This window comes from Cheilinus undulatus, linkage group 11 (genome assembly GCF_018320785.1).
Source record: "Cheilinus undulatus linkage group 11, ASM1832078v1, whole genome shotgun sequence".
Lineage (NCBI taxonomy): Eukaryota > Metazoa > Chordata > Actinopteri > Labriformes > Labridae > Cheilinus > Cheilinus undulatus.
In genome coordinates, this window is record NC_054875.1 from 49,279,134 (window position 1) to 49,335,453 (window position 56,320).

The 56,320-nt window shown below is 39.5% G+C and overlaps 1 protein-coding gene across 1 annotated transcript; it reads right to left on the reverse strand.

Moving 5' to 3' along the window:
* Nucleotides 1-10,143: 10,143 nt before the first annotated feature.
* On the reverse strand, nt 10,144-47,551 carry elk1 (ETS transcription factor ELK1). Its single transcript, XM_041799903.1, has 11 exons — nt 46,612-47,551; nt 27,915-28,123; nt 27,606-27,791; nt 27,336-27,509; nt 27,097-27,243; nt 24,599-25,024; nt 24,373-24,520; nt 23,559-23,734; nt 22,133-22,216; nt 21,937-22,038; nt 10,144-13,544 (listed from the first exon to the last, which is right to left on the reverse strand). The coding sequence occupies exons 1-11, from the start codon at nt 46,634-46,636 to the stop codon at nt 13,446-13,448; spliced, it is 1,776 nt and encodes a 591-aa protein (XP_041655837.1). The 5' UTR covers nt 46,637-47,551; the 3' UTR covers nt 10,144-13,445.
* Nucleotides 47,552-56,320: the final 8,769 nt, after the last annotated feature.

Below are 56,320 nucleotides of genomic sequence, written 5' to 3' on the forward strand. Positions count from 1 at the left end.
TTTTGCAACTTCTTTTATCCCAGTTTTGCCCCTTTTCACCATTTTTTTGCCCATTTAAGATGTATTTGCCATTAAATACCACTTGTTTTCTCTTTTTTGACCATTTTTGCAACTTCTGTTATCCACTTGTATCCCATTTTAGCCCCTTTTCATCATTTTTTCCCCATTTAAGATATGTTTGCCATTAAACACCAGTTGTTTTCTCTTTTTTGACCATTTCTGCAACTTCTTTTATCCTATTTTTTCCCATTTAAGATACGTTTGACATTAAATACCACTTGTTACCCTTTTTTTGCCCCATTTTGCCACTCTTGACTGCTTTTTGCCCATTTAGGTCACTTCTCTCTCTTTTTTTTGCCACTTTTGCCCCCTTTAACTTATATTTATTGCTATTTAAACCATTTTTGCCACTTTTCACCACTTAGATTGAGGCTCTTGCAAAGGTATTTTTCAACAGTTTGACTTTTATATTTGTTCACCAGATGGCGCTGTTTTCCCATTCAAAGGATGCTGCAAAATTTCACACTTTTAAACCGTTTTCTGCAAAGATGCCTGCTACTCACATAAGTGTGTGTTGCAATTGATGTTAAATAATGGTGTATGTGTATAAAAAGTGTGTGTGTCTTTTATTTGAGGGTTTTTTTGTTTTTGGTTTTGCTTTATTAAAAAGAGGGGAGTTGTGTAAACATACTGGCCTTTAAAGGGTTAAAACCTCCAAAATACAATTAAAGGGGACATATTTTACCCTTTAAGACAAGTTTATAACCGTCTCAGAGGTCCCCAAAACATGCCTGTGAAGTTTGTTGCTGAAAAAACACTCTAGTATTGGATTTCTGGATGTCTAAAAACCCCTCTGTTTCTGTGTCTGTGCCTTTTAATGTTAATGAGCTGTCTGACTCCGCCCCTCTCAGGAAATGGATGTGGTTCTAACTCCCCACGACATCATGAGGGGAAAATCTGAGAACGGCTTGTTTCAGCCCACATCTTCTGAAAGGTGGAGAAAGAGAGGGTTGGGGGGATTTTTCGGGTACTTGACAGGCCAGAGGCACATATTTATGAAAAGCTTGAAAGGTGATTTTTGCACAATATGTCTCCTTTAATATTTGACATGTAAATTTCAGGCTGAAGTAGTTTTAAAACACTAACTTGTTTATAGTGAAAAAATATTAATATACGATATTTTTAGAGCAGTTTTTTGAAGGGGACATTTTTGTCCTTAAGGACAAATGGGTTAGGATATTAAAGGACCTCTAAAGGGTTAAGCATCTTATTGCCTTTGCTCTAATTATGCTGTTATCTCCTGTCTGAAGTATTTCAGGCTCCTTGTTCTTCTGTGTGAAATCTGAAGGAAATCTGAAGCAGTACAATAATCAATCTGACACCACATGCTTGAGGATTTTTTGGATGAATAATGAATTGTGACAAACCTCCATTTGGGCAGTAAATATGTCTAGAACCAGCCCTGTAATCATGTAGTTTTCCCCTATTTTCTCCTCATGTTGGAGACGTTTCCATCTCTTACAGACCCATTCTCTGTCTGTTTGATGCAGAGCGTTCTTCTGTTGGTTTTTAGTAACGGTTAAATGTGATCATCTAATATACCGCCACGCTGCGTCTGAACACGCTTCCACACTGGGCGGAAACGCTAAAATCTTTGAGTCGGCTCGTTTCAGCTTCACAGTCTCTCCCTCCTCTCCTCCTCCATCCTTTCATCTTCATCCTTTCATCATCTTCCTCGTGATATGTGGGGCTGGACGTCCTGCTGAGTCTGCTGCTCTGTTCTCCATTAATGAGCGGCACGCAGAAACGCACAGGCACACAGCATCCCCATCATTAGAGGCAGAGCAGACCCTCAGGCTGATTTTAACCCCTGAACTCCTCTGAGAGGAAACTCGCAGCTTTAAACCCACCAATGGCAGGGCAGGATTCCAGGTTAACCCGTGACATCATCACCCTGGATGACTGTTTATCATGAAAGATGAGTGTCAGCGAAAACCTCAGGCCAAGTCCACATGTGGACAGGTACCCTACCACTGAAAACAGAGGTTTTCTCCTCCGATAAAAACAATCCAGCCCACTAAAGTGTTAGCCCCATTCCTGATTTTTTTTGCATATTTATCACACTTAAATGTTTCAGATCATCAAACTAATTTAAATATTAAACAAATATAACCTGAGTCAATGCAAAAGTCTGTTTTTAAATGATGATTTCATTTATTAAGGGAAAAAGCCATCCAAACCTCCCTGGAACCTGCCTGACAGTGAAGTAGGCTCAAAGATCTCCAAAACATCATGGAACCATCTAAAGAAGAACAGATGAGAAACAAAGTCACTGACATCTGTCAGTCTGAAAGGGTTTCAAAGACATTTCAAAGGCTTTGGGACTCCAGCCAACCACTCTGAGAGCCATTATCACAAATGGAGAGAACTGTGAACAGTAGTGAACCTTCCCAGGAGAGGCCAGCTTACCAACATGACTCCACAAGAGCACAGATGACTCATCCAGGAGGTCCCAGAAGAACCCAGAACAACATCCAAAGACCTGCAGGCCTCACTGACTCAGTTGAGGTCAGAGGTCATGATTCAACAATCAGAAAGAGACTGGGCAACAATGACATCATGGGAGAGTTCCAAGGCCAAAACCACTGCTGAGCAAAAAGAACTCCAAAACATCATCTCACATTTGACTAAAAACATCCTGATGACCCCCAAGACTTATGGGAAAATGTTCTGAGGACTGACCAGAAAAAGGTGAACGTTCTGGAACCCTAACCCTGGACAGCTCCACCCACTTTTACAAAAGTTCCAAACTATAGCCAACCGGTTGGCAAAAATGGAGGAAAAGGCCTCAACAGGGAACATTCCATCCTCTGCCGTTGATGATGTCATCATTTGAAGCCTTTATTGTTTTAAAAGGATGACATCTTCTTCAAAGGATGACATCATCTTCATAGGATAACATCATCTTCAAAGGATGACATCATCTTCATAGGATAACATCATCTTCAAAGGATGACATCATCTTCAAAGGATGGTATGATCTTCAAAGGATGACATCATCTTCAATGGACAATATCTTTAAGTGATGACATCTTCAAAGGATGACATCATCTTCAAAGGATGTCATCACCTTCAGAGGATCACATCATCTTCAAAGGATAACATCACCTTCAAAGGATGACATCATCTTGAAAGGATGACATCACCTTCAGAGGATGACATCATCTTCAATGGACAACATCTTTAAGTGTTGACATCTTCAGAGAAAGACATCGTCAAAGGATGATACGATCTTCAAAGGATAACATCATCTTCAAAGGATGATATGATTTTCAAAGGATGACATCATCTTCAAAGAATGATACAATCTTCAAAGGATGACATCATCTTCAAAGGATGACATCGCCTTCAGAGAATGACATCATCTTCAACAGACAACATCTTTAAGTGATGACATCTTCAAAGGATGATATCATCTTAAAGGATGACATCACCTTCAAAGGATAACATCATCTTTAAAGGATAACATCAACATCACCACTAGAACCATGAATTCCGCTATAAAGAAAATCCAGAAAATCCTGAAGGAGAATATCTGGCTATCAGTTCATGACCTCAAGATCAAGCACACTTGGGTTATGGGGCAGGACAATGATCCCAAACACACCAGCAAGTCCACCTCTGAATGGACTAACAACTGAATGAAGGTTCTGGAGTGGTCTAGTCAAAGTCTGGACTTGAATCTGATTGAGACACGGTGGCATGACCTTAAACAGGCTGTTAATGCTGGAAAAACCTCCAATGTGGCTGAATTACAACTATTCTGCAAAGAAGAGTGGGACAACATTCCTCCACAGTGATGTGAAAGACTCACTGACAGTTCTCACAAACACCAAGGATGGAACAACTAGTTCTTAGGTTTAGGGGGCGATGACTGAGTCAGTGAGGCCTGCAGGTCTGTAGATGTTGTTCTGGGTTCTGCTGGGACCTCCTGGTTGAGTTTTCCATGTTCTCTTGGAGTCATGTTGGTCAGCTGGCCACTCCTGGTAAGGTTCACCACTGTTCACAGTTCTCTCCATTTGTGGATAATGGCTCTCAGAGTGGTTGGCTGAGTCCCAAAGCCTTTGAAATGTCTTTGTAACCCTTTCAGACTGACAGATGTCAGTGACTTTGGTTCCATGATGTGTTGGAGATCTTTGAGCCTACTTCACTGTCAGGCAGGTTCTATCTAAGCAAAAATAAAATACTGTGACTGACCTAAATGTTGATCTTCTATCTTTTCCCACAGTTGCTGCCTGGTCACAAAAATACAGAAAATATTTTCATGAGAATGAAAAAAAAAACCCTCATGAGCTGAGTCAGTGATGAGCCAGTGTGTACAGAACAAAATACTTTTATTGTCCTCCTCCATGTTTGTGTCTGCGTGTATAAAAGAAGAGGAATCATCAATGAAACATTTACACAAACAGAACCTAAAGTCATGTCCATAAAAAATAGTTTCTCTTTTTAATATCTGCAGTAAACGACACGAGGAACAAGAAGAGCTCTGTCTCAGAAAAATAAGAGCAGGCCCCGGCCCTTTACATCAATAAACCCTCGGCCAATCAGACCCGAGGAGGGGCGGGGCCACGCTGAATCTGACAGCGACGATAGGCCACAGAAACATGTTTGTCGGCCGTCACACAGGTACAGAATATATCGATCCGACAGTTCAGGTTATATTCAGAGTTTATGTACAGAAAAGATAGAAAAACATGTTAACAGCAACACGAGCTTCCTGTCTGATGTCATCCTGCTCCAAAGCATCATGGGACAAAGAGTCTGGTTAAATAAAAGGAAACTACAGGGCCAAAGGTGTGCACAGAGTAGGTCGTCTTTTCTTTAAAAGTAGAAACAGAAGCAGAGAAATCTTCTCCTGGAGGGAGTTAAATTTAATCTGCACATTTCAGAATATTTGGGACGCCTCATGACTTCCTGACAGGAAAACCTGCATGTTTGATTTTCCTTTCTGGCTTCAAAATTTCCAAATATTGGTGATTATTACAACTCAATAACCCCAAAGAATATCCAAGCTTTGTTCCCTTTATTTCTACCTTTACACTATCAAACATGAATGTATTTTTCCTTTGATATTTGCCTCTCTTGTATCGTTTTTCTCCTCTCAGTGGCCCTTACACTGCCACAGCATACAGGCAGGGTCCATTATGTGAAAGTAATCAGCTCCTAAATGAATATTTAACAAGTAAACATGTAGTCCACAGACTTCTGGCCGTGTAGTTTAACTCTCTAAGAAGAGCAGAGATGATGAACTCTAGGAAAAAGTCCAGGTAATGTCAGTAAAAATGTCCCAGAGTGCATTGTTGTAAGAAGCTGCAGTCTTCTTTACATTCTGAACGTGTAATCAGTTCATGTTTAGACTTTGTTTGCATGCAGCAGGCGTGTTTCTCTCTGATTGTGGCGTCGCAGCGATGATCAGACAGAAAGCTCCAGATTAACACAGATGATCTCAGAGATCCACTTTTATAAACATCGAGATCAAAACTGGTGAGAACAATCAGTAGGTAGAACACGTTAGCGCGTTAGCTCGATCGGAGGCAGCTGCCTGGTGCAGAGTGTGAGCTTTTGATTGAAATGATGAGATTGTTTCATGGATTAAAAATAACTCCAGACGTGCGATCGGAGCACCGAGGCTCTGCGGGATTCGCGATGCTGCCGGTGTCTGATCAGCACGTCGGTGGCGCTTGCACGTCGTGAACGCACGTGTGAAAAATGTGCCGTTTTTTTAAAGTGATAATTAAAAATGTCTTCACAGCAGAGTGTCTCAGCTCCTGGTGAAAGACATGTTTCACTTCCTGCAGAGAAAAGCTGAAGAAACAAAAGACGCATTTAACTTATTAAATCTAAGTGCCTATAAATGGAATTAATCCTTTTTTTGCTTTACTGATGGAGAATAAAGCAGAAATGTTTAAACTCAAAGACTTTCAGGCTAGTTATTAATCAAACTGTGCTCTGATTGGTGGAAAAACTGCACTTTTATCTAATATTTTACACAATTTGGACTGAGTAAGACCTACACACTGCTTCTACATTCACCTTAGAAAATAAAATCTGCTGTTCTCTGAAATTAATGAGATGTCAGCCAGTGACACGGTTTCACTGATGTCGAATTAAAAGGGATTACCAGTGTTCCCAAACGTGTGTCAGCTGAAAACAAGCTGAAACATGCTTTCCTCTTCTTATGAATCATCATTTCATATTATCATATATACTATTCACACTGAAGCTAGCTTGTTTACTGCTAGCTACATGCACATGCCTGGTGTTCCAGTTTAACTGGGGTTGGATTAACTGGAGACAGTCCAGGCAGATGTTTCAGAGGTGTGACTTTTCAGGACTCCTTTACCTTCCAAATTAACATGCAATATAAATATTATACATATTAGCATAAATGCTCATATTGCAGATATAATAATTCATGTTTTCATGCCTTTATTTGGAGAGGAGGATTGTGGGTAGGGTCCTCACAGGGATGAGAGAGTGGGGGTGAGACATGCAGGAAAGGAGCCCAGGTCGCACGCATACATGGGCCGGCTTAACTGCTAGCCATCGGCGCCTCATAGTACAAATGTTTAAGCTCATATATGCAGATACTAATATCATGCCAATATGCCTGCACATCTGGAAAAAAAGACATTTTTATTTAATGCCAATCAAACCGTAACACCGGCCAGCATCTGTGTTAATTCAGAATAACAGAGCAGGTTTATATCCTCTTATGTTTAAGCTGTATGTTACTGTACAGACCAGTGATACTCAACGCATGGCTCTTTGATGCCTTAATTTGAATTATTATTCCCCCAGAAAACCTTAAAAAAGGAAACTTTTACCTCAGAAATGACCCATTAATCATCACATTATTCAATGTGTCTCCCACACTTATACAGTAGGTTGTAATGGTCAGACTTTATTTTTTCATTGTCTATTTCCATTGCCATTATTTGCATTTTATGTCCTTTATACATTTTTTGCCAATTTAAATCAATTTCTGCTGCTTTTAGCCCATTTTTACCACTTCTTATAGCAACTTCTCAACTATTATTGCCACTTTAATCCTCTCTTTGCAATTTTTCATCAGTTTTAGCCACTTTTATCTTGCTTCTTTGCAATTTTTTTGCCCATTTAAGCTGCCATTTGCCATTAAATGCCAATTTTCCCCATTTCTCCCACCTTTTTACAGCTTTATGCCAACTTTAGCCACTTTTCACTGTTTTTTGAAGCTTTTTGACCACGTGTAACTAATTTTTTTGTCTTTGCACCCATTTTTGCTATTTTTACAGTTTTCTCCATTGTATGCCTATTTTGCCACTTTCCCCCTCATTTTTTGCCGCTTTTTGCCCATTTATGCCACATTTCACTTATTTTCATTGCCACCTTTATCCAATTTTTGCCATTTTTCATGGGTTTTAGCCACTTTTATCCTGCTTCTTTGCAATTTTTCGCCCATTTAAGCTACCATTTGCCATTGAATGCCAATTTTCCCCATTTTTCCCCACCTTATTGCAGCTTTTTGCCAAGTGTAGTCACTTTTCACTCATTTCTTGCAACTTTTTGACCACCTGTAACTAATTTTTTTGTGAATTTGCACCCATTTTGCCATATCTCACCCAGTTTTCTCAATTGTATGCCTATTTCCCCCCTTATTTTTTGCCACTTTTTGACCATTTTTGCCACCTTTCATCCATTTTTGCTGCTTTTTGACCATTTACCACCTTTAACTTATTTTTATTGCTACTTCAACCTGTTTTTTTCCTCTTTTCACCACTTAGATTGTGGCTCTTGCAAAGGCATTTTTTCAACAATATGGCTCTTTGGTTGAGCAGGGTTGAGTAACGCTGGTACAGACCATTTACACCTGAAAGGATAAATAAGTCATATCACAGTCCATACTAATTATTCATTATAAATTTACTGCTCTGTATAAAATCAGGATGTTTTAAATCAAACTGCCTGTTTATTTAAATTTCTTATCAGTGGTTTAGAGTGGCACATCACTTTTTACAGCATACATCCAGGAAACGTGACCTCCAATGTCAGCTAATATCAAAATAAAGTGAATCTGGACATTACCCAGAATGCAACACTGTCACTATTGAATATAAAAACATTCGTCATGTTCTGCTGGTGAGAGAAACATTAAAGATGTCAAACTTGATGCTTCTTCTTCTTTTTTTTTAAATAAATGGCTTTTTGTTGATCATCAGACTTTCTTTTTTAAAAACGATGAAATCATCTTCCTCTCTTTAAGGCTTCGTCGCTCTTTAAACTTTGTACATGATAAAAACACGTCGTCTCTGATAGAAAAATAGAGTCATGCTGTCGAGAACAGTCGAACACGATGGCTTGGTGCTGCGTTTACGTCACCGCCGAGGCTGGGAAATCACAACGCTGTCAGGAACTGAGCTCAGGCTGCAGGAGGCTGACTTTGATACGATACAAGAAAATCAAATGATACTGATATTTCTCTGATACCACGGCAATAAAAGCCTAGACGAATAATAATTTTGTTTGTGCCCTAACTCCTGCAAAATGTCTGAAATGAAAGTTTTGGTATCATTTCATGCTTTTATCTGCAGTTCCTCCAGTGTCCACTAGAGGCTGCCTCCTGCTGTGAGTCAACCCCCATAGAGCCCCATGTTAAAATGTCAAACTTTAAAGCAAAAATAAACACGTTTACAGCCCGGTACAGTTTCGACATTGAGCTGGAGTTCGTCCTAAACTTTTCTATATTTTTTTTTTTAAGCTTTGGCTTTTTTTGATACTATAGGTTCTTTGCAGATGACAACATGTAGTTGCAAAAAACTCCAGATGGGGGCAGGAAGTGATTTCTGCATAGAGAAATGCTACCAAAAGGCCAGACTTTGTGCTGTTTATGTCCGTGCCAGGGGTTTAAAGTGCAAAATAAAAACATTTTTAAGCTACTTTGGTGTCCTCAAAGTAGTGACATATTCAGGCAAAAAAAGGTTTTAAAAGTCATGGTGAAACTGCAGCAGGCAGGAATTAAAAGCCTCCGTCTAAAGCCGGGATGAGCAGTGACAACACTCCTGTTTCACCAAAGTGGTCCGGTTTGGTCCAGTTCAGTGCTGTCCTGGTCTAGCTCATTAAACTCTAATCTTAACCCATGCTTCCTCTGCTGATGTCAGTCCAGTCTCTCTCGTTTTGACAGGAAATCAGTCTCTTTTTAGAGATCCAGATCATGTGGCTCAGCTCAGTAGAGCTGGTTGCTTATCTGGTTCCAGTTTTTCTTTTTAAATGTGGATTAAATGTGACCAAAGCTGGTAAAAAGTCCTGCAAGTCGTCCGAGGTCATTTTTGATTTTTTTACACATAATGAAAGCGTAGATTCCAAGCTTTCAAATGGTGTATCACACACCTTAATCTGATCATATTTTACAAAGATATGCTCATATGAATGTTAACTTCTAGTTCCTGTTTGTTCTGAGAAAAACAGGCTCAAAGTTTCAGGACTTCTCCTACCTTCAGGCAGGCCGGGAGATGGGCTTGAACAATAGGGCCACATTTACATAAAGTCCACCCAAACCAAGCTTCTGAATCGGACTGGTGACGCTCATCAAAATATTCCTACAGGAAATCCGCTGTCATCAAACTTGCCCTGTTGAGTGATCTTGAAGTTGTCTGAAGTCTGTTGATAATTCTTGCTGCTTCTTCATCGTCTCTTCTACTTTTCTTCGCTGCAGGGTGCATCTTGAGGCTTGTTGATAAAGGTGATAACTAGAAACAGCTGTAGTTACGTGCCGAGGGGGGTGGCGTTTGAGCCATGCGGTGTTTGTTATTGTCCATCTCAATGGGCGAAACTGGGAGCAATGGCAGACTGAGCGGCCAATTATCACCCCGCAGTTTCGCTTTCCCCTCTCCTCAATATCCTTGCAGCAACTGCGAGAATAGGGCATTTTAAAACACAAAATTAACGCTTTTAATTATCACATTTGTGCTACTTTTTTCATCAATGAGCAGTTTAAATGTCGGACTTGCATAAAATGAGAAAAAACGAAAAATGATCATTTTGAAGAAAACGACTTTGTATCCATTTTTCTCAACCACTGGAATGCCGACTTGCAGGAACTTTATCTGGCTTCGGTCACATATAAGGAGAAAGGATGGAGGAAAGGAAACTTGCACTCAAACAGGAGCTAGCTACAGCGGCTCACATTAAAGAGTCGTTTAGGAGAACCGGCTCGTTCATGAACGCCTCATCATTGCTCGGTCTCTCAGCCCACAAGGTTCATTCTATATTTATGACAAAATGAGGATTGTTTTTACACGTTAAAGGGGCTCAGCTAGCCTCTTAACTCAGTGCAAGACTCGTCAAGATGACGCTAGGAGGTCTGTTGGACTGAGTAATTTGTGCTTTGATCACCTCTACTCCAGGTAAATCGATCAAACTGTGGAAAAAAATCCCTTTCTTGTAAAGTGTAGGGATCATTCTAAATATATGTTGAAATACTCTAATAAATGCAGCATACAGGTCCATTTAGAGCTGTAAAGCTCTAACATTCCTTCGTTCCTATTCAGTCCTAATGGCTGTCCCTTACTTCCTGCCCCTATCAGGCATTTAGGATCACATGACTGCAAAGAACGTACAGATCAGTAAAAAGAGAGCTTAAAAATGTTGTTTTAGGAGTGGAAATAATGTTTGTTTTCTCCAGTGTTGGTCCGATTATTCACCAAGTCATTATCATCCAAGGTAAACTTACCATAAGCTACCTGAGTGTATGAACACGAGTTTGGATGATACCAACTCTGTTTGAAGGGAAAATAACTACATTACCCACAATCCTAGAGCGTCAAAAAGACATGGCTGATTCAGTCAGTTAGAGAGGAGCACTGCCAATACTTGTGTTCTCTCTCCTTTTCTTTTTCAGCAGCTTTATCTTGAGAAAATTCAAACTTGTTATTTTATTACATGTAGTATCAGAGAAATATCAGAAATGCTGACAACCTTAGAGTGAATTAACTGGAACATTTAAACTGTAATTTTATTTTTTTGGTGTTCAGATGTGAGAATTTGTTGCTTTTCTTTCTCTTTAAGGTAGCTGAATATTTTGTTAATGAAAACTTCTGGAAATGAAAGTCCTCCACTAACTTTAATGCCTATAACTGGATGTTTATCACTTTTACAGACGGTTTTCAGCCTCACTCAGTTCCCGCTGTGCGTTTGTGCGTCAGCAGCCTCGCCGTCACACACAGAAGCGTAGAAACATGTTAACAGCGTCTTCAATGGGGAGGTTTCCCTCCGCAGCAACAACAACAAGAACAACAGTCGGGTCAGGTTACTATGGCAACCACGGGATTCAGCTAGCATCGGAAAATTACAACAACAGCGATAACAACAACAACAACAGTCATTTTAGGAGAACCGTAAAGGTTCAGGCTCACTTTGGATTTTTCTTTTGGGGGTAAAAATATATATTTATATTAAATGTGTAGACATTTTGCAGCTTCTTTCATTCAGGGTGATTTTATATTTGAAAGGACTGAAGGCTAACAGGGCCAGAAATAAGAAAATAACAGAAGAGGAGGGAGATTTTTCAACTGTTGTCTATTTCAGGATTAAGGCTTACAGTTTGGAATAGCTAAATATTAAATGTTGATAGTTCTTTAGTAAAATAGGACTCATATTCTCCATCCATCCCTCACTGAGACTGTTACACAGGACGATCACAACTAGGGCTGAATGGGAAAATAATCTAATTGTGATTTTTTTGACCCAATATTGTGTTTATGATTTAATACGCGATTATTCCTTAAGTTCCTTATCTTTATATTTTCCAGCAAAAACTAGCAAAAAATTCATTCTATACTGCTAAGTTGAATAAATGTGTTTGAAAACATCAAAAATCCTCACCTGTGACATTTTAAGGGGAATAAATTCCCCCTCCTCTTATTTAAGATCTTATTTTGGCCCTTTTATGCCTCCATAGAAAAGATGTAAAGATGCTTCAGCTGAAGAACAACACATGAAGGTAGATTTTACTTCAGAGACGTCAGAAAAGTTCAAACAACCAAAGTGCTGCTTCTTAGATCCCTGACGTCTCCATGGCGACGATAATAAGCATTAAAAAAACGCCCGAAAACTTCTAAATCATCACAGCTGCAGATTTCAAACACAGAGTCCGAGGCTGTCAGGAACAAAAAACACGAAACAGAGAAAGAGCAGCAGAAAATCTACCTAATGTCAGGAATGAACGCTGAAATAAACCGATAACCATCTCTATCAACAAAACAAACATCTGAGTTAACCCTTTAAACCCTCCCGGAGGAGCACGGCCTCCATATAAACAGTCGAGTTTCTCTCTTCACTTTTAAATTCAAACATTTTTAGAAAATATACAATCTGACACAAGTAGAGACTTTGTAGAGAAACAACTTGGCTTTTTAAAAACTCCCCTCTGCAGCCGATCGTCATCGTCTTCTTCATCCGTCCTCTCTGATTGGCCGCTTCAAAATGATGCAGAGGAGTTCGGTCCAATAACAGGCCATGCATAACTGGAGGAAGGCGTGGCCTTTAAAAGGGGCCAGAAAAATCTCTTAAAATAGCCTTAAAAGTAGAGACGAATCCAGCCGGTGAGTTTATAAAACGTTTATCTACCTGGGAGTGAATAAATCAAACACACCCAACACAGTCAGGAGCCATGAGGAGGAAAATATGACGAGGAAACCAGAATAAATAACCACTTCTTTAAAAAAAAAAAAAAAAAAAGAAAAAAAAAAAAACAGACGATAAAGAGGAAAAAGATCCCGATGGAAAGATCCAAAATAAATCGGCTTCTCCACCATCCCTTCGGTCAAACTGTGATAATAAATGTTCTTCCTCGTTTTCCTGGGGCTCCGTTGTCCGTGGAAAACCCTCCACTTAAATTCATCTTTAATCCAGTAAAAACTTAAAAATGTTCCTGGTTCCAGTTTGCAGCTTGTCTTTGTTTTCTCTCTCAAAAATAAACTTTTCAAAGGTAAAACAATCTTTACTCCAGAGTTTCAGCCCTCATCGTCGTCCTGACTCCCTTTCTTACATTTCCTAAAGTCCAGAGAAGCGTCCCGTCCCTGTAGAGTTCAAGCACCGCCACAGAAACATCAAAACATCACGTCAGATTTCCGGAGGATGAGGCCCAGACATCCGCCTGCTTCTGCACATTTCAAATATTCTCATTTGTTTCATAAATCTCCAGCCGTGAATATTTCCACCAATGAAACGTCCCCTTACACCATCAAACCTCCCAGTCTTACCCGTCAGACCGCAGGGCCAACAGACCGTGTGGTTCCAGGTCTGTCGGAGCGTTTCTGAATCAGATGCAGTTCTCCTCCGGCCCTCGAGGAGGCAAGGTGAGGTCAGAGCCCGGTAAGGAGCAGCGTGAGGCGAGGAAGAGGCTCTCAGGGTTTCTGGGGTCCAGGAGAGAGAACGACGGGGGTGGAGAGTCCGTCCACGCTCAGAGCCGGGATGTGGATCTGATTACTGCCATTAGTGGGGAACTGCAGAGAAAAGAGAGATTAATTTATTATTTAAATTACTTTAAATGACAGGAGCTGGCTCGTGAATTTTAATGAAAGGAGCTGGCTCTTTAATTTGAATGACAGGAGCTGGCTCTTTAATATGAATGACAGGAGCTGGCTCTTTAATTTAAACGACAGGAACCAACACTTTAATTTGAACAACAGGAGCTGGCTTTTTAATATGAATGACAGGAGCTGGCTCTTGAACTTGAATGACAGGAGCTGGCTCTTTAATTTGAACGACAGGAACCAACTCTTTAATTTGAATGACAGGAGCTGGCTCTTTACCTTAAATGACAGGAGCTGGCTTTTAATTTGAACAACCAGACCTGGATCTTACATTGGAAGGACAGGATCTGGCTCTTGAACTTGAATGACAGGAGCTGGCTCTTTAACTTAAAGAACAGGAGCTGGCTCTGTACTTTGAATGACAGGAGCTGGCTCTTTAACCTGAATGACAGGAGCTGGCTCTTTAACTTGAATGACAGGAGCTGGCTCTTTAATTTTAAGGACAGGAGCTGGCTCTTTAACTTGAATGACAGGAGCTGGCTCTTACATTTGAAGGACAGGAGCTGGCTCCTTAATTTGAACAACCCGACCTGGCTCTTAAATTTGAATGACAGGATCTGGCTCTTCAGCTTGAATAACAGGAGCTGGCTCTTTAATTTAAATGACAGGAGCTGGCTCTTTAATATGAAGGACAGGAGCTGGCTCTTTAACTTGAATGACAGGAGCTGGTTCTTTAATTTGTACGACAGAAGCCCACTCTTTAAATTGAATAACAGGAGCTGGCCCTGAAATTTGAAGAACGGGAGCTGGCTCTAAAACATGAATGAGAGGAGCTGGCTCTGTACTTTGAACAACAGGAGCTGGCTCTTTAACTTGAATGACAGGAGCTGGCTCTTTAACTTGAACAACAGGAGCTGGCTCTTCAATTTGAATGACAGGAGCTGGCTCTTACATTTGAAGGACAAGAGCTGGCTCTTTAATTTGAACAACCAGACCTGGCTCTTACATTTGAAGGACAGGATCTGGCTCTTTAGCTTGAATAACAGGAGCTGCCTCTTTAATTTGAAGAACAGGAGCTGGCTCTTTACTTTAAATGACAGGAGCTGGCTCTTTAATTTGAAGGACAGGAGCTGGCTCTTTAACTTGAATGACAGGAGCTGGTTCTTTAATTTGTACAACAGAAGCCCACTCTTTAAATTGAACAACAGGAGCTGGCCCTGAAATTTGAAAGACAGGAGCTAGCTATTTAACTTGAATGACAGGAGCTGGCTCTTTAACTTGAATGACAGGAGCTGGCTTTTTAACTTGAACAACAGGAGCTGGCTCTTACATTTGAACGACAGGAGCTGGCTCTTACATTTGAAGGACAGGAGCTGGCTCTTTAATTTGAACAACCAGACCTGGCTCTTACATTTGAATGACAGGATCTGGCTCTTTAGCTTGAATAACAGGAGCTGGCTATTTAATTTGAAGAACAGGAGCTGGCTCTTTACTTTAAATGACAGGAGCTGGCTCTTTAATTTGAAGAATAGGAGCTGGCTCTTTTACTTTAAATGACAGGAGCTGCCTCTTTAATTTGAACAACCAGACCTGACTCTTACATTTGAAGGACAGGATCTGGCTCTTTAGCTTGAATAACAGGAGCTGGCTCTTTAATTTGAAGAACAGGAGCTGGCTCTTTACTTTAAATGACAGGAGCTGGCTCTTTAATTTGAAGAACAGGAGCTGGCTCTTTTACTTTAAATGACAGGAGCTGCCTCTTTAATTTGAAGGACAGGAGCTGGCTCTTTAACTTGAATGAAAGGAGCTGGCTCTTTAATTTGAATGACAGGAGCTGGCTCTTTAACTTGAATGACAGGAGCTGGCTCTTCAATTTGAATGACATTAACCAACTCTTTAATTTGAATGACAGGAGCTGGCGTTTTAGCTTGAATGACAGGAGCTGGCTTTTTAACTTGAATGACAGGAGCTGGCTCTAAAACATGAATGAGAGGAACTGGCTCTTTAATATGAATTACAGTAGCTGGCTCTTGAACTTGAACAACAGGAGCTGGGTCTAAAACATGAACGACAGGAGCTGGCTCTTTAATGTGAACAAACAGGAGTTGGCTCTTTAATTTGAAGAACGGGAGCTGGCTCTTAAATTTGGAGGACAGGAGCTGGCTCTTGAACTTGAATGACAGGAGCTGGCTCTTTAACTTGAATGACAGGAGCTGGCTCTTTAATGTGAACAAACAGGAGTTGGCTCTTTAATTTGAAGGACAGGAGCTGGCACTTTAACTTGAATGACAGGAGCTGGCTCTAAAACATGAACAACAGGAGCTGGCTCTTGAACTTGAATGACAGGAGCTGGCTCTTTAATTTGAATGACAGGAGCTGGCTTTTTTACTTGAACAACAGGAGCTGGATCTTAATTTGAAGGACAGGAGCTGACTCTTCAATATGAATGACAGGAGCTGGCTCTTTAATTTGAACAACAGGAGCTGGCTCTTTAATATGAATAACAGGATCTGGCCCTTTAACTTGAATGACAGGAGCTGGCTCCTTAATTTGAATGACAGGAGCTGGCTCTTTAATTTTAAGGACAGGAGCTGGCTCTTTAGCTTGAATGACAGGAGCTGGCTCTTTAATTTGAATGACAGGAGCTGGCTCTTTAATATGAATGAAAGGATCTGCTCATTAATTTGAATGACAGGCGCTGTCTTTTTATTGTGAATGACAGGAGCTGGCTCTTAAACTTGAACAACAGGAGCTGGGTCTAAAACATGAACAACAGGAGCTGGCTCTTGAACTTGAATGACAGGAGCTGGCTCTTTAATTTTAAGGATAGGGGTTGGCTCTTTAATATGAATGACAGGAGCTGGCTCTTTAATTTTAAGGACAGGAGCTGGCTCTTTAATATGAATGACAGGAGCTGGCTCTTTAATATGAATGACAGGAGCTGGCTGTTCAACTTGAACAACAGGAGCCAAATGTTTAATTTGAATGACAAGAGCCAACTCTTTCATTTGAAGCTAAGGAGCTGGCTCTTTAGCTTGAATGACAGGAGCTGGCTCTTTAATATGAATGACAGGAGCGGACTCTTTAGCTCGAAGGACAGGAGCTGGTTAAATTTGACTGACAGGAGCTGACTCTTTAATTTGAAGGACAGGAGCTGGCTCTGTACTTGGAATGTCAGAAGCTGGCTCTTTAATTTGAATGACAGGAGCTGGCTCTTGAACTTGAATGACAGGAGCCGGCTCTTTAATTTGAATGACAGGAGATGGCTCTTTAACTTGAACAAGAGGAGCTGGCTCTTTAATATGAATGACAGGAGCTGGCTCTTTAATTTGAACAACAGGAGCTGGCTTTTAAATATGAATGACAGGATCTGGCCCTTTAACTTGAATGACAGGAGCTGGCTCTTCAATTTGAACAACAGGAGCCAAATGTTTAATTTGAATGACAGGAGCTGGCTCTTGAGCTTGAACAACAGGAGCTGGCTCTTTAACTTAAATGACAGGAGCTGGCTCTGTACTTTGAATGACAGGAGCTGGCTCTTTAATTTGAACGACAGGAGCTGGCTCTTAAATTTGAATGACAGGATCTGGCCCTTTAACTTGAACGACAGGAGCTGGCTCTTTAACTTGAATGACAGGAGCTGGCTCTTAAATTTGAATGACAGGATCTGGCCCTTTAACTTGAACGACAGGAGCTGGCTCTTTAACTTGAATGACAGGAGCTGGCTCTTAAATTTGAATGACAGGATCTGGCCCTTCAACTTGAACGACAGGAGCTGGCTCTTTAATTTGAATGACAGGAGCTGGCTCTTTAAATTTAAGGACAGGAGCTGGCTCTTTAACTTGGACAGCAGGCACTGGCTCTTTAATTTGAATGACAAGAGCTGGCTCTTTAATTTGAGCGACAGGAGCTGGCCGTTTAACTTAAATGACAGGAGCTGGCTCTCGTGGAAAGACTGCTTTCCATTTCCTTTATTTTTTCTGTTGTTCAGTTGATCCACAGTTGGAGGAACAAGGATAAAAAGATGTTATTCTTCCCTACAGAGAGTTAAAGGTTACAACCCTCCAAATGAGGTCAGCTCTGACTGTAAGCAGAGATTTCCTCTGCTTCTGTTAAATAAATCTGTTTTTTTCATGTGGATTTTCCTTTTCCTGTAAGAGCAAATAGAGGGGGTTTATAAATAAAATACAGAGATTTAAGAGACATTAGATGAATATTACAGCAGCTTTAATCCTATACGTCTATAAGACACACAGAGATAAAGACTAGCTTTGTATTCACGGTGAATCTCAATAATCTGCTCTGAGTGATTTATCCATAAATCTGCTGCTTTAATGGTTTTATGCCAAATCTGGAACAAGATGTGCAGAGATAAATAGAAAGACAAGGAGCATATTTTCACGTGTCTCTGGATAATAAACATTATATATGGAATACAAATTTAAAAACTGTATGAAGGTCTTTTTGTTTTATTATGAATTATGCACATATTCTTCATCGAGGAGATTAAGGCCAGTCTACATTATAGGGGGGTATTTGGGGTCTTTCTGAGACCTCAATTTAAAAAAATAATCCCATCACTTATACTGCAGTCCAAAAACATCTTCATCCACATGAAAACCTAAAACACACACTGTAGAGAGCACGCCATGTTAACAGTCAACATCTTTTACTGTACATGCAGTCTTTAGATAAAAAAATGATTTTTAGTTTTAGTCACCTTTTAGCCATTAGTTGATGAAAACGTAATGTTTTATTCCAGTTTGCGCTTATTTCATTAGCAATATTAAATGCTCATATTAATGCACTATCAATACTTTAATTACAGAAATATACAGTTGAGAACAAAATTATCAGCCCCCAATGAAAAGTTCAGTTTTTCTTAAATATTTCCCAAGTGCTGTTAAACAGAGTGGAGAGTTTTTAACACAGCTTTTCTAAACATGCTAGTTTTATTTTGGATGCTTACATCATTTTACTTTGCACACAGAAAAAAAGTTATTTCATTAAAACCACAAACTACCAGGGTCTGAATTACTTTAGAACTGACCTTTTAATCAAGCATTAGCAAAAACCACTGTTAGTCTATGATGTGCCTTAACTTTGCAGTGCTCAAAGCTTTTAAAATCAAGATAAAACCAACAGTTATTTCCCAGTTTACACAGTATATAGGCCTCGGAGAGGGTTGGAGCTTCACTGGAGAAGGCACCATGCCAAAACCAAAGAAATCAGTTTAATAAAAAAAGAATTGTTGATGCTCACAAAGCAGGAGAAGAATCTGCAAAGTTATCACAGCGTTTCCAAGAGTCAAGAACTGGAGTGAGAAGGATAATAAAGAAATTCAATGAGAGCCACACAGTCCAGAACAAGCCTGGCAGAGGTGGGAAGAGAAAGATTTCAAAGACCCTGGAAAGAAAAGTAGTGAGAGATGAATCTAAAGACCCCAAAATAACCGCCATGACTCTAGAGAAGGACTTAGCCAAGTCAGGAACTGTAGACTCAAAGAAGACCATCACTAGAGTCCTGCACAGGACTGGACTGAGAGGTTACAGACCAAGAAAAACTCCAGCTCTGCAGAAGAGACGCCTTTTAGCCAGACTGAAGTCTGCTAAGGACAACCTGGAGAAGGATTATGAATCCTGGAAGTGTGTCAAATAAACTAAACTAGAGCTCTTTGGCCATAGAGACGTTGGTGATGTTTGGAGAAAGAAGGGAGAGGCGTATCACCCAAAGAACACCGTCCCTGCAGAGAGAGATGGTGGTGGGAGGATTATGGTGCAGGGATGCTTCAGTGAGTCTGGAACTGGAAACCTTGTCTAGGTGGAAGGAACCGTGAAGAAAGAAGGAGATGTGGAGATTTGAAAGAGAACCTGAAGCAGTCAGCAACAAGACTGGGTCATCGCAACACGACAACAACACAGAACACCTGTCACTCCTGGTGAAGAACTACTGACGTCACCGTTTTTATACAAATATAATGAAAGCAGGAGGATGTGAGCTAATTCTGCTGATTTTTTTGGAGATATCATTTAAAAATGCTTCAGAAACAAACCACCTTCCTGGCTTTGATGAAACATTAAAACTGTATTTAGGTGACATTCACACATAACAGCCTGAGGAGGAAGAAAACAAATATTCTAAAGAAAATAAAATCCTACAAGAATCATAAAAATTAAGATTAAAAGAAGGTTAAATGTGTAGCATATCTGTATATTTGGACTTATTTTAAGGTGTCGGTGGAGTTAGAAATATATTTAAAGAATATTATCTCCATGGTTAATCTGCTGGATGCTAAAGAGGATTAAAATAAAAGCACCAGTAAATAAATATGTGAGTATCCCTGATGGGTGCTTGTGTGTCTGCCTGTAATGCTCTGATGCACCAGCAGGAGGCGACAAAGTATCACAAAAGCAAAAATCCAGAGAAGATTCTTTACTTAACAGGGGAAGGAAATCCAAACTCTCACTGATCTAGAGGTCTAAACATCAATACTGGGTCATATGTCTTTTTAATGACACTGCAGACAAACTCCTGCACTGTTCCCTGTCTGAACTGCACAAAAACACAGGCAGCATTTGGACATGGAGGCGAAGAACCCTCAGTCCTCTCCAGCTTCTCCATTAGAAATAAGTGCTGATAGTTTGTCTGATGACAAATTAATAAAGATAAATCAGGTGCAAACAGTGAATTCCTGCAGTGTCTCCCTCCTTCTTTGCTGCAGATGTGCCATGTTTTTGCAGTCAGAACTTAAATCTATAAATTACTGGCTTCTCACTCGTCTGTTTTAGTCTGACAGCAGCAGACATACGGTGATTGTTCCTTTAAGTGCTGGAGAAAAGTCAGAATAGGTGGTTTCACCACAAGGCTAAGGTAGGAATCTGCCATGGGCCTCAAATATGGATAAATACAGTCACTATAGGTGAGCAGCAAATATGAGGTGTATGTAAAATTATTTTAAATAACTGAAACGTGTAATTTGGATGTAAATAAGAGTGAATAAAATAGCATCAAAAATATTTCGAATATGTAAAACAGTTCCTGGTCCCCTAAAAATGGAAAAAAAAAAAAGTCTTCATATCAAGCTAGTAACAGTTATGTAGTTGTGGGGGGGCTCATGCTGGTCCTCAAAATGGCTAAAACCGTCCCAGAGTGTCCAAAGAGTCCAAAAGTCTCCTTTTATGTTGACATCCTCGCAGTCTGAAGCAGAAAGAGTTGACAGAGAAAGTCCATAACCAATCTCTAACTAGAGCCTTAGGCTGGCATGGCCACATACTCAAATAAAGACGAGGTCTGTTGAGCTCCCTTCATGGTTTAAGGACAGATTTTTAAATGTTTTACGCACTCTTAACCCGGAAAAATAAAGCCTAAACTCTCTGACTGACAGTGTGAGAGCAGAGAGAGATAATGGCTGATTTGAGTGAACTGAACCTTTAACAATTTCCTGTTTTCAGTGAACAGATGGAGGAAAAACGGGCCAGAAACCTGCAGAGACACCGGCTCTGTGTATGTGAGAGACCTGGACCAGGTACAGGTTCATGCAGGGCAGTGTGTGGGTCTGTGTGGTCGAGGAGAAACTGAGGATTAGATTTATTATATTTTACTCAGAGCGACTAAACCCCTAGACCCCAACTTAAAACCTTTGTATTTAGGTATTTGGAAGTGTCATTGATCAGTTTGGGTCCAAAGATTTTAACACTAAAAATTTAAATTCTACATTTTGTGTTATAATTATGAGAAATGACTGCCCTCTACAGGCTGAGCATGACTACTGGAACTACATGGATCCATCTTACTAGACTTCAAAGTAATACATTTGTTTTCAGTCAGAGAATGCCCGGACCAATCAGCATCATTTGATGAGAAAGGGGCGTGACTACAGGCATGGTTTACTTCAAGTGACTGCAAGCCTGTAAACAATAGTGGCTGGAGAAGAGATGAGCGTGTATGCAGCTGTAGCAGCGGTGTGATCAGAGCTGGATATTTCTTTATCAAAGAAGAGCAAAGAACCAGACTGGAAGATTTATTTGGTGAAAAATAATCCACTGTTAAATCCAACTGAAGTTAAAAAATCAACCTTTAAAGTGATCTAAAAGCAGGCTCTAATAATCAGAGATGCCACCGACACTCTGGGATTGTGGGTAGTGTAGTTCTTTTTCATGAGATTGGAAATAAATTGTGTTTTTTTAAATGCTCCTGTGGCTTCTTTACGTTTTTGTTGTGTTCCTCTAGAATAAGTTTAAATTTGATGATATAAACTGCAGCAGAAGTGAGAATTAACACTGGATGTTGGATTTCTGTGACATGTCTGAGTGATGAGCGTCTGTGCTGATCAGAGTTGCACATGCTGGGCTCGCTGCATTACCTGGAAGGAGAGTTTGGCCGGGGAGCGAGGAGCGATGGGACTGAGCGTGCTCCAGAAGTGGATGGTGGAGGGGAGAGGGCTGGGCGTCAGCAGGACCGGAGTCTGCGGAGACAGAAGGACACGGAGCGTCCAATCAGAGCGACGGCAGGTGGATAAAAATACACAAAAGAGACTCACGGATGGAGAGAGTGTTTACCAGAGCGTGGGAGGTGATGACGGTCGGCGTGAGCGTATTGGTCGCTGATCCAGGAGCCAACAAACTGTTAACGGCTGCGTTCACCTGCAGAGGAAACACAGGAAGTGATATCACAGGGTTCACCTTCAAACGCACGGCCAGAATCCTCCTTGACACCCTCATCCTTCACGTGGAACACACATTCTACACCTTTTAGAACTGCAACCATGCATGCTCATGAACAACAAACTAAAAATACTCAGGGTTTTTATTCACTTAAACCAGGGATGTCAAACTGGTCTAAGGTCTAACCTGAGGGCCTAACAGGGTCAGTATTTAACCTAAATGATTTTGAGATTAAAAGGTCAACATGATAAGTTAAAAACTAAAAATCTGACAAAAAGAGTCAAACTAACAAAATTTAAAGGTAAAAACGCAATATTTAAAGTCAAAATAATGTTTTTAACAGGCAAAATATGAGATCATGAGTTTTAAAGGTAAAAAATGAGATTAAAGTCAAAGTTAGGAGTTGAAATGGTCAGCAAAACTGAGATTAAATTCAAAATCATGACATTTAACAATCAAAATGTGAGATAGACATCAAAATCCTGTGTTTAAAATGCCAAAATGTGAGATTAAATTTCAAATTCATGAGTTTTAAAAGTCAAAATCTGAAATAACATCAAAAATCATGAGTTTTAAAGATCAAAACATGAGATAAAAGTCAAAAACATGACTTCAAAAGGTCAAAATAGGATTTAAAATGTAAAATTATGAATCTCAAAGGTAAAAATATGAGGGAAATAGTCAAAGGTTAAATTATGAAACGGTCACAACCATAACTTTTAGTGTGAGACTCAAAATTGAAAATATGAAAAAACACATTTCTCCTATGTTTCTGCCTTTTATAAAATCATTTTTACATTTCTATTGTTCCTGGACCCCAGGTTGGGAACGTAAAAGTTTAGACCAGACTTTTAAGACTTTTTAAGACCTTAAATCTAATCCTAAAAGTCCAGTTTAACACCTTTTAAGATGTTGTTCATTCATTCATTTATAAAAAGATCCTGCATCATCTTCAAATGTTTTTATTGCCATTTGATCTTTCTGAAATCTTTCCCATTTTAGCTGTTAGGTTTGATATTTAGGTTTGAATGTTTTTCATTTATATGGCTTGGCCTCTTAAAAACAGCAGCATTAAGTTGTTGGTTTCTTTAGCCTTCCTGCAGTGATTGGAGCATCCCAGTGATTCTGTCTGTTCATCAGCATGTCTGATGTGTTCCAACCAAAAACATGACGCAGCATCTTTCTATGGTGAAAGATGTTCAGGTTTAACCTTACAAAGCAGTGGGATCAAAACAAAAATTATTATTGTTTGATTTTAGTATCATCTCTCTCTCCCGTCTCTCAGGTAAACTGAAGACTGAGAGCATTCAGTGGTGCAGACCTTATCCAGGGAGAGGCCGGGTGGAAGCGAGGGTGAAGAGGGCAGCTCCAGGCCCCGCGGCTTCTTTGGTTTTGGAGGAGCGGCGTCTGAAGATGAGGAGGACGAGGAGGAGACAGCAGGAGTCACTGCCGAGGAGGAGACAGAGGAGGTGGAGGTCACAGGAGGGATGGAGGAATCTGACGGAGGCAGAGAGAGACGTGAAAACTGTGTTTTTATAGGAAGAAAAGGTCACCAGAACATTCAGATTTAAAACATAATTTATAAGACAATTTAATAAACAGCTTTTTTAAACAGTCAAATAAAGAAATCAAATCCTGTAAAGGAATAAAGGAAAGAAAATATATAAGGGAGACTCAACATATCCCACCACCTAGATGATGCCCTAAACGCACTAAAGGTTTTCCTATTTAACTCCAGAGATCTCAAACTTGACGCTGACTGTGAAGTTTTTCCAAAATTGTTAACCAACTGAAGCAGGTAGTCAGGTGTAGTTATAATCAGGAAATTCAGGCATAGTCTACATGAAAGTGTTTTTGAAAACGGGAGTTTTTCTGCATGTTTTGGCAATTTTTTCACACACACATGGAGCTTCAGCTCACTGAAAATGCTCCTCTTGGACACACTCTTTACAACGTTTTTGTGTAGACTGGGAAAACTGAGTTTTGGGCTTGTTATCACCCTGCATAGCACCAGTTTCTACTCTGTTTGACATCTTTGGTGTGCAATGATATCATAGATGATAATCTAGAACTTCACAAAGAGATGGCTGTGCAGACAGAGGATATGGAAATAGGTGCAAGTCTCTTCCTGTTACCTGTCAGTGAGTCCTTCCTCTCCCCCTCGGCTCCCCCCTCTCCAGCAGGCTGCGGACCTCCTATTCCAGCCTCCATGCAGGGAGGAGGTGGGCTCTCCACGATGGTGAGGGGGGGCTCTGGTTCTCCTGAGCAGATGAGCTGAGGCACCTGTAGGGAGGAGCAGAGAGACGTCAGGTGGAGTCTGTTATTCATCTCTGAACAGATTTAAAGAACGCCTCCTCTCACCTCCTCCACCGCCTTCTCCTCCAGAGACACCATCTCCAGCAGCTCCTCCTCTGATGGCAGGTTCTCCTCCTTTATCACGATGGGGGGAGGAGGGGGGCGGGCGGGGGGAGGAGCAGACGCGGAGGGGGGAGCTGCCGTCATGGCTGTCTGCTGCTGAGGAGGAGGGTTGATGATGACGAAGACGGGCGGGGGGTGAGACGGGTGAGGAGCTGCCTGGGGGTGAGGAGGGAAGCTGGTCGGGTTGGCGACTCCCACGCAGTCGTCCTGCGGAGGCCCCTGGGGGCCCATGGGTACATGGGATGGGGGGACGGGGCTCATGGATCCCCCGACAGGACCGAGGGGGATGAGAGGGGTGAGGGAGGATGGGTCCGTGACGCTGGTGAGGTAAATCTGAGGGGGGTCGCTGAGAGGAGGGGCAGAAGAATTCTGGGAAATAAACACAGAGGATAAGTTCATCAGCCCACACCATAAAATTACAGAGAACAATACTCTCTACCTGGTCAGACTTTCCTGACTCCCGCCTGGCTGTGGCTCCTCCAAACATGCCCCCTTTATCAGCTCTTTCCCTCTATCCTTCCTTCACTCTCACACATCTTATATCTAATGAGAGAAATTAACTTCACATCGACCTGTTAGGATTTAAATCTGAGCTGAAAACGTAACAGGAAGCCTTACCACCCTCAAAGATCACAAGAGGACTAAAACGTACAAGAAAAACTGGTTTCAAACTTTCAGGGACCAAGAACATATCAGAGTCTGTGCGTTGCAGGTGAAACATCTTTTTTTGCTGTTTTCTTGTCTTATCCTCTCTGACTCGCTCCGTACCTCACTGTTTCTGTCAGCACCCTGCTCTCTGCTGACTCCTGAGTATTTCTGTGCTGCCACTCTAGTCTCTAAAATAGACGGCTGTTGTAATGCACTGAAAGCTGCCCAGTTTGAATGGAAACAGGTTATTATTTAAGTATTCATGGTAGGTCCATCTGCAGAGGGAGAATATGCATGCAACAACAGTATGCATCTTATATGTTCTGTCTCTGCATCAGTGCAGACATCTGCATTGCAACTCATTATTTTCAACATAAAAATAAACAACCGCAAGACCAGTTGTCACTAAATAATAACTACATATAGTGTGCTGCAATTTTCAAATAGCAGAAGGTGCAATATATCTTCAACTTGAAATTTGTGGCAAAATACCAGTTTACACCGTTTTTGCAGCAGAGATGTTATGCAATACATATCATGCAATCATTCAAGTTACTTTTATTGTAAAAGTCTAATAAATGTTATTTTCTTCCCTTTTTTTTTTTTACGTTTTTCTATCTATCTAACTATCACTCCCTTCAATACAAGAATTTATATCAGATTTGCAATACAAGTCAAAAATAGCACAGTAAGTGTTTTGCTGAAGGTGAGGAACTGCAGAAATAATCACATATCAAATTGCAATATTAGGGGAAAAAAATCACAATTAGATTATTTTCCCAAATCTTTTATTCTGCTTTTTGCTAGTTGCAGTTTTTTCCCCCTTTCTTGCCGCTTCTTGTCCATTTAAGCTGCTTTTTGCCATTGAATGCCACGTCTTTTCCCCATTTTTGTCACTCTTGCTGCTTTTTGCCCATTTTAGTCACTTTTCACTCATTTTTTTCAATGTTTTTTGCAGCCTTTTGACCATTTTTGACCACCTGTAACTTGTTTGTCTATAAATTTTGCCACTTTTCTCCCCATTCTTGTCATTTTTACCCAGTTTTTGCAATTCTATTCCTATTTGCTCCTTTCCATCCATGTTTTGCCACTTCTGTACCACTTTTTGAGCATTTTTCCCTCTTAAATTTAGTTTTCTTGCCATTTTAACCCCTTTTTGCCACTTTTTACTACTTCCATTGTGGCTCTTGCAAATGTCTTTTTCAAGAATTTGGCTCTTTAGTTGAGCACGGTTGAGTAACACTGATTTACACACATCACTCCACATTAGCGTGCTACTTAGAGACAGAGCAGAGCTGCAAGGATGCAGTGAGAGCTCAACAGGCTGGAACATAAACAAGCGTGCAGACGGACATCTGATCTGGTGGAGTTCTATGAGAATCTCACTGTGATTAAGACTAAATGTAAAAACAAAAGCAGAAAAACTAGCAAACGACCTCTTTTGACAAACATAAAAATCTAAAACAGCTACAAATAAAGACACTATGGTCTTGCGCTACAGGTTTATCACCTTTAATATTTTTTTGTGCAGACACCCTGTTACAAGGCGGGACCCCACCAGAGGCTAATGATAAAGACGGGCCCATGAATGTCTGAAAGATCTACCAGAGTTCTGGATCTACAGGTCGGTTAAATATTTACCACACATGACAACAGCTAAGGACAGAATCAGCTCAACACGGCCATCGTCGTTAATCTCAACTATCTTGTTTTCCTGATCATGTCTGAACTGAAACTCTCTAAATCGCCCAGCCCTACTGAGGTGTGAACCATGGCCTCAGTTTAACACTGACCTGTGACTGGCTGGTTGTGTTTGTGGGTATCTGTGGGCTAAGGGCCGGCGTGGGACACGGAGACGGCTGAGTGACGATCACCTGGAGACCAGAGTCGACAGCTCCCCCTGCTGGCTGAGTGCGTTTAGACTCTGCTAACACAAACACCTGAAGAAGAGGAACAAAGGAGTATAAACAGGTGAGAGACATTTATGTAGGAAAGGAAAAAAAGCTTAAAAAAAGAGAAACTTTTCTCTCACCTCTCTGGGCGTGCGGTCCAGTTTGGAGGCAGGCTCTTGCTGTATGAGGAGCTCTGATTTGATTGGCCGTGGGTTTGGCGAGGCCTGCAGTGACTGGATGGTGAAAGTGGAGTAGAGGCCGGACTTCATGTAGTCGTTGCGGGAGCTTTTCTGCGAGCTGCTGGGTGACGAGCGCTGAGGATCGATACGGGAAATCAAACAGACCACATTAACATCAGCGTGTGCTGCAGCTCTGCACGGATCTATACGAATGGAAAAACATCAGTGTACCTGAGGTAAGACCTTTGACTGACAGTTAGAAGACACGCCTCCCAGGACTTTTGATTGGCTGCTCTGGTCAGCGTTGTCCCTCCTCTGGTTCTCGTCTCCATTGCGGACACCGTCAGGCATGGAGGGGTCGGGCTGACTCACAAATTTATACACAAACTTCTGACCGCTCACCTTCTTTATGATGTTCTAGGAGCAGAAAAACAAACACAGATGTGTTAAAAACACCTACATCCTCATGAATAAGGAGGGCGTCTCCCTCCTTCCCATAAAGCCCAGGTAACCGTACATGACAGGTGAAACGGGCCTTACCTTGTCGTAGTAGTACCTGAGCGCTCGGCTCAGCTTGTCGTAGTTCATGTTGTGTTTGTTCTTGCGGAGCCCCCACAGTCGAGCCACCTCCTCAGCGTCCAGCAGCTTGAACTCTCCGTCCTCACCTGTCCAGGAGATCAGGTGACGCTGCCGCTGGTCCTCCAGCAGGTGGAGCAAGAACTGCCACAGCGTGATGGATGGGTCCATAGCTGAGGAGGGGACAGGCAGACAGCAGGTCAGAGGGAGCATTTTTAAAAATTGTTCTGTAGACGCGCTGATGTGGCGTCTGCATCGACAATCAAACAGCAAGAATGAAGCGAAGATCCCATCATGGCAAAACATCTACAAACATCTTTAAACCTTTACTCTAGTTTATAGAGATTAAAGAGACCAGCTCTCCCAGACAAAGATTCTCCTGTAGCAGACGGCAGAGAGCAAGAGTAAATCTTGTGACTGAGTCACAGAGCGAAGACTGGAGCTTCCAGCACTTTTCACATGAATGAAATCACAAAAGTATGATGTAAGCAGAATAAATAAAGCCTTATAAATAAGGACACGCTAATGATTTAGCCTCTGATTTCATAATGAGGGCCAGCTGACTCAATCAAACAGAATACAAAGATGATTTAAGGACTTAAGACTGCATGACATGCAAGATAATACATGCACTGATGAACACACTGGTCGATCCTGAGCCCATTTATGTGATTTTTTATTCATGTGAAAAGTGCTTGGAGCTACAACTGAACGATCTGCAAAAATAACCCAACTGGGGTTTTGCAATACAATAATTCTTAGTGTTTTTTCCCCTGGTATTGCGATATTATTTTATATTATTTTTAGGTTCCTTATCTAATGCAGTGGCTCTCAACCTTGGGGGTTGCGAGATACTGAGAGGGGGTCTCCAGGAGCCTTAAAAAAAAAACTAAGAATAATTTTAAATTACTCTGTTGCCACTGTAAACCAATTTTGCCAAATTTTAACCAGTTTTCATCACTTTTCCTACAAATTTAAGCACATTTTTGCCACAAAAAAACTATTTTTAAACCCTTTTCACAACTTTTTCTGCCCGTTTTTGCCACTTCTAAACCAATTCTTGCCACTTTCTGCCTATTGTTGGCACTGTTGACCCATTCATGCCACTATTTACCCCTCTTTACCACTTTTTATGCCCTTTTTAACCACATTTCACTATCTGATATTATATTTTTGCCAGTTTAACCCATTTCAGTCAATTTCTGCCTCAGTAAACCCTTTTATGCCAGTTTATAGCAATTTCTCATCCTATTTAACCAAATTTCCACCTATTTTTTGCCACTTTAAAGCCATTTCAGCCACTTTTTAATCCTCTTTTGCCACTTTCCATGCCCATTTTTTGCCACTTTAACCCATTTTTGCCATTTTTGGATGTTTTTTTGTCACTTTTGTTTATTCTTTTTTTCCACTTCTAACCCATTTCTACTACTTTTAAAATCTAATTTCACCATCTTATCTATCATTTTTTGCTATTATAAACCAGTTTTATTCTGTTTTTAAGAAAAGGGATATAAAGACTATATTGCCAAAAGTATTCACTCACCCATCCAAATAATGTAAATCAGGTGTTCCAGTCACTTCCATGTCCACAGGTGTATAAAATCATCACCTAGGCATGCAGACTGTTTCTACAAACATTAGTGAAAGAATGGCTCGCTCTCAGGAGCTCAGTGAATTCCAGCGTGGTACTGTGATAGGATGCCACCTGTGCAACAAGTCCAGTGGTGAAATTTCCTGGCTCCTAAATATTCCAGTCAACTGTCAGTGGTATTATAACAAAGTGGAAGCCATTGGGAACGACAGCAACTCAGCCACCAAGTGGTAGGCCACGTAAAATGATGGAGCGGGGTCAGAGGATGTTGAGGTCATAGTGCTCAGAGGTCGCCAACTTTCTGCAGAGTCAATGGCTACAGACCTACAAAACTTCATGTGGCCTTCAGATTAGCTCAAGAACAGTGGTAGAGAGCTTCATGAATGGGTTTCCATGGCCGAGCAGCTGCATCCAAGCCATACATCACCAAGTGCAATGCAAAGCATGGGATGCAGTGGTGTAAAGCACGCTGCCACTGACATTTTTATCCTTCTTTTTGCAATTTTTTTGCCACTTCTTGTCCATTTAAGCTGCCTTTTGCAATTACATGCCACTTTTTGCCCAATCTAGTCATTTTTCACTTTCATTTTTTATCGTTGATTCCTGAAAAAAGCATCAATACACTGACTGATCGCTGACAGTGGTCATATTGCAAATTTGATTTTCTTTAGAAAAAGAAAGAAAGAAAAATCAATAAAAGAAATTTGCAACTGCAAAATGTGCTGAGCATAAAATTTCTGCTGCAAAAAAAAAAAAAAAAAAAGTATCAGCCTTGTAGTTTGACACATTTCAGGTTGAAGAAATATTCCGCTGTCAGCGATGTGAGAACTGCAGCAGGCAATGTCAAGATTTAAATCAATTTGCGATAATTTCCCAGCTCTACTTGGAGCTACAGACTTTCTTGTCCTATCTGTCCCTAAAGAAGGTTTGTTAATGGGTTAAAGGGATTTTAGACCCGCTGCTCCTGCAGCCTGGTATGTGCTGCAAAAAGTCTGAGGGAGCTGGGCTCTTTTGAATTCATAAGGGTGTTGAAGGAAGAGGTTTTAGGCTGTAGATCACTGATCATCAACTAGCAGCCCGAGGGCCAAATCAGGCCCCCCAAAGCTTTCTGTCCGGCCCCCAAAAGATCATTAAATTCAGAAAAGGAGGAAAAGAAGATGTTCTGCTTTTAGGAGTGTCTTTTGGCTTCAAATGTCTGCAGCTGTTTAATCCATCCGGAAAAAATGACTATTGAAATAGTTTTAGAATGATCTGATTTTGGCCTAATTTTACAGAAATTCACTCGTCATTCATAATTAGTAAATATATTTTTAAAAATGGGTTAAGACTGGCAGAAATGTGGCAAAGATGGCCTGAGTAAGTGATGAAAAGGGGTCAGAGAGTGGCAAAATGGGTTGTGGAGAGACACAAAGGGGCAAAAATGTGCAGGAAAAGAGGTTAAAATGTTGAAAAAAAATTGGTAATATAGGAAAAAGGAGGCAAAAATGATTTTTAAAAAATGAGTTATTAGTGGCAAAAATGCTGCAAAAAAGTAATGAAAAAGGGTTCAAAAGTGGCAAGATGGATACTAGAATGGCACAAAGGGGCAAAAATGTGCAGGAAAATTGGTTTAAAAGGGGTTAGAGAAAAGAAAATTTGTTTTAAAGAGACAAAAAGGTATCAAAAATAAGTTAAAAGTGGCAAAAAAATTGCAAAAACAGTCTGGCAAAGTAGTGCAAAGTGATTAAAGAGTGGGACACGGGAACAGTAATTGGCAGGAAAGTTGCAAAAATGGTTGAAAGAGTGTCAAAATGGACAAAAGTGGCAAAAAATTGTTTTAAAGGTGGCAAAAATGATCAAAAATAAGTTGAGAGGCAGAAAATGTTGCAGAAAAGTCCAAATGAAGTAATGAAAGAGGTTAAAAGTGTGAAAAATGAATGAATATTAGTGCTTAATCACAGTTGGGGAGGGCCCATTATTTGGGATTTTCTGGGGTCCGGACAATTCTGTGGGCCGGTCTGTCTCTTTGTGTCCTGCTGCATTATAGATAACAGGGATAGATCTCACTGTAATACCTAAAAACATCCTGGGTTTTGAAAAGAAATACAAATACTAATACAATCATATTTTAATCAGAATATTGATTGAATTTTTGTGTATTTGAAAGTCTGGCCCCCAGAGTCTCTGTGGAGACTAAATCTGGCCCTTGTACAGATGTGGTTGATGATCTGATGCTTTGACCTTTTTAACTTTGTTATTCTCTTGGTCAAACAAGAAACACTTGAAGGACCAGCACTGCTTATCTAAGATATCAAAACACATTCTGATCGGTTTTTAAGAGGTTTGAAACATGAATGGTTTAAAATGCAGGCTGACCCACAGAGTCCTCTGCTTTTGTTGCATCTCTATTATTACCATCAAACTTACAGACTACCTTAAAGATTGAAAACGTGTTTTTATAGAGTAACACTGTCCTGCCACATTAAACCTGAGATTAACAGATGAAGCTATCACATTTCTAGGATCTGACGGTCATTAAAATGAGCCGTCAGTGCTGATTTAGGTTCATAGATCTTTTTATGTAAGTGCTTCACACAAACACAGATGGAGCGCACGGATCGAGAAGGTCACATTAAACAGATTACTGGCTGGATGCCAGTCAGTCATGTAAATGAGCCTCATTACCATTGGCCGACCTGTTACACAACTAACCTATCAAACACCTTGGAAACCATCGCCATGGTGAGAGACCTTTCATCAATGGTAACCATGGGAGAGGGCTGGAGGGCGAGAGAGAGAGGCAAACAGAGAAAGAGAGAGAGTCTGCTGCCCTGCTCAAAGGAACAACAGCAGCACAGAGACTGACGTCTGCATGTTTACAGACTGTTGGACAGCATCTGAGACAGGAGGACGCCTTTTTAACCACAATCAGCTGTTACGTCACCGTTAGAGCCACTAGACTACTGACAAAACAGTTATTTCACCTCACAGCTGAGGGTTTACAGCTGCTCTCATTGGTCAGTTTACTCAAATAATCTGCAAACTAACCCTGAAACACGGAAACCAATCAGATCTGATAGCACTGTTCAATAAAAACCTCTGATTCTGCCTGCAGTAATAAGACTGGGAAAACTGCTGAACACGACAGCAGCAGGAAGTTCTTACTCTGTACAAATAACCTGAAGTTAGTATCATCTATTTATTTATTTAGATTTATTGAACCAAGAGAACCTCACTGAGATCAAGAATCTCATTTACAAGAGTGTCCTGGCATTAGTATAATCTGCTCCAGAGGCCAGCCCCCTGCTGTCCACAGCCCGAGGCCAGGTCAGGCCAGGATCCACCCCCTTTACCTCAGACCTGTGTCAGGCTCAAGGTGAGTCAAAGACAAGAAGAATAACTAGATTTTACCCAGAGTTCTCTGCTTTCTTCTTGTGCTAACTTCAGAACAACCTCCCTCTGCACAAATCACACCGAAGATGCACTGCCCAGGTTCACCGGTCCCATTTCTTAAATTATGAAGTCTCTTAAATAAAACTAGACTCCATGTAGTTTATTTACTAAACACTTTATCACAGTTTATTTTAAATGTCTGTTTCTCACTTAATAAAGGAAAATCAGCTGTTAAAAGGAGCCTGCTTGCAGAGTGGAGCAAATGTTGCATTAACCTAATCAGAATTTGAATGCCTTTTAATGAACAGAACAGCGAGGGATTCACGATGAAGAGTTTTTAATGACATCTGAAATGCTCATATCTACAAATTTATTTAACCTAAGATGTACAAGTACCTCCCAAAAGATTTGAATATCATGAAAAGTTCAATATTTTCTGCCACTCATTTCAGAAAGTGAAACCCATATATCACTGATCATCAACTGGTGGCCCGAGGGCCAAATCAGGCCCCCCAAAGCTTTCTGTCCGGCCCCCAAAAGATCATTAAATTCAAAAAAAGGAGGAAAAGAAGATGTTCTGCTTTTAGGAGTGTCTTTTGGCTTCAAATGTCTGCAGCTGTTTAATCCATCCAAAAAATGACTATTGAAATAGTTTTAGAATGATCTGATTTTGACCTGTTTTTACAGAAATTCACTCGTCATTCATAATTAGTAAATATATTTTTAAAAATGGGTTAAGACTGGCAGAAATGTTGCAAAAATGGCCTAAGTGATGAAAAGGGGTTAGAGAGCGGCAAAATGGGTTGTAGAGAAACACAAAGGGGAAAAAATGTGCAGGAAAAGAGGTGAAAACGTGGCAAAAAATTGGTAAAAGAGGAAAAAAGGGACAAAAATGATTAAAAAAAATGAGTTATTAGTGGCAAAAATGCTGCAAAAAAGTAATGAAAATGGTTATAAAGTGGCAAAATAGATACTAGAGTGGCACAAAGGGGCAAAAATGTGCAGGAAAAGAGGTTAATGTGGCAAAAAATGGTAAAAGAGAAAAAAGTTAAAAAATGGATTGTTAGAGGCAAAAAATGGTGCAAAAAAGCAATGAAAGAGGGTTAAAAAGTGGCAAAATAGATACTAGAATGGCACAAAGGGGCAAAAATGTGCAAGAGAATTGGTTTAAAAGGGGTTGGAGAAAAGAAAAATTGTTTTAAAGAGGCAAAAAGGTATCAAAAAATGAGTTAAAAGTGGCAAAAATATTGCAAAAACAGTCTGGCAAAGTAGTGAAAAGCGGTTAAAGAGTGGGACACGGGAACAGTAATTGGCAGGAAAGTTGCAAAAATGAGTTAAAGAGTGTCAAAATGGACAAAAGTGGAAAAAATGATCAAAAATAAGTTGAGGGGCAGAAAATGTTGCAGAAATGTCCAAATGAAGTAATGAAAGGGTTAAAAGTGTGAAAAATGAATGAATATTGGTGCTGAATCACAGTTGGGGAGGGCCCATTATTTGGAATTTTCAGGGGTCCGGACAATTCTGTGGGCCGGTCTGTCTCTTTGTGTCCTCCTGCATTATAGATAACAGGGATAGATCTCACTGTAATACCTAAAAACTTCCTGGGTTTTGAAATGAAATACAAATACTAATACAATCATATTTTAGTCAGACCAAAATATTGATTTAATTTTTGTGTATTTGAAAGTCCGGCCCCCAGAGTCTCCGTGGAGACTTAATCTTGATGATCCCAGCACTACAGCGTTGTCAGTCATTTCAGTGGTTCCGTGTTTACGCGGATACTTCCTGAAACAATCCCGTCTTTACAGAAAACTTTTTCAAAATGAAATGGCAATATATCATTTTCATCTCCATGTGGACAGGGCCTGAGAGGAGGGCAAACTTTCTTCCAAGCAGGGAGGGCCAACTGAACCTGGGGGCGGGGCTAACTCCTAACATGACATCATGAGGGAAAAATCTGAGTACGGCTTGTCTGAAAGGTGGAGAAAGACAGGGAGGGAATGGGTTTTTCTGGTACTTGAGGGGACTGTGAACAGACCGGGGCCACATATTTTTGTTAGAAATGGCTGATATAGTGATTTTATGCATAATATGTCCCCTCAAAGGTTATTTTGTTTGTTTTTTTTGGCTTTATTTGATAGGTTAGCCAAAGACCAGGAAAATGGAGAGAGAGAGAGAAGGGGAAGACCCATCAGCCAATAATGATAACTTTTAATATCTTCTCAATCCTAAAATTTAAAAGAACAATTTTCAAACTTTCTCTGACATTAGTTATTTTGCTCCCATGTTTGAAGAAGTAGATCAGCTTTCTGGCGGTCGTATTCAGGCTGATTTTGGAGCATAACCTCTGATATTTTCCATCATAATGCTGTGACTTTGAGGTTGCAGCTCTGGTGTGCTTTCATTCGCCGGGTTCGAGCAGAGCTGCTTTATTTCTCGCTGCAGCGAGTCCACAGTGGGGGATCTGTGGGCTCGGGAAGCGTGTTGTGTTTTGTTTGTTTAATGATTCGGCGCCATCACTTCCCTTTTGTTCCTCGCCTCATCTGACTCCTCCCCCTCCTCTGTTCTTATTGAAGCCTGCAGCAGAAGGCCTGTCAGTTTGTGTGTTATTATTGTGGGCACACAGCAATAAATGACAGTGTTTGACTGACTGCATGGACAGAACGCTGCTCTCTTTATTCCTCCACACATGCGGGCTCGTTACAGCACTTCATTTATCTAGAATTTGATGTTCCAGCTAGAAAACAAACAGCACGGTCAAAGAGTCTTTCTGAGAATGACAGGAAGCAGCAGCAGATTTGATAAACGCCTCACACTGTAAGGTTGTGAGTGTTTTAAGGCCACACAGAAGCAGGCAGAGCGATTGTGGCGATTAGTGTCCCTGCTGTAATCGCTCTGCAGGACTGACAGCGCCGCTTGTTTTTATTTCATGACTGACACGCTGTCTTTGTTTTCAACAAGCTTTCAGTCTGAGGCTGTCAAAATGTTTGATACCACGTGTTTTAAAACAATAAATCTTTGTTATTTTAATGGCTGATAGTATTAGAAAGTACTTACGCTAAAACAGCTACATCCATTTAAGACAACAGCATAGGAGAGAAGTGAGATTATAAAGATCTACAAGACAACTCCTGCATTCTGTCAGACTTGCACAAAAAAGGACATTTTTCATGCATAATAAATTTGTGCAGCTTCTAAGGTGTGCAGGAAGTTTTTAACATAAAAACAAGACATTAGTGCAGTGTTAGTCAATGCGTGGCTCTTTTATGTCTCAACTGGAAATATTATTCCCCAAGAAAGCCTTAAAAAAGGGAAACTTAGACCTCTGAGATTATCTATTGCAAGTCACATTAATCAGTTTGTTTCACATACTTCTACAGTTGGCTTTAAGTGCAAACCTTAATGTTTTGTCTATTTCCGTTTCCCTTATTTACCTATTTTCTTTCTTGCCATTTTGCAACTTTTCATCCATTTCACTGCTTTAAGTCTGCTTTTGCAACTTTTTGTCCATTTTTACCTCTTTTACTTTGCTTTTTGCAATTTTTCTTTTTTTTATGCCATTTTATTTGCCATTTTTCGCCCATTTAAGCTGAATTGCCATTTAATGACACTCATTTACACCCATTTTTTCCACTCTTTTCTCCTTTTTTCCATTTTTCCTACCTCTTGTCTACTTTTACACTCATTTTTTGCCCTGTTTTGTTGTTTTTTGACCTTTTTTGCCGCTTGCAAATCAATTTTTGTAACTTCTCACCCATTTTTGCCTTTTTCCTCCCCATTTTTTCACCTTTAACCCATTTTTTGCCTTTTTTATCTTGCTTTGTTGCAATTTTCTGGGGTTTTTTCTTGCCATTTTTTGCCACTTTTAATGCATTTCACTGCGTTAAGTCTGCTTTTGCCACTTCTTCTGCAATTTTTTTGTTCTTTATCTTGCCATTTTTTCCACTTTTTGCCCAATTAAGCTGAATTGCCATTTAATGCCACTCTTCCCATTTTTCCTACCTCGCTGCTTGTTTTAGTCACTTTCACACCTTATTTTTTGCCCTGTTTTGTTTTTTTTTTTTTGGACCATTTTTGCCACCTGTAATTCCATTTTTGGTAACTTCTCACCCATTTTTGCCCTTTTCCTACCCATTTTTTCACTTTTTACCCAATTTTTCCTCTTTTATCTTGCTTTCTGCAATTTTTCTGTTTGTTTCCTTGCCATTTTTTTTTTGCCACTTTTCACCCATTTAAGCTGAATTGCCATTAACCCTTTACCTACTGACCCGGTGCTGTGTTTTATATGTCCGGAGTACTATTACCATAACTCTGTCAAAGTTTGTCCGATCAGAAAAATTCCAACGGCATTGGAAAGCTGAGAATTGTGGGCATGCGCACATATATGTTTCATTACAGTACTCACGACCATATGACGTGGGCATTCATAGCAAAACACCAGAAGTATCGTGAGACCACTACACGGATTCTCAACACTGTAACTCCTCGAAAGTTTGCTCAATCTAAAAAATCCTGACAGAGAGCTGAGAATCTGTGCTTTCCGGCAAAATATGATGTGTGGTATATACATTACAGTAATGTCGAACAGCACCGTGACAACAGCAGCTTTGGCAGAAGACGAGTGAGAAAGGAGAGTGAAGGAATGTTGAGAATGCATTTTTCCACCTTTATTTAAACTAATTGTGGCCTATGTATATAGTTATCGTTTGCGCTGTGTTTTGCACACCCAGAGTCCTAGACTCATAAAATGACAGCTGATTGTTCTAAACATGTATTGGTTCACATTTCAAATGTCAAATCAAAACTTCATGAGCAATAACAACATTTCTTCTCATAAAAGCCATGAAAAACAAATCTGTTTTTGTGTTTTTCTTCTTTAAACTGCTGACAATTCCATATAATGCGCAATAATCATTAACCAGATGTTGAAAAGTCAAGTTCAAGTACTCCTGGGAAAAGGGACCAAAGCTCTCAGACTTAGGGCATTTCCTGACTATTTTACAGCCAGAATAACAAAATATGTCCAAATCGACATTTTTAGACTCAGTCGGTAAAGGGTTAAATGCCACTCTTCCCATTTTTCCTGCCTCTTTGCCCGTTTCAGTCACTTTTACACTCATTTTTTGCCATTTTGTTGTTGTTTTTTGACCTTTTTGCCACCTGTAATTCAATTTTTGGTAACTTCTCACCCAGTTTTGCCCCCCCCCCACTTGTTACCCATTTTTTGTCTACCTTGCCCCATTTTCGCCTCTTTTTGCTGCTTTTTGACCATTTTTGCCACCATTTACCTATTTTAATGCCACTTTAACCACTTATATTGTGGCTCTTGCAAAGTCATTTTTTAACAACTCGGTTCTTTGGTTGAGCAGGGTTGAGTAACACTGCATCAGCGAATATTGGTGCCTAGCAGGCTGAACAATAAACCTAAATTTTATCATCAACAAGACGTGAAAATATGCTATCAACTCGTTGCAGAGGGTGCCTGAGCATCTATGAATGAATTCAAACATATTCTGGATGAGCCGTGCACCCTCTCAGTGTGCAATATTTGACCAATCAGAATGGGCCCTGGATAAACAGGCCAATCAGATGAATCTCCAGCTGGTCCCAGAGTAACTGAGTACGACAGATGAGACAGGAGACAAGTGAGGAAATGTGTGCTATACCAGCAGTCTGAGGTGAGGAAGAGAAGCAGCTCTGCCACTGTGCACAGAGAGGCTGATTCATTTACAGCCATTCGGGGAATTTGCACCCATCATATGCAAATCAGCCTCACCGCTAAAAAGCATCTATTGAACAACAGCAGTGCTAACAGCCATGCACAGAGGGAGATGCATGAAGAAAATTATGAATAATTCTGGGGCGAAATTTTCCATCACCTCAACAGTAATGCAAATGTCAGAAGAAATCATATACCCAATAAAAAATGATTGCACTGCAGACGTCCGCAGTGTTTATTTTTTTTTTCACAGGTAACCTGAGATGCATTAGAATAGAAGATAAAATGCCATTTTATTTCTCTGTGTCAGGGTCGACTTGTCATTCATTCTAGAGCTGTCAAAAATGGCCTTTTTTCATCTTGAGCAATCCCAGAATTTCTGTGGTTAATTTGGATAAATCACATCCCTTTACTGCATTTTGAAATTCCACTATTTTGCATTCAAACCTGTTTTTGTGTCATCTTGGATTTTTCTACTGTCTGACACTAAAGATATCCAGCTTTCTGTTTGAAAACGGACGTGCATTTATGTGAAGATCAAAGATTCTAACTTATATTTAACAACAGAAAGAACTTGTTGTGGATGCAGAGTGTAATATTTAGCCTAGTTTAGCAAAGAAAGCTTGGTAAAATTGGACAATGATATTTCTAAGTCCACCTCTCTAAATCAGTGTTTACTCTGCACATTTCTACAGTACCACAGACTAATCTAGATGGGCCGACTTATAAATATTATGCTGCTTTTTGCAAAGTTTGTTCTGTTAAATGCTGCTAGGCTAAATATTACACACTGTACCTTAAAAGGAAATAAAGGAACAGTAAAAAATGAATGTGAAGATGACTTCTGAATTCTCCACTGAGCTGTCTGTGAGTTTTTTAAAGCTGTGTATATTACGGTACTTCACCATGGCTAAAGAAAGACACTGCAGTGGCCTGACTAAAGTGTGCTGAAAGAGGTAATAAATCATGCAATTAATCACTGCAAAAAAAACCATGCACTAATTATGGACCTTAATCAACTGGGATTAATCTTGACAAACACTGTAAATAATGTGCATCACAGTAAACAGGTGAAAGATGCTCCTTCCTCTCCAGGTTTAATGTCTGTAATAAAGGCAACATGTAGCGAGTGTCCTTGCTCTGCACAGCGTCTGTCAGCCTGTCTGGGACTTTAAGCTGTGTGCTGCAACGGATCAACTTGGTTTGTCTTGAGCCCTGAGCTGCAGCCAATCATCTTTTAACAGCTTAAATAGATGTTTAAAGGTGCATTTTAACTCATAACTCATGTTTTAAGACAATGATGATACCAAGAAGCAAGCTGTGGGATTAAAGGGGACATATCCTGCAAAATACACTTTTTCAGGCTTTTCTTACAAAAATAATAGTCCCCATTCTGTCCACAACAGTGTTAATTTTGGTAGCTATTTTTAATTTTAGTCTTAGTTTTAGTCTTTAAATGAAATTCATTTTAGTTTTAGTCACATTTTAGTCATTTCTATCCTTTTTAGTTTTAGTCTAGTTTTATTCCATAAAGAGTCTTCACATTTTCGTCTTTACTTTTAGTCCAAGCATTTATTCTCTTGTCTAAATCTGGTACCAAATTATGGTAGTGTGTTCTCTGCCAAACCTGGGGTCCCTGCTTCTACAGCTGTGAGTCAGAATAGATACAGATGGATTGTTTTTGACAGATTTACCCACAGTGGAGGAATATCATGAATTTTGAATGTCAGACGAAAACTACATTACATTTTAGTCTAGTTTTAGTCATCTTGACGAAATGTAAACTTAGTTTTAGTCAGTTTTAGTCATCACAGATCTAATTTTGTTAGTCTTAGTCTAGTTTTAGTCATCACAGATCTATTTTTGTTAGTCTCAGTCTAGTTTTAGTCATCACAGATCTATTTTTGTTAGTCTCAGTCTAGTTTTTGTCATGGAAAAAGGCCGTCGATGAATAGTTTTAGTCATAGCTTAGGTCAATAAAATTAACACTGGTCCAAAATCCCTCCAAGAATCAGAACACCCCTCCCCCTTTCAGAAAATGTGCGCTGGGACAAGCCGTTCACAGATTTTCCCTTCATGATGTCATGTGGGGAGTTGGCCCCGCCCCCAGGTTCGGTTGGCCACCTCCACTTGAAAGAAAGTTCCACCCTCCTCTCCTGATCCTCCACTCAGCTGCTACCTGAGAGAAGGATAAGGACAGCCACATTCATTTCCTGAGAGGGGCGGAGTCAGACAGCTCATTAACATTTAAAGCCACAGACACAGAAACAGCTTTGATAAAGCTGAGTTAAATCAATGATAAACTTGCCATTTCCATCAAGTTCTTCACAATAAGGTCTTTGGTTGTAATGTTTTTGGGTGCTTGTATTGTGAAGAAATGTGGTATTGTCAGTAGCGGCTGGACACACTTCAGCAGGAGAGAAATGAAACTTAAAACTATAGGAAGAAAGTGAACACAGAGAGACTTAAAAAATCCTTCTCTATGATCTTAGGCTCAAACATCAGTCCATCACAGGCTTCCTTTGTGGGGTTAAAGGCTTGAATACGCATTAAATGCATCATTTACTGTGACCATAAAGACCCCAGTCTAGTATCGCTATGTTTTGTCTTTATTATTATTGTGGCTATGCTCTGGTTGTGTGACAGCATAACCGTCAGTTCATTACTGAGCAATGTTTATTTAAATTATTTATTCTCCTCTTATCATTCAGGTGTACCTGGGACTTCTACTCCTGATGCCAGGATATCCATTGATTTTTACCAGTCACATAAAAGTTTTCAAACTCTCGGTCGTGACGAGCCCAGCTCAGTGAGCTCAGTAATGAGAGGGACTAATCAAAGAGTCCTTTAGGTCCCAAGGGGAAAGGCTGATCAAAGAGTCCTGAACGTGATCTCTGCAGCTCAGACACAAACATCTGATCTGTTACTGTGTGCCTCTGTGATTGTGTAAGCTTATCTCCGTCCTGCGGGCCTCGCTACAACAAAAGGCAGACTCTGTTGATGTTTTATTTCCACAGAGACTGACGGAGCTCCTCGCCGCTCTGACTCACTGCAAACTGGGATCCAACCAGAACAACCAGAGCTAGACAGAGGGAACCAGATCAAACACTGGGGAAGGACAAAACACACCAGTACGATTCTGGTTTCTGATACCAGGAGCTTAAAAAAGTCTGACACATCAAATAAAAGCTGGAGCAGACAGGCTTTGTTTTCAGACCAGGTTCAGGATCCAAGTTCCCATCAAAGGAGCCTTAGATTATAATAAACTGTGAATATCTTTCACTTCCTGTTTGACTATGTTCTTTGACCGGAGTATCCCTCCTCTGGTGAATGAGCCGCATTTATAGTTCATTAGTTTCCCTCAGAGCAGAGGTGAACTACAGTTACGCTGAGTGAAACCACTTTCTTCACCAGAGAAGAAGAAGAGCGCGTTCTCCTCACCACTTCCTTCTTCTCTGTGGTTTCTCTGCTTCCTTTTAGTCAGATACAAATCTGAACAAAACACACACAGGAGGGACACACAGCCTTCACTCTGCTGCAGGTGAGAGCCGTCTATTCTGACATCCTCACATCACTCCGCTGCTCCGTCCTGTGTTCCTTCAGTCTGACTCACATCAGAACCATGCCATATCTCACAAACGCTGTTTAACACTCGCATCATTTATGCGTCACTGTTACCATGGCAACCAGTGAATATTAAATCAGCAAGTAAAAGCTGTCCAAACAATCACAGTCAGCGTCAATGAGGCTGGCTCAATGAAACTGCCAATGCCATTCAAATTGTATTACATGTGCTCTACTCCGTTTACTGAACTCTACAGCAAACCTTCAGCGTATTTGATCAACTCTACCACTTTTTATCTCTCTTCTCTGCTGTGATTCTTTACCAGGCTCTTCAGCGTCTCAGCATCCTGACTCAGATTGATATGAAGCTTCTCTAAAACAGGCAGGGAGCAGAGGAGACGGCCTCAGTTCTACAAATCTGCTGCAAAGCTACCAACAAATGAGTGCAATTTAAGACATTATCTCCTCTGCTCTCTCTTTTAAAAACGTAATATTTCCCGATATCTCAATTCAAACCAAAAGTTTCTGCAAGACAAAGAAAGAAAGACAAATGTCCTAACTGCACAGAATCATTCAAGATCAAAACACTTTTCTCCAGCTTTCCACTGCTGTCCAAACATTGCCAATGTTTTTGTGCAATAAAGCCACTAAAAAGATATTTATAGCCTGCAATTTTTAGAAAACAAAACAGGAACTAAAAACCTATTTTCACTAGGGCTGGGAAATTAATTGCAAATTAGATTAAATTGAAATATAGCCAAGTGCATTTAACAGATTGCAGAAGGTGCGATATTTCCTTAACTTGAAAAACGTCAGAGTACCAGTTAATGCATTCTTTTTTGCAGGAGCAGAACTTCTGTGCACATTATGCAAACATTCAAGGAGGGCTGGGCAGTTATTTACAAATGAGATTAAATTGCATTATGGCCTGCTGCATTTTTTTAAATTGCAGAAGGAACAATATTTCTTTTACCTGAAATGTGTCACAAAATACTAGTTTAAAAGTTCTTTGCAACAGAGACATTATGCATTACATATCATGCAATTATTTTAGTGACATATTTTTAGAAAAGTGTACAACAAATTCTATTTTTTCATATTTGTATATATTTTTGTTAAATATGAGAATTATATCAAAATTATACAAAAAACAGTTCATATTCAATTTGAAAAATGTACTGATAGTTTTGACTTAGAATAACATAGAAGCTTAAAGTTCTGCTATCAGGGAAATACTTTTGCTATATTTGAAAAGTAAATGGATGGCAAAGTAAAAATCAGACTGAAAAGAAGAAAAATAACAACAGTTGTTGATAATGGATGTCTGCAAATATCTGACATGATATTTCCAAACTCATTTTAGCCAAATACTGATATATACACTACATTTTTACAGTGAAGAAAAACAAGAGATGCACAATATTCTAAGATGATATCGGCGGATATTAAAGTTTATTTTTAACGTTTCAGCTGTACATATTGGCAGGATAAATCACACATCAATAAATTAAATATTGTAAAAATGAAACACTGTAGCTTCAGGTTTAGAGAGCTGAACACTCAAGGAGGCTAAACCTTTACCTGATGTACAGTTATTTATATTTTCTGTTTTGCAAACATTAAAGGTCAATACAGGATTTATACTGCTGATCTGTACGGCCGATATATCAGCTGTAAATGTTGAAAGACATTTACAGATCTGCCAGTACTAAGTAGGGCTGAACGATTTGCAAAAATAATCTAATTGCAATTTTTTCCCCAAATATTTAATATGTGATTATTCTTGGGTTAATCTTGTGTATTTTTCAACAAATTCAAGCAATAAATAATTCCATAAATAAGACCATGTGTATTGAAAACAATGAAATTATTTCAGAAGCAGTTCATCCATAGTAGCATGAATCTGAATATGAGGGTGCAACAAGCTTTAAGCTTTAAAGGAGGCAGCTGGGGTGGAGGAGGTGAGGCTGGCTACCAGCTGATCACAGCTGGGTTATGACTTTTGTGAAGTGAGGCTTGGCTTCATCAGTTTTATTTAGCGCTAACTATTTTTGCTGATAATGCAAATGTGATGTCATTTACTTTGTTCAAGGACATTAGCATTTTATGTCACTCATTCTGATTAAGAAAAACATACATAAAACACGAAAAGGAGGATTTTTGTAAACCATTATACAATACGATACGATACACTTTATTGTCCCCTTAGGGAAATTTGTCTTGGACTCCAAGAGCTGCACCGATGAAGCTGCCAACTAATAACACAGAAGTAGTAGAATAAAACAAAGATGCGATCACATAAACCACACATATTGCACAAGACTCTCATAGAAATAGTTAGAAAGAAACATACTGACACTTTAATGTTTGCATAATGTGCATAAATCTCTGCTGCTGCATAAAATTGATTTATTAAACTGGTGTTTTGACACATTCAAGTTAAAGAAATATTGCAACTTCTGCTATTTGTCAATTGCAGCAGGCCATATTGTGATTTAACCTAATTCGTGATTAACTGCCCAGCCATAGTACTAAGATTGTCAAAAAAACTACTTCATACTTTCATTATTAGTCTTTAAAAGGTTAAAATAGCATTTAGTTCAGCATTTGATAGTAAAAAAAGTACCAAAGCTTTTATAAAAAAAGATGTACATTCAGATTTTCTATCCCAGGACTCCAAAGACAACTGACAGAGGAGATCAGCTGATCTTCTACTTGTTGTGACGTCACCGGGTTCAAAGGTTCAAGCAGAAACATGAATGAAACTCCTGCCAACAAGAAGTAAGCTGATGAAACATGACAAATCTGACTCTGAAAGAACCGTTAGTGGAGAATGAAAGCGGTAGGACTGTTCTGTGGCAATATTTTGTGTATCAGGCAGATGCAGGGTGAATGCAACAGATTTGTAGAGGCTACTGTGCCTTAAAGTTAAAACAAAGAGACAGAATATCAGCAATCTGGCTTAACATCGGATCTACAGACATCCGGATCTCTTGACATGATAGAAGTAAGACGTGTTAAACAATTCATGTGTTTGCTTTTTATATAAACCCAGACAAAATATGTTTGATTTTTTTCCTGATTACATTGAAGCATCGTTGTGAAAACTTTAGCAGATACTGACATTAAACTTTTTCTGCTCATACAGTCCTGTCCATAAGTTTTAGGCATGTGGGGTGAAGGGATTCACCGCAGGGCCTGATGTGCTACAACCTGGGGCTGGAGAAAGGGGGCAGTGCAGCCAGAGTCAAGCTCCACATACACACATGCTCTGGATGTCCTTGCATATTACCAGGGGGTTTGGGAATTAAACTGTTGGAAAAATAAAAAACGTCCACACCTTTTGGTTGGAGTGAGGAGTGGATGTGGCTCGTAAGCAGGGCCCTGGGTACCGTTTGGGTGGGTAGTAGGTTGCCACAAGCCCCTAGTCGTGCTGTGAGTGTCTTAAGGACCCAAAAACTGACGGCTGTTTCCAGGAGCATCACTAGAGTTGAAAAGTCCCCAACAAAATAAACAGTTGAGCTTGACCTTGGCTGCTGAGTGACACACGTGTGTCAACATGCACCAAGCTCGACTCTGGACTCCCTCTACCCATCTCCAGCCCTGCACTGAATCCTCAGCACAGTACATTCCTAAATACGTATGTTCATGACTTTATATCAACATACAGATGTGTTGCTCAGCAGCCAAGGGTTTTTGTTCCGAAACTTCACCACAGTTTCCGGAACATCAAAGCACGACCAGGAGTTTGTGGCAACCCTACTATACCCTGGGCCGTGCTTACTCGCCACATCCACTCCTTTACTCTGCTCTAAAGGTTTGGTACTTATTTCCCCATGCCCCTGGTAAAATGCCAGGATATCCAGAGCATAATCAGAGTTCTGTCAATCCTTCTTCCTGCCCGATGGTGTCCATATGAGGGCTTACTCGCCACATCTACGCCTTACTTCAGCCTCAGTTTTTTGCCCAAACATGCCTGAAGGTTCTGCACAGTACTGTACCTGCTGATATCGTGCCAATAATATCACTTACAGAAACAGATCAGAAACCAAAACAGCATCATAAAGGTTGTTATTTTAAGAGGATTTACTTTGTTATTCAAGGAAATACTTCTCGTAAGATGCTGGCTGTAGTTCAGGAGGCTTGGTGAGGACAATGATATTTACAACCTGAAAACACACCTGCAGATGCATGCTCCAAATTACCTGGCAGTGTTTGTGCTGAGCTGCAAGTCTGCACACGCTGCGTGAAAGCAAATCATTTCAAACCCAGCATGCAGTGTGCTGATAATACCTGCTCAAACATCCCACCTGAACACAGACACGCAGTGCTGCGGGCCTCAGCAGCTGCACACACCTGTTGAAACACTGCTGCATCCTCTAAAAGCAGCATGTACTCTCAGCAGCATCTCTTACCATTGATCAGCGGGTTTGAATCCATCTTCAGCTCTGTTGTTTCTCTGCTGTCTGTCAGTCTGTCTTGTCTCCCTGCAGGCTCACACCTCCTCCATGCTGCTGTGTTATTGTCTCTCTGACTCTGTGTGAGTGTGTCCGTATGTCTGGAGCAGGTTACGGCTGTCAGAGCCCGGTAGAGGAGGCAGAGGAGGCTGAAGAGGAGGAGGAGACGATCAGCTTCTCCTGCGACCTGCTGCTGTTATGTAACCGCTCCGAGCTGCTGCTGCCAGGCTGCCGTGTCTCCATGCTAACACCCCGAGAAACAACAGAGAGGTCCATAAATTATAAAACTCCATAAAAAATAAGAGTTGACAGCGTGTAGATATGAACCACTCAGAGATTATTAACACGCTGATGCTAATGATTATCTGACTGTAATGCAGATAGCGTGTGTTGTTGTGTTGCCCCTCTGTTGCTGTCAGAGCTTGTTGATATGCACACAAGCCAAACTAGCCCGTTAAGTAGCAATGCTAACGCTAGCAGCTAACACTTTTTTGGCGGGAGGTAAAGTTATAATTTTTATCAGCTCGGGGGGTTCAGGAACAGCCCTTTAACAGCCAGGCTGTTGCTCATTTAGAGCCAAAAATATCCGTGTTCAGGTATTTCAAAGCGCTGATGGTGTTAGCCTAGCGTGCTAACTAGCCTAGCCTATCCCCCCGCCTTCCTCCACTGCGTCAGCCCCCAAACAGCGCTCTGACTGCGGACTGGATCCGCAGAGTTTACCGTCCACAACGTCCAAAACGTTCACACTCCTCTAACACGGAGGAAAAGTGATCTTTCAAATCCTCCAGAGTTCCTAATCGCCATTTGCTGCCTCCAGTTTTATTCCAAAACAAATAAATCCATCAGTTAGGAGTGTTTTCCCAGTTTCTTCCTGTTTGGACGGACGCCTCCTCGCTACTTTTCACCACAGTCAGAGCAGCAGCAGTGAACGCAGTCAGCTCCGGTGAGCTATACCAGTATAAAAGTCCTTTAATTAATCACAAATGTCAATCAGATGTGACTGAACATTCTTATTAGGTCTTAAAAAATCACTGTTGCCAAAATGCATTGAAAATATATACCAATAAACAGAAGACGAGACCGTCGTGATTTTATGTCCTTTTCCTAATGATCCCACCCAGTGGCGGATTTAGCAGTTTTGGGGCCCTAGGGCAGGCATGGGGCCCTCCACACCCATTGTTCTCCTTTGTTCTACTTATAACTTCTTCTTTTCAGCTGTATTTACACAGCAATTATATAAGATATGTTTGAGAACACATTTCTAAATCAAACTGACAAAAAAACCGCTGAACAAATGCACTTTAAATAAAATCCTATCTAAGATGTTATGATCCATGTACAAAAAAAAAGGTAACTGGTTTTCTGACCATGATAGCCTATTATGTTGTTTGATTGGCCAGCCAACTACCCACAGCAACAACTAATAGAAGATCTCTGGAGTTTTGTCAAGAAAAACAACACAGATATGATTCTGATCCTCAACAAAAGTGTCTGCACCACATCATAATTTTACAGATGCCGACTCATTTGTCATGAAACATAGGAATGCACAGGTGTCGGAATGATATTGATATTAGAAGATGTCTGTATCTGCTGTAAATATCAGCCTATATTTTTGCTGTAAATATCAGCCTATATCTGCTGTAAATATCAGCCTATATCTGCTGTAAATATCAGCCTATATCTGCTGTAAATATCAGCATATATCTGCTGTAAATATCAGCCTATATCTGCTGTAAACATCAGCCTATATCTGCTATAAATATCAGCATATATCTGCTGTAAATATCAGCATATATCTGCTGTAAACATCAGCCTATATCTGCTGTAAATATCAGCCTATATCTGTTGTAAATATCAGCATATATCTGCTGTAAACATCAGCCTATATCTGCTGTAAACATCAGCCTATATCTGTTGTAAATATCAGCCTATATCTGTTGTAAATATCAGCCTATATCTGCTGTAAATATCAGCCTATATCTGCTGTAAACATCAGCCTATATCTGCTGTAAACATCAGCCTATATCTGCTGTAAACATCAGCCTATATCTGCTGTAAATATCAGCCTATATCTGCTGTAAATATCAGCCTATATCTGCTGTAAACATCAGCCTATATCTGCTGTAAACATCAGCCTATATCTGCTGTAAATATCAGCCTATATCTGCTGTAAACATCAGCCTATATCTGTTGTAAATATCAGCCTATATCTGCTGTAAATATCAGCATATATCTGCTGTAAATATCAGCATATATCTGCTGTAAATATCAGCCTATATCTGCTGTAAATATCAGCCTATATCTGCTGTAAATATCAGCCTATATCTGCTGTAAATATCAGCCTATATCTGCTGTAAATATCAGCCTATATCTGCTGTAAATATCAGCCTATATCAGCGGTAAATATCAGCCTATATCTGCTGTAAATATCAGCCTATATCTGTTGTAAATATCAGTCTATATCAGCGGTAAATATCAGCCTATATCAGCGGTAAATATCAGCCTATATCTGTTGTAAATATCAGTCTATATCAGCAGTAAATATCAGCCTATATCAGAGGTAAATATCAGCCTATATCTGCTGTAAATATCAGTCTATATCAGCTGTAAATATCAGCCTATATCTGCTGTAAATATCCGCCTATATCAGTGGTAAATATCAGCCTATATCTGTTGTAAATATCAGCCTATATCTGCTGTAAATATCAGCCTATATCTGCTGTAAATATCAGCCTATATCTGTTGTAAATATCAGCCTATCTCAGCTGTAAATATCAGCCTATATCTGTTGTAAATATCAGCCTATATCAGCGGTAAATATCAGCCTATATCTGTTGTAAATATCAGCCTATATCAGCGGTAAATATCAGCCTATATCTGTTGTAAATATCAGCCTATATCTGCTGTAAATATCAGCCTATATCTGCTGTAAATATCAGCATATATCTGCTGTAAACATCAGCCTATATCTGCTGTAAATATCAGCCTATATCTGCTGTAAACATCAGCCTATATCTGTTGTAAATATCAGCCTATATCTGCTGTAAATATCAGCCTATATCTGCTGTAAACATCAGCCTATATCTGCTGTAAACATCAGCCTATATCTGTTGTAAATATCAGCCTATATCTGCTGTAAATATCAGCCTATATCTGCTGTAAACATCAGCCTATATCTGCTGTAAACATCAGCCTATATCTGCTGTAAATATCAGCCTATATCTGCTGTAAACATCAGCCTATATCTGTTGTAAATATCAGCCTATATCTGCTGTAAATATCAGCCTATATCTGCTGTAAACATCAGCCTATATCTGTTGTAAATATCAGCCTATATCTGCTGTAAATATCAGCCTATATCTGCTGTAAATATCAGCCTATATCTGCTGTAAACATCAGCCTATATCTGCTGTAAACATCAGCCTATATCTGTTGTAAATATCAGCCTATATCTGCTGTAAATATCAGCCTATATCTGCTGTAAACATCAGCCTATATCTGCTGTAAACATCAGCCTATATCTGCTGTAAATATCAGCCTATATCTGCTGTAAACATCAGCCTATATCTGTTGTAAATATCAGCCTATATCTGCTGTAAATATCAGCCTATATCTGCTGTAAACATCAGCCTATATCTGCTGTAAATATCAGCCTATATCTGCTGTAAACATCAGCCTATATCTGTTGTAAATATCAGCCTATATCTGCTGTAAATATCAGCATATATCTGCTGTAAATATCAGTATATATCTGCTGTAAACATCAGCCTATATCTGCTGTAAATATCAGCCTATATTTTTGCTGTAAATATCAGCCTATATCTGCTGTAAATATCAGCCTATATCTGCTGTAAATATCAGCCTATATCTGCTGTAAATATCAGCATATATCTGCTGTAAATATCAGCCTATATCTGCTGTAAACATCAGCCTATATCTGCTATAAATATCAGCATATATCTGCTGTAAATATCAGCATATATCTGCTGTAAACATCAGCCTATATCTGCTGTAAATATCAGCCTATATCTGTTGTAAATATCAGCATATTTCTGCTGTAAACATCAGCCTATATCTGCTGTAAACATCAGCCTATATCTGTTGTAAATATCAGCCTATATCTGTTGTAAATATCAGCCTATATCTGCTGTAAATATCAGCCTATATCTGCTGTAAACATCAGCCTATATCTGCTGTAAACATCAGCCTATATCTGCTGTAAACATCAGCCTATATCTGCTGTAAATATCAGCCTATATCTGCTGTAAATATCAGCCTATATCTGCTGTAAACATCAGCCTATATCTGCTGTAAACATCAGCCTATATCTGCTGTAAATATCAGCCTATATCTGCTGTAAACATCAGCCTATATCTGTTGTAAATATCAGCCTATATCTGCTGTAAATATCAGCATATATCTGCTGTAAATATCAGTATATATCTGCTGTAAATATCAGCCTATATCTGCTGTAAATATCAGCCTATATCTGCTGTAAATATCAGCCTATATCTGCTGTAAATATCAGCCTATATCTGCTGTAAATATCAGCCTATATCTGCTGTAAATATCAGCCTATATCAGCGGTAAATATCAGCCTATATCTGCTGTAAATATCAGCCTATATCTGTTGTAAATATCAGTCTATATCAGCGGTAAATATCAGCCTATATCAGCGGTAAATATCAGCCTATATCTGTTGTAAATATCAGTCTATATCAGCAGTAAATATCAGCCTATATCAGAGGTAAATATCAGCCTATATCTGCTGTAAATATCAGTCTATATCAGCTGTAAATATCAGCCTATATCAGCTGTAAATATCCGCCTATATCAGTGGTAAATATCAGCCTATATCTGTTGTAAATATCAGCCTATATCTGCTGTAAATATCAGCCTATATCTGCTGTAAATATCAGCCTATATCTGTTGTAAATATCAGCCTATCTCAGCTGTAAATATCAGCCTATATCTGTTGTAAATATCAGCCTATATCAGCGGTAAATATCAGCCTATATCTGTTGTAAATATCAGCCTATATCAGCGGTAAATATCAGCCTATATCAGCGGTAAATATCAGCCTATATCTGTTGTAAATATCAGCCTATATCTGTTGTAAATATCAGCCTATATCTGCTGTAAATATCAGCCTATATCTGCTGTAAATATCAGCATATATCTGCTGTAAACATCAGCCTATATCTGCTGTAAATATCAGCCTATATCTGCTGTAAACATCAGCCTATATCTCTTGTAAATATCAGCCTATATCTGCTGTAAATATCAGCCTATATCTGCTGTAAACATCAGCCTATATCTGCTGTAAACATCAGCCTATATCTGTTGTAAATATCAGCCTATATCTGCTGTAAATATCAGCCTATATCTGCTGTAAACATCAGCCTATATCTGCTGTAAACATCAGCCTATATCTGCTGTAAATATCAGCCTATATCTGCTGTAAACATCAGCCTATATCTGTTGTAAATATCAGCCTATATCTGCTGTAAATATCAGCCTATATCTGCTGTAAACATCAGCCTATATCTGTTGTAAATATCAGCCTATATCTGCTGTAAATATCAGCCTATATCTGCTGTAAATATCAGCCTATATCTGCTGTAAACATCAGCCTATATCTGCTGTAAACATCAGCCTATATCTGTTGTAAATATCAGCCTATATCTGCTGTAAATATCAGCCTATATCTGCTGTAAACATCAGCCTATATCTGCTGTAAACATCAGCCTATATCTGCTGTAAATATCAGCCTATATCTGCTGTAAACATCAGCCTATATCTGTTGTAAATATCAGCCTATATCTGCTGTAAATATCAGACTATATCTGCTGTAAACATCAGCCTATATCTGCTGTAAACATCAGCCTATATCTGCTGTAAATATCAGCCTATATCTGCTGTAAACATCAGCCTATATCTGTTGTAAATATCAGCCTACATTGGTCTATATCCGCTGTAAATATCGGCCTGTATTGGTCTACATCTGCTGTAAATATCAGCCTACATTGGTCTATATCTGCTGTAAATATCGGCCTGTATTGGTCTGTATCTGCTGTAAATATCAGCCTACATTGGTCTATATCTGCTGTAAATATCAGCCTATATTGGTCTATATCTGCTGTAAATATCAGCCTATATTGGTCTATATCTGCTGTAAATATCAGCCTATATTGGTCTATATCTGCTGTAAATATCAGCCTATATTGGTCTATATCTGCTGTAAATATCAGCCTATATTGGTCTATATCTGCTGTAAATATCAGCCTATATTGGTCTATATCTGCTGTAAATATCAGCCTATATCTGCTGTAAATATCAGCCTATATCAGCGGTAAATATCAGCCTATATCTGCTGTAAATATCAGCCTATATCTGTTGTAAATATCAGTCTATATCAGCGGTAAATATCAGCCTATATCAGCGGTAAATATCAGCCTATATCTGTTGTAAACATCAGCCTATATCTGCTGTAAACATCAGCCTATATCTGTTGTAAATATCAGCCTATATCTGCTGTAAATATCAGCCTATATCTGCTGTAAACATCAGCCTATATCTGCTGTAAACATCAGCCTATATCTGCTGTAAATATCAGCCTATATCTGCTGTAAACATCAGCCTATATCTGTTGTAAATATCAGCCTATATCTGCTGTAAATATCAGCCTATATCTGCTGTAAACATCAGCCTATATCTGTTGTAAATATCAGCCTATATCTGCTGTAAATATCAGCCTATATTGGTCTATATCTGCTGTAAATATCAGCCTATATTGGTCTATATCTGCTGTAAATATCAGCCTATATTGGTCTATATCTGCTGTAAATATCAGCCTATATTGGTCTATATCTGCTGTAAATATCAGCCTATATTGGTCTATATCTGCTGTAAATATCAGCCTACATTGGTCTATATCTGCTGTAAATATCAGCCTATATCTGCTGTAAACATCAGCCTATATCTGTTGTAAATATCAGCCTATATCTGCTGTAAATATCAGCCTATATCTGCTGTAAACATCAGCCTATATCTGCTGTAAACATCAGCCTATATCTGCTGTAAATATCAGCCTATATCTGCTGTAAACATCAGCCTATATCTGTTGTAAATATCAGCCTATATCTGCTGTAAATATCAGCATATATCTGCTGTAAATATCAGTATATATCTGCTGTAAACATCAGCCTATATCTGCTGTAAATATCAGCCTATATCTGCTGTAAATATCAGCCTATATTTGCTGTAAACATCAGCCTATATCTGCTGTAAATATCAGCCTATCTCAGCCTATATATCAGCCTATATCAGCGGTAAATATCAGCCTATATCTGCTGTAAATATCAGCCTATATCTGCTGTAAATATCAGCCTATATCTGCTGTAAATATCAGCCTATATCTGCTGTAAATATCAGCCTATATCTGCTGTAAATATCAGCCTATATCAGCGGTAAATATCAGCCTATATCAGCGGTAAATATCAGCCTATATCTGTTGTAAATATCAGTCTATATCAGCGGTAAATATCAGCCTATATCAGAGGTAAATATCAGCCTATATCTGTTGTAAATATCAGCCTATATCTGTTGTAAATATCAGCCTATATCTGCTGTAAATATCAGCCTATATCTGCTGTAAATATCAGCCTATATCAGTGGTAAATATCAGCCTATATCTGTTGTAAATATCAGCCTATATCTGCTGTAAATATCAGCCTATATCTGCTGTAAATATCAGCCTATATCAGCTGTAAATATCAGCCTATATCAGTGGTAAATATCAGCCTATATCAGTGGTAAATATCAGCCTATATCTGTTGTAAATATCAGCCTATCTCAGCTGTAAATATCAGCCTATATCTGCTGTAAATATCAGCCTATATCTGCTGTAAATATCAGCCTATATCTGTTGTTAATATCAGCCTATATCTGTTGTAAATATCAGCCTATATCTGTTGTAAATATCAGCGGTAAATATCAGCCTATATCTGTTGTAAATATCAGCCTATATCTGCTGTAAATATCAGCCTATATCTGCTGTAAACATCAGCCTATATCTGTTGTAAATATCAGCCTATATCTGTTGTAAATATCAGCCTATATCTGTTGTAAATATCAGTCTATATCAGCGGTAAATATCAGCCTATATCTGTTGTAAATATCAGCCTATATCTGTTGTAAATATCAGCCTATATCAGCGGTAAATATCAGCCTATATCTGTTGTAAATATCAGCCTATATCTGTTGTAAATATCAGCCTATATCTGTTGTAAATATCAGCCTATATCTGTTGTAAATATCAGCCTATATCTGCTGTAAATATCCATCTATATCAATTTCAGTAACAAACTGTATCTCCTGTAAATATAAAGCTTTGTCAGCTGTACATTTAAGGCTTACTTCAGCTGTAAATATTGTAAATATTGTTTATATTGTTATATCCCATATTTTTATATTTTTATTCTTTTGTAGAGCTGACTCGAGAAGCAATGCACAAAAATTCCAATGTACCTGTACTGTCCTGTACCTGTGCAAATGGTAATAAACATACATTCTATTCTATTCTATTCTGTTTTATTCTACTCTATTCTATTCTGTTCTGTTCTATTTTATTCTATTCTATTCTATTCTATTCTATTCTATTCTGTTTTATTCTATTCTATTCTATTCTATTCTATTCTATTCTATTCTGTTTTATTCTACTCTATTCTATTCTGTTCTGTTCTATTTTATTCTATTCTATTTTATTCTACTCTATTCTATTCTGTTCTGTTCTATTCTATTCTATTCTATTCTGTTTTATTCTACTCTATTCTACTCTATTCTGTTCCTTTCTGTTCTATTCTACTCTTTTCTATTCTATTTTATTCAATTCTACTCTATTCTCTTCTATTCTATTCTTCTCTACTCTATTCTATTCTATTCTATTCTATTCTACTCTATTCTATTTTATTCTCTCCTACTCTACCCTATTCTCTTCTCTTCTATTTTATTCTACTCCATTCTTCTATAGTCTATTCTATTCTATTCTTTTCTTTTCTATTCTTTTCCATTCTATTCTAATATAAATATAATACTAATCTACTCACACATGTGTGGACTTTTAGGCAGTTTATGGAGTTTATCTCATCTTTAAATGTAAAAGTCTATTTTAAGGACTGTAGTTTTTGGTCTGAGCTACATTTATATGTCAGTATCTACATCAGTATAGGCTGAACTGATTTTGTAAAGACGAGCAAGAGTTCAAAATCCTCCATCCCTCATAAAGTTACTCCACCACACCTGAACAGGTGGTCTGTCAGGAAACAGAATGGTCCATTTACGCCTAAATAAATAAATCCCGGTCGTAATCGTCTCAATCTTCATGTAAAAACCTTAAATGCTGGTAAATCTCAGTGTTTGTTGTGATCAGGCCCTTTTACTGATCGTCATGAGAACGTTTGTGCTCTTATTGTGAAGGAGAGTTGTCGTAGTTAACCTCATTTCCTTTAACTTGACGCAGCACGCGGCTGTACTCATGCAGCAGCACGACGGTGACGTCAGAACGACACGAGGCTCTGCTCCTTCTGTTCATCACAAAACCAACCACGAGAGCGGCTACTACAGCTGCTGCTGCTGCCGAGGAGCCGCTGAGCACGGCGGCAAC

Excerpts from the sequence above, each read along its gene's own strand:
- elk1 (XM_041799903.1), bottom strand. The coding sequence starts at position 46,636 with ATGGATTCAAACCCGCTGATCAATG. Across the intron at positions 28,124-46,611 it reads TTCAAACCCGCTGATCAATG|CTATGGACCCATCCATCACG; the intron begins GTAAGAGATGCT and ends TCCCCTCCTCAG. Across the intron at positions 25,025-27,096 it reads ACACAACCAGCCAGTCACAG|AATTCTTCTGCCCCTCCTCT; the intron begins GTCAGTGTTAAA and ends TTTATTTCCCAG.